General features: G+C 40.0%; 1 protein-coding gene and 1 pseudogene across 1 annotated transcript; one reads left to right on the top strand and one right to left on the bottom strand.

Moving 5' to 3' along the window:
• The first annotated feature begins 3231 nt into the window (after positions 1-3231).
• Positions 3232-8913, top strand: LOC139448973 (uncharacterized; annotated as a pseudogene).
• An 11080-nt stretch (positions 8914-19993) lies between these two features.
• Positions 19994-60377, bottom strand: LOC139447370 (nuclear GTPase SLIP-GC-like). Its single transcript, XM_071228687.1, has 21 exons — positions 60260-60377; positions 40625-40689; positions 40270-40353; positions 34073-34301; positions 30675-30884; positions 29585-29776; positions 29311-29486; positions 28828-28936; positions 28130-28174; positions 27568-27681; positions 27077-27196; positions 26598-26762; positions 25610-25792; positions 24705-24877; positions 24440-24596; positions 23891-23974; positions 23284-23442; positions 22361-22469; positions 22181-22258; positions 21244-21329; positions 19994-20279 (listed from the first exon to the last, which is right to left on the bottom strand). The coding sequence occupies exons 2-21, from the start codon at positions 40657-40659 to the stop codon at positions 20247-20249; spliced, it is 2541 nt and encodes an 846-aa protein (XP_071084788.1). The 5' UTR covers positions 40660-40689; positions 60260-60377; the 3' UTR covers positions 19994-20246.
• Between the last annotated feature and the right edge of the window lie 3165 nt (positions 60378-63542).

Below are 63542 nucleotides of genomic sequence, written 5' to 3'. Positions count from 1 at the left end.
TAGGCCCATCTCCCTAACCTCAAATCTCTGCAAAATAATGGAACTTATGACTAAAAATAGACTTCAGCACTACCTAGACCAAAACAACATCATAAACCCCGACCAAAGCAGCTTCACTCCTGGCCGATTAACTCATACCGTGAGTCTCGTAGAAAAGTCAGTGTTTTGAGTGTGTGTATTCTTTGATTAGAATGCTTCTCACCGACCTTAGCGTGTAGGGGTATGATGTCCTGGGCAGGAATTCGAAATGACAGTGTTTTGACTACTCTTCTTTCATTAATCAACGTGTTTGGCATACCTAATTAACCTTTACTAATTCATGTTAAACCAACACAGTATGTTTTCAGTAAGTGGATATTCGCGAATGTCATAGGACTGACACGACACGTGTTAATAACTGTCAAAGCGCTTCTAAATTTACAACACATACTTTACATCTATAGACTAATTATGATATCATATCTACCTATATAACACTTTAGTGTCTCATATTGCAGTAGCAAACAAGGTGCTCAAAAGTGAAGCCCTTTTCCCTCTACATTCTCAACATAGTCTCTATCAGAAGTGTTTTGCTTGTGTTGGGTCCGACTTGGCCCGTACTGTCAAAATCAACTTAAACCTCACAGATGTATCATCAAATGGATCCACATCTTTCGATTAGTATTATATCTACCTAAATACCACTTTATACTGTCTCAGATCGCTGTACTTAAAGAAAACAAAGGGCTTCAAGTGAAGCCCTTTTCCCTCTACATTCTCAACATAGTCTCTATCAGAAGTGTTTTGCTTGTGTTGGGTCCGACTTGGCCCGGGCCGTCAAAATCAACTTTAAACACACAGATGTATCTACAAATGAGTTTACATCTATAGATTAGTGTTATATCTACCTATTTACCGCTTTATAATGTCACGGTACATCGTATTTAAAGAAAACAAAGTGCTCAAAGTGAGGCATTTTTACTATATTTTATTTAGAAAATCCAAGTCAGAAGTGTTCGGTCCGACTTGGCCCGGGCTGTCAAAATCAACTTGAACCTCACAGATGTATCATCAAATGGATTCACATCTATAGATAAGTATTATATCTACCGAAATACCACTTTATAATGTCACAGTACGTCGTATTTAAAGAAAACAAGGTGCTCAAAGTGAAGCCCCTTTCCCTCTACATTCTCAACATAGTCTCTATCAAAAGTGTTTGTCTTGTGTTGGGTCCGACATGGCCCGGGATGTCACAATCAACTTTAAACAGACAGATGCATCAGCAAATGTATTAACATCTATAGATTAGTATTATATCTACATATATACCACTTTATAATGTCACAGTACATCGTACTTAAAGAAAACTGATCCGTTAAAATCAAACACTTTTACTGTATTTTCTTAAGAAAATCTCTGTCAGAAGTGTTGGGTCCGACTTGGCCCGGGCTGTCAAAATCAATTTTAAACACACAAATGTTTCATCAAATATGTTTACATCTATAGACTAGCATTATACCTACCTATATACCACTTTATAGTGTCTCAAGTCGCTGTATTTAAAGAAAACATGGTTTTTAAAGTGAAGCCATTTTCCCTCTACATTCTCGACATAGTCTCTATCAAAAGTGTTTGGCTTGTGTTGGGTCCGACTTGGCCCGGGCCGTCAAAATCAACTTTAAACTCACGGATGTATCATCAAATGTGTTTATATATATACCTTGTTTTCTTTAAATACGATGTACTGTGACGGGAACATAAAAATTATAATGATAATGATGATGATAGTTGTTTTTGATGAGGATCATCACCATATTTTAACGTCCATGGTGTGATTAACAAGGAGGCCTTTCATGATTGAATTTAATCGTGCACTATTGCACATATTTATTTACCTGAAAATCCTCTTGTGAAGAATGTCAAGACTGAAAACAAGTCATTCAATGTATTTTCCTAAACGACCCATTGATGCAGTACTGAATATCAATGTTAATGTTTATTTTGTTGATGGTGCTGGACGGTACAGAAATGAGTGTCAATCAAGCGAAATGCCATTTTATTAGACCCATGTTGTTGTTACAGACCCAGGGATTGACTAGGTTCATTACATGTCATGGTGCCGGGACATGTGGTGGCAATACATTCTCTAATTAACACCTGTCACAAAGAGACGGGCAATTTGGGTTTGTCCTCAGGGAATGTGTTATGCAATTTGTGTATTCACGAAATAACATTCAACAAATTATGTACATGGTCCTGTGATGTAGGATTGATGCATTTGTACTTCTTATAAATAAATGAATTGCATTTTTTTCTTAACCGTGTGCGAAATACTCAACTGGGATATGATGACATGCATCAACCAAGTCAGCGAGCCTGAACACCCGATCCCGTTACTCGCCTCTTACGGCACATTAAGTTGTCCACGATAAGTTGGTTGGTTTGTTTGTTGTTTAAAGCCGAACTCAGCAATATTCCAGCTATTTGACGGCGGTCTGTAAATAGTCGAGACTGGACCAGACAATCCTGTGATTAATATCATGATCATCGATCCACACAATTGGGATCGATAACATGCATCAAACCAAGTCAGCGAGCCTGACCACCCGATCCCGTTAGTCGCCTTTTACGACAAGCACAGTCACCTTGTAGGTCAAGCATGGGTTGCTGAAGGCCTATTCTACCCCGGAATCTTCACAGGTCTGTCCACATTAGGGGATCATGTGGCTTAAGTACTGCTGGTGTGACCATGAATTGTACATCACTCACAAAGTACTCGGAACAAATTTGAGTGAGTGAATGTTGTTTAGTGCCGCAGCAATATTCGGTTATTTCAAGGCGGCCTTGAATATTACGAGTATGGACCAGGCAAACCAGTTACTTAAAGCATCCCCGTGAAGATCCGGGGAAGAGTAGGTCTTCCAAAGCTTGCAGTAAAAGGCGGCAATGATTGTCGTAAGAGGCGACTAACGGGATTGGGTGGCCAGACCTACTGACTTGAATGATGCATGTCATTGTATCGCAATTGCGTGGATCGATTGGTTGACTGGTCCAGACTCGATTATATACAGACCGCCGTCATATACATGTAAGTATTTAAAATGTTATTTAAACATAAAACGTCAAGGTCAGTCTCGATTATCCACCGAAATAGATTTCAATGAGCGTAAATGACATAATTATAACAGCGGTGGCAATTAAAAGAAAGACTGTCGATAGGTATATGAGTCTATGACTTACTGTTTCCGAATGAGAACGAGATCAGGTATAGTTGCCATATGATTATGGTTTGTGTTGTACGTTGAAATAATCATTTTGTTCAACTTTAAATTCCTTCTCAAATTGAGAAAAGTTCACAATTCATGTTCAGCCGTTGCACTTAGCAAATTACAGCAGTCGTTCTGCACTCAATTAACCCCCTATGGAGGTGGCGGCTGTCATTTAGGAGATAAACATACTGTGTTTTCAATGTAGAGCTAGGTTACCTGTAGATTTAACCCCGCTAAATTGAATTTGGAACCGAACGCGCAGCGTGAGGTTTCAAATGTTAAATTTAGCGCGGTTATCGATCTGAATTACGGAATCACCGAACAAAATATGGTTCTGTATATACTCAAGCAGTTTGTTTACTCCGTAATACTTCACTCGAACATATGGCAGGCAGCATATAAGCACGGCAACTTGGTAAGCTACCATGAGGTGGCCATCCCAAGGCTTTTGCTCTACATCTCATGTCACTATTATGACGTCAAACCTCTCATTGTGACGCAAAACATATGACGTCACAGTCGTATATAGAAAAGCGCCAAAATTTCAAGCCCTCTGTTGTCTCCAAAGCGTAAATACATTCCCTTTGTTGATTTCTGTCGTGTTTTTCTGCACGAAATGTATTGCCACACATCCTTTGGATATTGTAGTAACGGCATCTGTGCATTTTGTAACCTGTAATTGTAGATATAGTTATTTAAATATGCCTACCGACACTGACTGAAAATAGTACTATTCTATGAATATTAGCCTCCGCGGTGATGCGGCCGTCAAACCAGCTGTTTCAATCAGAGGGGGGTTATTGTGATTTAATAGCCTCTGATTGACCAATCAGAATCGAGTAAATTCCAAATTCATGGTAGAATTGTCGATAACAAGGTCCTCTGCTTATTTGACACTGTTTTGCAGAATCCATCAGATGAACTATGCGGATAGAATGCTAACATTTCCCTGGCACATGCGAATAATACATTGCCGTATGAAACCTTGGAATATGCCTTTCGTAAAGAGTGCAGTTTAAGTGTTGTTGCTGATTCTGTATGCAAAAGTAATGACAGTTCAAGGGAATGGACACACGGTTATCTCAGGACAACTCGTGTCCGGTGTTTTCAAAGAGACTCGCGTCCCCAGCTTCACGTTGTGTCAGTCTCTGTGCTGGTACTCTACTCCATGCAGGGCCTACACCTGGGCTACAGGGACAGGCTTGTGTCAGCTCAGCAGAGACACCAGGAACACCTCGCCTGCCTCCTTCTCTGTCAGCCGGCATCATGTATACTCCGACACCATGGCTCCTCTTGGAATGGTATGTGGCTTTATTATTTTTTATCATATTTATTATCAAGTTTTGTCCAATTAATTTTTATCATCACTTGTTTGTGTCTCAAAACATTGTTTATTTAAGCCTTTTTAGCGTAACAGATCATCTTTTGTGCTGGAATGGTACTGATTAAGATAAAAATTAGTATCCATAGTATAAAGCGTTGAAATATCGGAATAAGATTGCATTAAGCGTCAGACATTGAGTACACAAGTACGCACGAATGAGAGAGTATTTTAAGAATTCGTCGCTTGATTTTGTGAAAACACAAAATGCCAACGAGCGAAAAAATTCAGCCCAAATCTTTTGTTAAAACGTGTGAAAGGGAACGCTTTAAGGTAATGTTGACCATAGTATGGGACTTGGAAGGCACAAGGGTGAGTCACTTTGAATCATATTTAGGCGAGTGAAAGTCGTTTGGTTGGAAATTCCTTGCCAATATTAATGAGATGCCAGAATTAATCCACTTCATCCTGCTCCTTCCACAAGCTTTGAAGCTTCGGCTCCGATGTTTGAAAGTGGATGAGAAGGTACAGCACCGAAAACAAAATTAATACATTTTTAAAAAAAATGCTTTTATAAACATGTGTTTGATATAAACTGCACAGACTATATTTAACTGTAATTGTATTTAACACATTTGACAACTCTCAACATCGCTAGGTATATTTAATGACATTGCTTTTAGAGATGATAGATCACTGACAGGAGCTTATGCAAACTCAATGACCACAGCAATCCCCTTGCTAGGCTGACGTCACAGGGCGTTGCTACATCCAGTGTATCTTGCCAAATGAATCACAAATTACTTCATAAGGTATTCAGGCTGGTGCTGAACTCTGTGGTGTTGACATGACTCCTAAAATCAGCTCTACTGGACATTCTAAAATACTGCAAATATGTTTGATCCGCCAAAAAGGTTGCATTATAATTGAAATATGAATATTGGATGCACCAGATCAATTCTACTTGGAGAACTGGTATAGGCGTATTGGCGTCTTCTGATGCTTGCCGTTCTGTGTCGAGCTTTTATTTACTGATTTATGAGAACGTATTTTAGAACTAATTGATGGAGGCTTTCCGGACAGTGAAACATGAATACTTACGCACGACAATATGATAGTTCGATTTTTATTTACTAAAATTGTACTCAAAGACAATCGATGTTGAGGGTGAGCCTCGGTTGGACAGATTTAGTTTCTTTCTTTCGTCAATGTATTCACAATGCCCTTTGATATTTAATGATAATTCATGTTTTGTTGTCAGAATTTTGACCACCCCTGTAGGGGACGACCATGTTCTTTAGATGGGACGTGTGTTCCAACGAAGGCAGTCACGGGATACCTGTGTCTGCATGGGGGTAAGCAATGGTGCATTAGCAGCCAAACCTATTTTTACACAAATCGGACGTACGTTATTGTTTGTTTGATACCTCTAATTTGAACACAATGTGTAATTGTATAATTTTGAGGTATTATGTCAACGACAATATACTTCCAACATGAGAGGTTACGTTAGCTTAACTAGACAAAAGAACAACCTCATAATATAGTACTTCCCAGGTTAGTGGGGGCGGTCGGGTAGCCTAGTGGTTGAAGCGTTCGCCCGTCACGCAGAAGACCAGGGTTCGATTCCCGACATGGGTACAATGTGTGAAGCCCATGCTATTTATTGTGTTCTCCGCAGTGATATTGCTGGAATATTACTAAAAGCGGCGTTAAGCCATACTCACTCCACTCACTCCACTCACTCCCAGGTTAGTGAATATGCAAAGGTTGCTTTGGCGTGTGTACATATATCTTAGAGACAGATTATATGATTTTAGTGTGTTTTACAGTTACTGAACGTTAGCCATGATATATTTGTTACCTTACACACATGGAAAGAGACGCTAACCCTTCTCTGCGCAATGTTTTTTGAATATTGTGAAACACACTTTCCGTTTGTTTGGAACTGGCCGTGGAACAAATGGTATAAGTTATATATGCTTAGATGACTCCCCATAAGGCATACGCCATTCGTTTGAACATAAACGTTTGCCACATTCAAGGTCAAATTGTTTAACAAGCAAAATCTATAGTACCCACACCATTGGAAAGATAACAATTTGGATTTTTTTCTTTTTGTGCACATCAAGAAGTGACAGATGTACCATCCACTGGCCAGTCTACATCACAGCTCACTGGTGCATCTACGGCTGCGTCTGCGTCTGCGTCTGCGTCCACTACACTAACTACTGTAGGATCCACATCTTTGACAACCGATCTGCTGACTACATCAATTAACACAGTGACAGGTTCCACAACTACTGAACGAGCTACTGCTGCAGGGCCTACCACTGTGACGACTACCACTGCAGCACTTACTACTGTGACAACTACCACTGCAGAACCTACTACTGTGACGACTACCACTGCAGCACCTACTACGATGACGACTGCCACTGCAACACCTACTACTGTGACGACTACCACTGCAGCACTTACTACTGTGACAACTACCACTGCAGAACCTACTACTGTGACGACTACCACTGCAGCACCTACTACAGTGACGACTGCCACTGCAACACCTACTACTGTGACGACTACCACTGCAGCACCTACTACTGTGACGACTACCACTGCAGCACCTACTACTGTGACGACTACCACTGCTGCATCTACTACTGTGACGACTACCACTGCAGCACTTACTACGGTGACGACTGCCACTGCAACACCTACTACTGTGACGACTACCACTGCAGCACCTACTACTGTGACAACTACCACTGCAGCACCTACTACTGTGACGACTACCACTGCAGCACCTACTACTGTGGCAACTACCACTGCAGCACCTACTACTGTGGCAACTACCACTGCAGCACCTACTACTGTGACCACTGCTAATAAACGAACTAACACTGCATCACCTACTACTGTGACGACTACCAGTGCAAAACCTACTACTGTAACAACTACTACTCCCTCACCTACTACTGTGACGACTACCACTGCTGCACCTACTACTGTGACAACAACTACAGCAGAACCATCTCAATTAACCAGTACAACCAGCAACTACTACTGTGGCCATTACAACTATGCAAGTCAACACAGAGCAACCTACTGGGACTTCATCACGTAAGCAATGATCATACACACGCCACACATACAAGCAGACAGACAGACAGACAGGCAAATACATACACACATGCCACACACACACACGTCACACACAAAGACACACCATACACATACACACACAGATAAGCCACATACACACACACACACACACACACACATACACATAAACCACATACACGCCACAAACACACACACACGCCACACACATACACACACAATTGCAAGCCACACACACGCCACACATACAAGGCACATACATACGCACACACACACGTCACACACAAAGACACACCATACACATACACACACAGGCCACACACACACGCCACATACACACACACACACACACATGCGACTAACACACAGACACGCGCGCGCTACACACACGCCACACACACACATATGTGGTTATCCTCTTAAGTCATGTGGACAAGGCGGCCAACCTCGGATGATTAAGTCCATACGTCTCATCAGGGGATTTAGGAAGTTTTTGGACACGACATTGATGCCCAACGTTGGGTTGAGCACGTTCATATCAAATTTGACCAAAATTAGTCTCAGTACCCAACTATGCGGACATCTATTGAAGGACCGTATGTAGCAGGGCATGGAGTCATCCCGCACATGACATCCCTACCATGTTAGAAGGCTGGTACAAATGCAAGCATAACCATACCACACAACTGCTATTGTTAGGGCAGGTCTTTCAACACCAGCGACCATTTGCAGTTTAAGGTATAAGCTAAGAATTGACTTGGTGCTTGCACGGGGTGCGGTGACCCAGTCGCTAGTTATCCTTAAACCCAGAAACCGATGGTCGAGGGTTCTAGTCAGCACCAGCGCTTGCCTACCACATCAAGTTCACATACGGTAATAAGCTGCGCTCAACCAAACGCATATTCTCACTCATTCTGTCTGATTTCAATGTAACATTCATTATACATGCTACTTAAAAATTCTTACATTGTAGAAATCTATATACTTTAGAGAGAATATATTCATAGATGATGCACTGTTCCAGATGCCTGTGTGTCGGACGACTGTGCTGGTCGCATCGGTGACTTTCCATCATGCGCAGGTTGCGATAGGTACGTTGTGTGCTCGATTAACGGGGTCTTTCCAAAGAGCTGTGCTGCAGCAACTGAATGGGATGATGACCTCAAGTTGTGTGATCTGCCACCATCGCCAACGTGCAGCTATACTCTACTGCTTTAACATACTTCCCAGCATGTTGGTTTACGATGTCCATGCCATTGTTGGTACACATCAACCTGACATAGAAAGTGCGCAGGTGTTTGATTCTCACTTGCCACAAGAAGCATCACTGAACAGTTTCATCAGTTTCCTCGAGTTTGATTTGAGGAGGTCAGTTTTGTTTGACAAAGTGATCAATTTGCTTAATACCTGATTGATGGGACTAAACACTTTAGTTATAACCTATACCTGTTGTTTAATACGTGAGCACATGTATCTTGTCAGTATGTCACCTGTTGTGCCACACGTTATGTACCAATGTTTTGTCACCTGTTGTGTTGTGCCTGAGTACCATTACCTTGTCACCTGTTGTGTTGTACCTGATCACCATTACCTTATCACCTGTTGTGTCGTACCTGATCACCATTACCCTGTCACCTGTTGTGTAGTACCTGATCACCATTACCTTGTCACCTGCTGTGTAGTACCTGATCACCATTACCTTGTCACCTGTTGTGTAGTACCTGATCACCATTACCTTGTCACCTGTTGTGTTGTGCCTGATCACCATTACCTTGTCACCTGCTGTGTAGTACCTGATCACCATTACCTTGTCACCTGCTGTGTTGTACCTGATCACCATTACCTTGTCACCTGCTGTGTTGTACCTGATCACCATTACCTTGTCACCTGCTGTGTAGTACCTGAGTACCATTACCTTGTCACCTGCTGTGTTGTGCCTGAGTACCATTACCTTGTCACCTGCTGTGTTGTGCCTGAGTACCATTACCTTGTCACCCGCCAGGTTGTACCTAAGTACCATTACCTTCCCACTTGTTGTCTTGTGCCTGAGTATCATTACCTTGTCACCCGCCAGGTTGTACCTGGTCACCATTACCTTGTCACCTGTTGTGTAGTACCTGATCACCAGTGCCTTATCACCTGTTGTGTAGTACCTGATTACCATTACCTTGTCACCTGTTGTGGTGTACCTAAGCACCATGGCCAAGTCACCTCTTGTATTGTTCCTGAGCTCCATAACCTTATCACCTGTTGTGTTGTACCTGAACGCCAGTGCCTTGTCACCTGTTGTGTTGTACCCGAACGACAGTGCCTTGTCACCTGTTGTGTTGTACCTGAACGCCATTGCCTTGTCACCTATTGTGTAATACCTGCGCACATTACCTTGTCACCTGTTGTGTTGTACCTGAGCACATTACCTTGTCACCTGCTGTGTAATACCCGAGCACCATTGCCTTGTCACCTGTAGCTTTATACCCGAACACAATTGCCTTGTCACCTGTTGTATAATACATGAGCATGATTGTCATTTGGATGTTAAGAGTTAAAACTGGAGGACATTAACTTAAACCCGTGCAAGGTATACTAAAAACCGTATATTCATCTAGCAACTACATACAATGTCAAGCTACACCTATGGCTTCGAAAAAGATAACATAATTAAACACAATGTTGACCCGCATCATCATTATTGTTTGATGCCCTGCACTGATACAGAAGATGACATACTAGTATCTTGTGGCTCATTTTGAAGTGGAAGGTCGAATATATTCATGTAGGTAGTTCACAGGTGGATTCATTCACACCTGTCAATACAATGTCAACATGTCTCTGCGTCATGGAAGGTAGATATCCGTGTCAGTTAATCCCCTGATTTTCCACAGAAGCATAATGTGAGTGAAATATGATGATGATGTGACTATGGTTTCAGAGGGTATTTGGATTCTGAAGATGGGACTGTTTTCCACAGTAAAGAACAATGAAATTGTAACCCGAGTCAACATAGCTGTATTTCAACCGTGGCTAATAAACATATGCTCATATATGTGATTGCTTTCTTACACACCGTAATGATATTGTATTTGCTCATCAATATTTCTGTATAGTGTGATACCGAACCATAATAATTTTATTCTCAAACAGCCTAAGTCATGTTAAATGCACTATCAAAATTGACACAAAGTACATAACCAGTAAAAAGAGAGACATCTTCCCGAGGCAAGAGAGTTAACTGACTATAAAAGCCCAGTTTCCACCCTTGCCGGACTTGGCTGGAATTACTGGGCTCGATCGTAGCCAGTGGCTATTACCAGTTATGTCCCCTCTAAGCCTCTCCTATGGATCAATGAGATTCCACCTCTCGTATCACTTACGTTTGTTTCATACAAAATGTTGGCGCCCAGTCAGGACGATCTGATCGATAATCAAGGTCTATATTGTTTTAAAACGGGTCTTACATCGCGAAATGCATCAAATCACTTGAGCACCTTGATTAAAAACATGAAAAGATTTGGAAAATCTGATTGACCATTGACATCCGCCCACTTCCCACTGACATCATGCCACTGACTACTGTCTACTGACCATTGACATTATGTCACTGACTACTGTCTACTGACCATTGACATTATGTCACTGACTACTGTCTACTGACCATTGACATTATGTCACTGACTACTGACTACTGTCTACTGACCATTGACATTATGTCACTGACTACTGTCTACTGACCATTGACATTATGTCACTGACTACTGTCTACTGACCATTGACATTATGTCACTGACTACTGTCTACTGACCATTGACATTATGTCACTGACTACTGTCTACTGACCATTGACATTATGTCACTGACTACTGTCTACTGACCATTGACATCATGCCACTGACTACTGTCTACTGACCATTGACATTATGTCACTGACTACTGTCTACTGACCATTGACATTATGGCACTGACTACTGTCTACTGACCATTGACATTATGTCACTGACTACTGTCTACTGACCATTGACATTATGTCACTGACTACTGTCTACTGACCATTGACATTATGTCACTGACTACTGTCTACTGACCATTGACATCATGCCACTGACTACTGTCTACTGACCATTGACATTATGTCACTGACTACTGTCTACTGACCATTGACATTATGTCACTGACTACTGTCTATTGACCATTGACATTATGCCACTGACTACTGTCTACTGACCATTGACATCCACCCACTTCCTGCTACCATAGGACTCTAGGCAAAAGTAACGATACAGCAGTTTTGAAAATAATGTTACAGTTTAAAAACATTTGACATGTAATTCAAAATTAGAGATTGGCCATGCACAGGGCATGACATGCCCAGCCGATTGATAGAATCGGGCCCATTCTACCGCTCGTCTAGGTGAAGTAAGGGTCGAAGTGGTGTGTTGGGCAAAAGGAACACTTGTTCCTGGCCCCAGTGTCCCCTCCGACACAGGTACGCAACCAACGGCGTACAGGTTGCCCAATTTAGTCGCCTCATACGACCAGCAATGGGATGCTGTGGACATATTCTATCCCGAGTCCACATGGGGGAAGAGATATTAGCGTTACCCAGGACTCTTCACGAGTGCCTGACCGGAAGTAAAGCGGCATCGGTTTTCAACAATCACACATCTCCATCTGGTTCATATACTATCAATTCACAGTGGTTTGATAGCGGAACACAACATAAACTGAAGTGTCCAACTGTTGGCTCAATTATGGCATTATTTTTTATTACAATCAAAAGATTGAACAGAATTGGCGTGTCACGTTAAATTACAAAACTAAATGCAGCATTTCATCAAACATCATTTATATAAATGACCCAGCCTCCCAAATACAATCAGTCCCTCAGCTGTCACCATATGTGTGGTTGTATTCAGTGAACCTAAGAGATGTTATTATGACAATTATGACAGGGTTTCGTACACCTCATGCGCTGACCTATGCACAAGCAGCACAGAATCATCACAAGTCTTGGCAGTTTGTGTTGATATTTCTGTATGGGACAATCGACGAATTGATCATACCTTATGTTCGTCAATGCATTGTCAACAACACAAAGTTCATCTTTGAGGGATGTCACCACTGGTTATCAAAATGTAAAAATCCAAACCACATCTTTGCCTGGGAAAATTCGTCATTCCCCTTTTCATGTTTCGTGCCTCTGTTCGTAGAAACAACAGCCGTATCATATTTGCCTCCAAATACATAATGACCACGTATCAGCAGATTGAATTTCGTGATGAGGTCCTCCGATGATTGGCACCACCGGAGGTAACCGAATTTCTTCATCACAGTGAAGTTCTCTCTCAGTCTGGTCACCCGAGCAAAGGTGAAGGAGGGGATTTCGTCCTCGAAGCCTGGAACCGTAAAATAAAAATGTGGATTCCACCAGGCCTACCAACAGAAAAGGGCTGGCTCCGCAGTTGTCGCAATCTTGACAGATCAGAAAACGTAAAAAAACTATATGTATATATCATCTGTACTAACATATGATGTAATTGTCACGGCGTTCATGAACAGTGACTATGAAATGAACTGATAGTGTATAGGACTTATTTTACAAGCAATATTTTAACTCACGTGTTCTTCCATCCAGCCAAATGACCACTGACTGACCTCTGTAATATTCCCCCGGCTTAAATATGTGAGGCGCGGACGTCGGATTAGGCTAACAATAGTCTGGTACAATGTCACTCTCAGTATAAGTTGTGTTTCTTAACACACTTTACTGCAATACCATGAATTACAAAAATTAACATATGCTTGCCGTAAAAGGTGACTATGCTTGTCGTTAAAGGCGACTAACGGGATCGGGTGGTCAGGCTAGCTGACTTGGTTGCTGCATGTCATCGATCCCAATTGCGTGGATCGATGCTCATGATATCAATCACTGGATTGTCTGGTCCAGACTCGATTATTTACAGACCGCCGTCATATAGCTGGAATATTGCTGAGCGCGGCGTTAAACAGCAAACCAACCAACCAACCCTCATCCTTGCACAATTAACAGTACATTAATTCAACAAACAACAACCAAGTGATTCATGTTATAACTTTAATGATGGATTATGGGCAGGACAGTAATTTGTTAATGGTTTAAGGTCTTTTGTTGATTTATTATGAACACCCATGCAGCCAATGTGGCACCAGAATGAACATTCGGGCTGACACTTGTCTTCACACCCCACCCATACAGTTAGTCTCTGATCGTCAGGCGTATGTTCCTTCTGACAATAGCTGCAAATTGTTACAGTTTCAACTTTAGATGATTTACAATGTTCATAAACTTTTTTAGTGGCCTTTCTCTTGGGTCTGCTGGAAGGGGCTGTCGTTTTAGCGGGTGATGTTGATGTTGTTTCTTGAATGGGCGGGTCTGATGTTTTCATGGAAATGGACGGTTCCATACAATGGAGAGGTGATGTGGCAGATGTTGATGGTTGTGGTGGTGATGGCTCCTTAGGTGTCTGGGTGATAATGTGGGTTGGTTTGGGAATTGTGATAGTTTTATGATGAACAGCTTCTGCTCCATCGGGTTCCTGCACAAGACGTTATATGATTAGTTTTCCATTAACACTCGTGTTAAAATAGTGAATGCATATCAAATTGATCAGGGAATACATTCATAATAGTGTATTTAAGTATGCAATATAACCTTCATATGCCATTTCCAGCACAAAATGCTTATTTATCTATATAATAAGAAGTAACATTTGTATACATACACCATATTTCTCCTCAAAAAAGGGCGTGGCCATATAGAAAAGTGCACCACCCCCATCGGCACAAAACTCCAGGTACACATCTGCTCCTGTGGTCGTTATGAACTCTTTTACCAGTTTGTTATAAATTGGACATAAATACATGTTATACATGAAAATATACATTAATATTAGGTTTGATGTATTGTCTGTTCATTTGAAGAGTGTATCATAATTGTCATTATTTCTTATCTCATAGATGAAATCAGCCATGTTTGACGCTACAGGCATGACAGTCAACCATGAGTTTTCAACTGTTACACACATATCTTTGGCTGCTGAAATAACAGGATGGAGGTCATGGTTGAGGCACTTGCATTACTTTCAAAACCCTGAAAGTAATCGTCCGTATGTTGGCCTTGACCAGAGCCTCCATCTTGATGCAGACCTTGCGAATTGTGTGCGACAGTGTCAGCAAAACCGACAAATATACAGGTGTGTATATTATTAATAATTTAGTACTTATTTGTTATACTGTGCTTCAGTGTGTATGGGTTTCGGACACCTTTTGCAATATTTCGTCAATATATAACGGCGGGGAACACCAGCATTGATCTTCACTCATTGTACCCATCCTTATACATTTCTTGAAACTTGTATTACGTACACTAGCAATTGGTAACGTTACACATTTAATTGTATGTGCATCATTTTCATCCTGTAACACTGTATGCGCTTTTAATTTAAACAGGTATAAGGCCATTTGCGGGGATTTTTCCTGTAAGGGAACACCCTTATCAAAGATCATGGTTACCACTGCAGACAGGATGGAATCATTCAAAATAGAGAAGCGTACAAAAGATGAACTAATGACCTTGGTGGAGGTCAACTTGCAACATGTACAGGTATGAAACGTGTACCTTTCATAACATAGTAATAATCGTTCATGTTCATAGGTTACCCTAACTTTTGTATTCTTTGGTATGTATTGTATTTAAATTGTTATGTGTATATTATAATAGTAGTTGTTTCAGGATGATGATGACATGCGTCGTCAATGGAAGGCAATACGCTCCAGTACAAATACAAAAATACTTGTCTTTTATAAAGAGCTCATGGATGTGGAGGCTGCCATGGAATGCGACGCACATATTGTATACGACCCGTGAAGATCCGGGGTAGAATAGGTCTTCAGCAACCCATGCTTGCCGTAAAAGGTGACTATGCTTGTCGTAAAAGGCGACTAACGGGATCAGGTGGTCAGGCTCGCAGACTTGGTTGATGCATGTCATCGGTCCCAATTGCGTGGATCGATGCTCATGATATCAATCACTGGATTGTGTGGTCCAGACTCGATTATTTACAGACCGCCGTCATAAAGCTGGAATATTGCTGAGTGCGGCGTTAAACAACAAACCAACCAACCAACATATTGTATACTGAATAAATTACCATTTTAATCAAAGTTAATTTCCGCTTAGAAAAGCTTTTGGCTCTGTCCTTGGGGTCCTCAATGAAAACCTGTCCTCTACGGCCCGTGTGGTGACCTTTTGATGTGGAGGACGTCTTTTGGACACTTGGCTTGTTCCATGTTGCCACCTCTTACTCTTTGTTTTCATCTGTACTTTACTTTCCTTTTACATTCAGCAACAACCTTGTATTTTGAATGTGGCAATAATGAAATTCCATGTAGTTGCAGCTGAATGATGTTATATATCTCTTCATGTAAATTACTGTTTTCCAATGCAATTTAGTGATTTTACATCCCTAAATGAAACCTATGATTGTGGGTTCGAATCCCGGTTCGCCCCGATTATGTTTCTAGGTTTGTCAGCACTATACCCGTGCTCGTGGGTTTCACAAAAGTGGTAAACGTCAGACCTGCATCACTTCAGGCTTTCCTCCTACATTAAGCTGACACGCCGCGATATAACTGGAGTACTGTTAGAAGCGGCGTTAAACCCAACTCACTCACTCACTCACTCATTAAATGATGACATGCGTGCAGGGTTAACTCCCTTGTAAATGTATTCGAATTTTGTCCCTTTCGGTTCATCACAGTTCCTGACCAAATCTCTGACGACGAGTGCTCTTTCTTAGTTGGCGAGTGACATGAGCGGCCATCGTTTCTGGCAGGTCAGTGTGTGTTGAGAGGGGATATTACTGCCGTTCTGGTGTAAATTGAGAGTTGTATCGTAGCGTAATAGCAATGTGACAGGTCAAAGTTGTTGTAAAACGAGTGAATGTCTGTTTCTAAATGTTTATCGACGCATGTACCGGGGCACGTGTTCACGTCGACATGTGTTGCACAGTGGAGAATGTAGTACCGTACTGATCAAAAGTGACGTACCATCTTATGACGTTTTGTTTAGACGACGTTTTGTTCAGACGCCGCTAGGCGGATTTTTCACCTTTTTAAAGGGGTTAGTGGGTGCGTGTATTCACTGATTTGGGGGTGTTTCACTCAGGTGGGTCCATTTCCTTTATTTCAGGGGTATCCCCAACCTGTTGTGGCAAGGACAAGACATTATTTTGTGGTGATCCTAATTTGTGAGTGTATATTCGTGAGGACATTTGGAACTACTTATTCACCGGCACAATATTGAAGTAACATCGTGAAACAATTTAACTATAGCCTGTTTGCTTTAACCCGTCTCTTCATATTGAAACTATATGCATGTGCTAAATGTGCTTGCAGCCGTGTTTACGCATGTATAATGTATATATGTGTTTATTTACGGGTATATGTGTATGCGCGTGTATGTCCATGTAGGTATATGTGGATACATTTATTATGACTATCCTGCTAATCCTTTGGAAAGTAGATGCCTTCTCCATCTTAAAAGCCAGAGCTCATGGCAACAAGGGATATTTCTTTGTTTTTATTCTCTTTATCATCTTCTATCAATATGCAAAACAACTCATTCCAGTTGGTACATGCCTATATTTCAAGAGAAAGATGGATTATTAATACATGGGAGTAAATGATAAAATACATATAGTCTCAGCTAGTTGTAGAGGCCTAGCCGCAAAGACCAAAAGAAATGAAGTCATGAATTTATCAGAAAAAAGAAATGTTCTATCATTTGTTTGCAAGATGTTCATATTTCCAAAGATTATGAAAATCTTATGAATGGGGACTTGGTAGTGTTAATGCACGAGGTGTAGCAATCCTCTTTAACAACAATTTGGAATATAAAATACAGAAGACGTGTGTTGACGATAATGGTAATTATATTATTTTAGACATGGCGGTAGATGGTATAAAGTTTACGCTCACCACAGTGTATGGCCCAAACTCCGATCACCCTTCCTTTTACAAAACATTATTTTAAAAAAATGATGATATGGATAATGAGTCCTTAGTAATTTGTCGAGATTGGAACTTTGTCCTCGATCCTTAAATAGACCTACAAAACTATACAGATATCAACAATCCTAATGCAAGGAAATTAGTCTCATAAAATTGAATCATTAAACATAATAGATGCATGGAGATAACTGTATCCAAACAACAATACATTTACTTGGTGGAAAAGAACCCTCGTCAAGCTAGACTAGACTTTTTTTCTGGTGTCTGAAGATCTTTTTAATGTCACGGTTCATTCTTCAATCTAGGGGGCACGGGTGGCCCAGTCGTCTAAGGTGCCGCGATTCGCTGTGCAGAGTTGCGTCTCTTGGGCACGCCAGAAACCTATGATTGTGGGTTCGAATCTCGGTTCGCCCCGATTATGTTTCTAGGTTTGTCAGCACCATACCCGTGCTCGTGGGTTCACAAAAGTTGTAAACGTCTGAGACCTGCATCACCTCGGGCTTTCCTCCCATATTAAGCTGACACGCCGTGATGTTGGTTGGTTTGTTGTTTAATGCCGCACACAGCAATATTCCAGCTATATGGCGGCGGTCTGTAAATAATCGAGTCTGGACCAGACAATCCAGTGATTGATATCCTGAGCATCAATCCACGCAATTGGGATCGCTGACAACGTATCAACCAAGTCAGCGAGCCTGACCACCCGATCCCGTTAGTCGCTACCCAATGCTCCAATGGAAATTCAAAGAATTGAATTTTGAAGATTCCACCTTATGATTTGAAACAGCTACATACACAATGTGAATGTGAGTATTCCTCAGCATGATGACTAATTGATAGAACATTTGATGGACCTTATTATTCGGCATGTTTGCTGGGAAGGATAAATGTACATTATTAGCAGGAATACAGTGACTTGATTTTTGACAATTCACCCGAACCCACTTTGCTTCATTTATTATTTTCATCTGTAACAAATAGTGAGTGAGTGAGTTTGGTGTATCGCTGCTTTTACAGTATTCAATTTATATCAAGGCGTGTCAGCCTAATTTTGGAGGAAAGCCCGAAGTGATGCAGGTCTCAGACGTTTCGGTAAAACCCATGAGTAAGGGTATGGTGCTGACAAACCTAGAAACATAATCGGAGAGAAACGGGTTTCGAAACCACAAACGTAGGTTTCTGGCGTGCCCAAGGGACGTAACTCTGCACAGCGTATCGCGGCGCCTTAGACGACAGGACCACCCGTGCCCCATGTAACAAATAACAATAACTATGCCCATATCTATTATGCTCCAAATCCATGCCTAAAAGCGTGCTGAAAACACTACAATATTAAACCGGTCAATGGATCAGTGTGGATAGTTCGATTCTTATTCTCAGCTCCCTAGGGAGTACACTGCCCAAGCTGCCTTTGAGACACATTACCACCTTATCTCTCCGGGGAACCCATTCCACTGCTGTGTGAACAAAGGCACATTTCGAACAATGCCACTTGCCTAAGGAGACACCACATGTGCTTCAGTGCGGGGCAGGACCGAAGCCCTGGCAACTCTCAGGAGGCAAGCTGCTGAACGCGGTCACCTATCCAACTCCACTCCGAGACCGACGTTGCTTACCTCCACCTGATTTGTGACCAGTGATGTGTGATCACATCATTGTAAGCCATGTTTTCCGCGAAAATAATTGTATATCATTTACACAAAATCATAAACACAATCCTGAAGTACATCGATTTAAATATGGCGGAATGTGGATTAAAAGGGAACAGTTGAAAGTTTGATTTTGTGACCGCACAGTGTACGGTTTGCCCACTATTGAGGTTTTTCAAGATCGTATGTGCCCTCACGCATTAGTCTATCATCGTCGCGCATGGGTAACAACCTTACCAAACAAACGCTGTCCATCTTCAGGAAATTATGAGCATGGTGACAAACATGTTGGAAAATCAATACTTTACGCTCTAATTTGTTTTGGATTGTCATAATGAACATATTCAGAAGGTAATGTACAGACCCGTGACGATTCCTGGGTAGAATAGGTCTTCAGCAACCCATGCTTGCCGTAAAAGGCGACTATGCCTGTCGTAAAAGGCGACTAACGTGATCGAGCGGTAAGGCTCGCTGACTTGGTTGATACATGCCATCGATCCTAATTGCGTGGATCGATGCTCATGATGTCAATCACTGGATTGTCTGGTCCAAATTCAGTTATTTTACAGACCGACGTATATAGCTGGAATAGAGTGCAGCGTTAAACAACAAACAAACAAACAAAATAATGAACATGTAAGAAAGGAATGCACACGTGTTGAAATAGTGTTACATAGTTGAAGAGGAATATGAATATTTCAAAAGAAACCAAGGATTAATAGCGCAGTAACTTCGATTATCTCATTGACATAGGAGCACCTGATATACATTAATCGAGGAGTTCCATACATCTGTAAATCCGTCTGTTTGCAACGTATCTGATGTAGCCATGTCCATGTAGGCTAATGGCTGTTGCAATTATTCCGGACCAGATTTATCGCGTTCTTCGCTCTGAAACATAATTATAAATTGACTTTCACTTCTGATTAGTTCATTGGAGAATGAACCTTTATACAGTGAGGGCCAAACTGAATGTATATTGGAGCTTGAAAGTTTTTTTTCACAGATAATGTTGTCTAGTTATAGTCTGCAATGGGTCCTTCATGATTAAATTGCTTCGTTAATAAATTGTGGAAAACAAATGACACTGCTGAATGAAGATATTCACCAGGTATTAAAAACTCGTTCAGGTAGTCGTGTACATTCACTCAGAAAGGGGCATCCCCGTATTGCATATATTTATTAGCACTGAGGCTAATCGGTCAAACAGACACTGAATCTGTGACATCAATGCAAAACTGGTGAATACACACACACACACACAGTCACACACACACAGTCACACATGTGTGTATGTGTGTGTGTGTGTGTGTGTGTTGAGTGTATCCCACACAGTCAACACATTGACCAGTGTGTCGGGAATAAAACACCAAATTTTGTGATATTCTCGTTTTACAAATATGACAATGGTGCACTGAGAAAGATAAAAGAAAGTTATTTTATTAATACTTTCAAACCAAAATTAAATGGCTTGAAATAATTGAATTATTTTATACAATCACATGTATTGTACATTTTACTGCCACTACAATACTTATTTCTGTATGTGTCGTACGCCTGCCCTATCGTCTTACGCCTGTCTTGTTGTGACGTCACAAAGTTAAATTGCAATATGACGTCATACTATGTTAGAGTGCACTGTGACGTCAAAACAGTGTGACGGTATAACTGTACTCTTGAAAATAACATGCGTGAAACCGGTTGAGTAATTATACAGCTCATCTTTGGACTTTTGTATTTTATCTATATATATATGTGTATACTTTGCATTGTGATGGTGGACATTGAGGTGCTAGGAGTGGAATAAAATGCATGTCCTCTTAAAAGGTGCGTCAATTTGGAAACGCATACGTACCAGTTTTACGAGTTTCGACCCTGGCACAGGGAAAGTTGGAATATCACCAGCTTGTCTCTTCAACGAACTGCTGCTCTGATGACAGTCTGATAAATATAAGCATCCTTAGAGAGTAATATAATTCCACCAGGACTATATTGTTCATCAATGTTTTCTATTGATAAAGGTTTATAACGGTACATATAGTTCAATGAATGTGACCTGTAACTGTTACTGCCAACATTAGTATTTAGAGCGTCCAGTCCAATTTAGCAAGAAATTTTTACATATTTCGGCTAACGTTCTTCAAATATTGTCGTCTACGATCTACATCTCTTTGGACTTTATACCTGGTATGATCCGGGGTAGAATAGGTCTTCAGCAACCCACATGCATTTTTGCTGCAAAAGGTGACTATGCTTGTTGTAAGAGACGACTAACGTGATCAGTTGGTCAGGCTCACTGACTTGGTTGATGCATGTCATCTTATCCTAAATGCGTGGATCGATACTCATGATGTCAATCACAGGATTGTCTTGCCCAGACTCGATTATTTACAGACCGGCGTCATATAGTAGGCATATTGCTGAGTGGGGCGTAAACAACAAATAATTAAACAAAAAACACTTTGGACTTTAACCCAAGGTTACGCTGACATGCCATGATATACTTAATGTGCTAATGTATACATTATCACAATTGTTTTGTTTTTGAACGATACCTTATTGAAGTCACAGTGTATTAACATATTGTTGGGACAACACGATAAGTAGCCTGTAATGACAGCCATACTGATAATCGCATTCCACCCTCTTGAACACAATCATTGGTTTTCCATTGGTTGCTCTGGAATGATGCTTAGAGATGCAGCCGATGATGACAGCGGACAAGAAGGCCATGAGATAAGTTCATTCGACACGGCTTTCATGTCTCGCATTATTTATCCATTGTTACAAACCTGGTTCATGCAGACCGTTTTTGTACTTTGCAAAATCTTCACTGAGAGTTTGGATCAAGCCCTCAGATGTTTCCAGAGCTGAAACAGAAAACAACAAACACATGATGCTGATCATGCATCGGCACTCCTGAAGAATTTGATTATCGCAATTATCTTCATAATGGCGTGTACAGCACTTACTTTCCAAATAGATGGGTTCATCCTGTGTCTGCCACAGAGGCATAATCTGCTTCTCAGTGTCTTCAACAATGTCCTTCAGAATTTCCTTCGCTCCACTCATAAAACCTTTCTGTAATTTGAAAACAATTAACTGCACATCTTGAGAGCATTCCTATCCACGTTCACCATTTAAAGGTTTCGCACGTAAAAGAAAACGACTTGACACTTTACCAGTCATACAAGTGACTATCCGGGTTGGAATAGCAATCCATGCTTGTCGTTAGAGGCAACTATGCTTCTCGTCAGAGGCGACTATCGGGTTCGGGGTCAGGCTCAGTTGATGAATGTCATCGTATCCCAATTGCGTTGGTCGATGCTCAAGATGTCAATCACTGGTCCAGACCCGATTATTTACCGATCGACGTCATATAGCTAGACTATTGCTGAGTGCGCTGTTAAACAAACACACAGTTTGGATGTAAGTGACACTTTAGTTTACTGTGGACTGCTGTTTGTCACAGATGTATTTAGCTACGACGTCGTATGTACTTAATGTTTGTAACGGGATCGGGTGGTCAGGCTCGCTGACTTGCGTGGATCGATGCGCATGATATCAATCACTGGATTGTCTGGTCCAGACTCGATTATTTACAGACCGTCGTCATATAGCTTTAACATTGCTGAGTGCGGCGTTTAACAACAAAACAACCATCCAACCAATCACGGGCCGTGAAGATCCGGGATAGAATAGTTCTTCAGCAACCCATGCTTGCCGTAAAAGGCGACTACGCTTGTCGTAAAAGGCGACTAACGGGATCGTCTGGTCAGACTCGATTATTTACAGACCGCCGTCATATAGCTGGAATATTGCTGAGTGGCGCGTTACACAACAAACCAAACCAAACCAAAATGTTTGTCACATGCAAAACGAGTTAATATGTCACCTTCAGTTGACCCAGAGACACTGTGATCTTTTCCTTGAGCTGCTGAAACATGTTACTCTTCAACTGGTCAATGGTGCTTGCCATGATGTCTTTGATTCTGTTGAAAGCCCCGGGACCTTCTTGCTTCATACGTGGCTCGTATGCGCTCTGCATTTGTTCCTTTGACAGAAATAGATTTAATCATAGATTATATTTATTAACATGCAATATAATATATGTAATTGATTAGATACGTTGAGACATTTAAGGACACCTCATTTATATTAAAAAACAGAGGGTCCTGACTTTAAGCTTTAGTATATTTTACACTATTTGTTTATATTTGAGTGTGTGTTTGTCGTTTAACTCAGCAATATTGATGGCGACCTGAAAATAATCAAGTATGGACCAGACAATCCAGTGATTGATATGAGGAAAAACTACCCACGTCACCGGAGTACGATGACATCACATCAGCCAAGCCACAGAGCCTGACAACACTATCGATTTGGTCGCCTGTTATAGATTGCAGGTAACCTAGTCTAATCTGATATCCCCATGCTTACTTATATTTCTCCGTTCATAAAAAAGCGTATTTGCTAAATGGTAACCTCGAAGGTTATCCTACCTGTACGAAGTCTGGAATCATGTGCGTTACTGCTCTTTGTTGCCTGTCTATTGTTTTCTCCCAGAGTGAATCCAGTCTTGTTAACTGTGAACAGATGAGTATATATTTATGAAAACATTTGACTACATATGAAATAGGCTATACATAACAACTGTCATAATTATTATTGTCAACATCAACAATAAATAAATGAAACAAGGTCATGATAAAGACTGTTAAGTTAAATCTACCTAAAGAGCCGGGAAGATCTGGGTAGAGAATAGGTCTTCAGCCACCCATTCTTGCCGTAAAAGGCGACTATGCTTGACGTAATTGGCGACTAACGGACTCGGGTAGTCAGGCTCACTGACTTGTTTGATGCATGTCATCGTATCCCAATTGCGTGCATCGATACTCATGATATCAATCACGGGATTGTCTGTTCCAGAATCGAATATTTACAGACCGCCGTCATATAGCTGGTATATTGCTGAGTGCAGCGTTATACAACAAACAAACTACAAATCATCAAACTAAAGAAATATATATTATAATACTTATATATCTTACTTTTCCATGTGTATCTGTCTCCAATTGAGTCAGATTCTTTAGAAGTGTTGCGTCACTGTCACCAAGGGATTTCATGATGGCTTCTGTGAAGCGAGTTATGGCGATGGAAGCAGGTTCTTTTATTTTGCTTTTCACAGTTTCATACCATGTCTGTTCACTGAAACAACATGTGTTTATGAAATGAGGATGATAGTTTCTTTTAGTGTAAGATTTAATAACCGAATAATCGAATCATCTGTCTACGGCACATGTTGTCCACACTTACCTGAAACGAGGTGTCCATTCCTTCGAGAGAATCTCTACAAACGGATCTGCAAGGTCTTGATTCATATTAATGACGTAGCCAATGCCAGTTGCTGTAAAGATTCCAAATCGGCGCACAGTTGCCTTGTAGGTGTTGCTATGCAACCCTCCCTGTCTCCTCTGTCTCTTGTTAACCTTATTAAGGCATGTCACAATATTAAAGTTATGTCATGAATGTTATGAAACAAATATTACATGCTTTCATTGTATTTTAACTTATTCGTAAAGCAGCCACCTTCTACTAATACCATACCTGCTTTATGTTGCCTTTAAACTTTAGGTTTTGGTCTGGTTTGTTGTTTAACGCCGCACTCAACAATATTCCAGCTACATTGTATATGACGGCGGTCTGTAAATAATCGAGTCTGGATCAGACAATCCAGTGATTAATATCACGAGCATCGATCCACGCAATTGGGATCGATGACATGCATCAACCTAGTCAGCGAGCCTGACCACCCGATCTCGTTAGTCGCCTTTTACGACAAGTATAGTCACCTTTTACGGCAAGCATGGGTTGCTGAAGACCTATTCTACCCGGAATCTTCACGGGTGTTAAACTGTTGGATGAAATACAGTAACTGCATAAAGCAAATACAATACAGTGTTCTTCTGTGCAACTACGTTCATGATATGACTTACATTCCGAAAACTCTCACATATCAACATTTATTACTTTAACCATGTAAGATGTGTCTTCTTAAGATCAAATAAATATGACCAACGTGAAAACGTTTGCTTCATACATTGATGAGTGTTCAATTTCCCTTTCATCACGACATGTATTGTGAATGGTTTATATATCTCATTCAGGTGTATTTTGTTTGATGTCGATAGCTCAGATACCAGAATGCTAAGCAGACCTACCGGTCTTGCCCACAATTCAACTGTGGGTTTTGCCCGTCTTATCGCTTCCTGTGTTGCTTCATCAAGAGCTGCATCCAGGACGGAAAACCATGACGACTGCAGGTGGGAGTCTAACTCATTTAGTATTAATTGTCCTTCATCTCGTAATGCTTTGAGATGATGTTTCAGCTCTTCCTTCAGGGCCTGAATTAAGAGATAAGAAATATGTATTTGTACTTATATTTTACCTTGTCTGCTCGACGTCCGTTTGACATCTATTGTTTCCAAAACCTATTGATAACATACTTACTTCATCTTTGGCACAAGGGAATATTGGTGGACCGGAATCTAGTTCAAGTTGGTTTGGTTTGTTGTTTTACGCCGCACACAGCAATATTCCAGCTATATAACGGTGGTCTGTAAATAATTGAGTCTGGACCAGACAATCCAGTTGTTGACATCATGAACATCGATCCACGCATTTGGGATCGATGACATGCATCAACCAAGTCAGCGAGCCTGATCACCTGATCCCGCCTTTACAATGATCTATTCTACCCCGGATCTTCACGGGTCAAATCTAGTTCAAGAGACAGCTAAATCCATCGCTCACATTTAAGCGAGTTTTGCTATATTACTATGTCACCTTCGTGTGGGAGTAAATGTTGAAACTGACGTTTCACTTCTTTAGTGAAAACCAGGAGGATGGATACGGTGCTGACAAACCAAGATATCTGGAACTCGAACTCGAGATGTGTGGGGCCTGGTACATCTGGAATGGAACTGTGTGACGAACTGCAGCGCAATAGACGGCAAGGGACATCTTTGCCCTTCACACACATGACAAAATTGTGTCTCCATTTACTTGTTGTTGAGAACAAAGTTTTGGCTATTTCTGTTGCGTGCTTCTGAATTTCGGCGACATTTTTCGCCCATAACTGCTGCCATGTAATATTTTTATTCACTTATAAGTAGTAGAATTACAGTATCACAGAATAGTCTAGCTCACCTTCCTTCCTCTTTTTGAATTGATGAGATACATCAGTATGCCATCTATGATTGCCTGGAAATCATTTTGCAGAGACATCCTGTGTTTTTTCTGCTTTTCCCAAACTAGCTCCTGCAGATAGGTTCTTAAACCAGGGATTTCGGTATCTTCTGTTGACAGAAACACCTGCAATAGTAGGGAAGTATAAAGCATTTTAACGAAACGCAAGTAATACAGAATTTAATCCCTATTGTCATGATGGTGTGAGTAAATGAGTTGGGCTTAATGTCACATTGTTTGACGCTCGAACAAAAGAATTCACCTTGTTTACCTACTGGTTAGTAAGGATAAGATACATAGATAAAGAACTTCTATATTACAATTAGGAGTGACGTTTTGGCGGAGGTCGCTCCTAATTGTAATAACGAAGTTGTTCATCCTTAAATCTTATCCTGACTACGTACTTCAACTTCTAAATGCCTCTAAAAGACGTTACTCACTGGGGGCTTGTCGTCATCGTCGTCGTCACAAGTGAGAAGGTTGCTTAGTTTGGTATAGTCACTTGAACTGACACAAAACACCTTCAGGTCAAGGGGACAGTCTTGATCATGAGGAGTAGACTGGAATTAAATAGAATGAGTGGGTAAGGTTTTATGCGACTTTGAACAGAAATACAGTTGTGAAGCTCTCTACGTTTGGACACAATGGAAAGCTCAGCTGTCTTGTCATTAGTTTTCTTATACACGTGAACTAAACGAGCATTAGTCCCCATGTAAGAGGATGGTAGAACTACATGTATGCCTGGAATCTCTGCTTATAAGAATATATGTCTTCTTCTAATAGTGTATTTCCAATCAGCTCTTTTCGAAATAAACACAGTAGATTAGTCATTTTATAATTTGACATAGGACAGGAACTCTTTCTTAAAATTATGTAATTAATGGTACTTTTGTGTCACAACTGATCTTTCTTTAATAATATTAATTCTCACCGGGCTTGATATTTTATGCAGAATATTATTCCTGACAAACTCGTTCCTTTTAACAGCACACGTTGATGTTTTCTCTCTCTTCAACTGGTCTATTGCCGCATGAAGACGTTGTTGCTATAATGATGTAATATCATCAACTTCTGTATGTATGAACTATTTCAACATAGCAATTCAATTATCGTTTCTTTCTTTGGTTTACATGATATTACTTTTAACAAGAACGCAATTATATAATGATTGTCAGGTTTATAAGATGAAAACTAATAATGAATTTGTACACGAAATGGAATGCAAAAGATTATGAAGAAACACAACCAGGGATTGGGATCCTTGCAGTTTTGAGTTGTAACGTTTGTTCCCGTGCTTTTTCAGGTGAATAATTTCCTTGCATATGCATGTAATGCCTGCACCGGTGGTACAGGATACGCTCACCTTTTCGCGAACACCTAGTGTCATCAGAAAAGCGATTCATAGTCGGCATCGTATAATGGAACGATTATGGATGCTTTGTCATTTTAATGTGAGAGTGATTGTTTATACAAATGAATGCAAAAAGACAAACCTGCTGGATAAGAGAGTTTTCTTGACTTTCACTATTGCAATCCACCTGAAATTGACTCATTGTAGTTTAAAATATACATGAGTTTTATGCGATATATCGTATTATATAGTGCATTAACACGATGTACCAATGTGGGAAATCAAACCCATTTCTTAAGCCTGACGGGCGTGCGAATAGTCTAGTGACATTGGACCACAGTTTCACCAAGTGTTATAAATAGTAACCATTAAATAGCCATGTTTGCACATTGAGTAAGCGAGAATTCAAGTGCACAACAAAATAGTTGAGTGCTTGCTTCCGTGCTCCGAAACTTACTCCCATTCAAATATTGGAAGAGATATTGAGAGAAATATTTTCAATATATCTAGGACACAAAACCGCGGAACCTTGACTGAGTATTGTAAAATTCAGTAACATCCACTGAGGTTGAGATTTGGCGCCATTTTGTCATGTACTGTGACGACTGCCTACTCCTCAAACTAAACTTCCTTGGACTTCAACTATGGACATAATGACGACAAAGAACGCTTGCGTGTTGGACGTTATATGTACTTATATATATTGTGTGGGAATACTTTAAGGTTACACATTTTGAAAGTTGTGTCAAACTGGTTGGTGGTAGTTAATGCGTTTGTGGGGAATTCTAGAAATGGCGATGATTAAGTACATGTACCTGTAAATACTTTTATAGTTTTTACCTGTTTGTCCCTCTTTAAATCTGCTAACTTTTGTCGCAAGACTTGTTCCTCCTTCATGTATCGCTGACCTTCGGCTGTCCACTCTGCTGCCTGTGGTAACTTCAGTTTTCTGCGAAAGAATATCCCCAATATGACACGAAGTCTACAAATACGTAAATCACTGAATGAGTGAGTGAGTTTGATTTAACGCTGCTTTGAACATTATGTAAGTAATATCATTGATGGGTAAGCCCAAACTGATGAGGGTATAATAATCTCCCATCGGTAATCGGATCGTGGTTTGTCCAAGTTCTAACAAGAATAACGTTGTACCTCAAAAGGGATGCAACATCCACAGTTTTAAAAATATATTTAATATATTTTAAACTACAGTCTTAATTTACAGGATGACATTAAAACATCAGTATGTTTCATCCCTAAATAATATACAAGAGACACCAAAACATAAGACTAATTTCAAAATGATGTTCTACTTATAATTACCTGGTGACCTCTGACGGTTTGACATCATCTGCTTGTGTACAGGCTACAACTGTCTTAGTGTGGTCCATCAACAGCTGACGAAATAGTTTGTGCCCTAAAGTATGCTTGACTGTTTTGCTGTCAACAGCTCTCTGAATTTTCGTAACGACCAGCAGCACATCACAGGTTTGCATGTACTGCAAGAAGGCAATGTCATAATATGTATAAAATATACAATATACAAATTTGTCTGAAGACGTGGTAGTCACATTACACACACATCTGCGTTCCCTACCTTTCTGGCAACATTTTCTCTTGCTGGGTTTGAATCTCCGACTCCAGGGAGGTCAACCAAGTTAACGCCGCTCCGACACAGGCCTGAATCTGGTACTTTCAGAACCACTTGTTTCACTAATGGCCAGAACTGACGTTCATCAACTGGATGTGTCTCACTGTATGTGCTGATCTTGGTCTGTAAGTTTCTTGCCTAAACATATCATTCAAGTACTGTAAGTATTCGAGTGTTTTGTGTGCATATTTATCACGAATTTATCCTTATGGACCCAGACAACTGCCCGAACACAACTTTAGCAAGGCTGGTAATTGTTGATCCATATTGAAGACTACATTGCGTTGGTAAACACGTCGTTCAAATTCGTCTCTTTGATGTTCAGTGGGGTTGCAATTAGGTCTTAATAAGTCATATATCTAATCATTATCACTGACACTACAAGTTATTGTTCAACTAAGTACTGCTCGTAGCGCTTTGGCCATTCGAGAAATAATCTCGATTCGTAACATAACATGATTTGCACATTCATTTAATTTCGGTGGGATCAATTCTTTGTATACTCTTAATAATCATCTCAATTAATCCTATAACATTTTGTCTGACAGCCTGAATGGTCTCTCGCCTGTTAATGTCTTCCTGGAACATACATTGGCATCTGCTGTTCGCCTATTCAAAATTAGACCCCTGAAGATCCGAGGTAGAATTGGTTTTCAGCAACCCAGGCTTGCCGTAAAAGGCGACTATGCTTGTCGTAGGAGGCGACCAACGGGAAAGGGTGGTCAGACTCGCTGTTTTGGGTTGATGTATGTCATGGATCCAAATGGCTTGAATAGATGCTCATGATGTCATTCACTGGATTGTCTGGTCCATACTCGATTGTCTTTACACACCGCCGTCATATAGCTGGATTATTGCTGAGTGCGGTGTTAAACAACAACCAACAAACAAACCAACTATTAAGGATTAGAAATCTGAATCTGAATCTGAAATCTGAAAACGATATCTTTTAAAACGATATGAACTATTCCTTGTGTTCTCCCATTGTTGTCATAATTTGCCCTTTTTCAGTACTCAGTACAAAAATGATACTCACACTGGAGTCAGGCAGTTTCCTTACAGTTCCAAGCAGTTCAGCTATTTCAGTATGATCATCTAGCAGGGTATCAAGGTTTGTAGGCTCAAAGTCACCATACACTGCAGCAACCTTTGCATGAGCTTCGTCGTACACATCAGCATCCTCATCGTTGTCACCATCATTCTGTTCCAGGTCACACTTTAAAACATTGAGTTCTTTCTTCCATTCCTAAATCAACAAAGGATTAAATCAATCTTTGATTGAAATACTGATGAAACTTGGTTCTTTGTATACTATGTTGTAGTTTAATGATACATGCTAACATTATTTGAATGCCTTCCTAATCCAGTTGTTTTAGAAACTACATTTAATTTGACACAATGTTCACGAATCGCCATAAAGAAAAGATAAGTATCAAATCCGATAATTAATCCCGCACCTGCGGACAACCCACAATTAACGACAGGCCAAGTACACTACGTAATTACACTAAATATCCACATCTATTCACTACATCTAAAACAAACGCTTTACACAAATAAAGTCAAAAGAATCATTATACTCCCATGTGTATCATACTGTTTTCAGAAACGAGTGTAGGTTTCTTGCATTTCCAGAGCGAGAGCGAGGGTAGTACACGAGTTACCTATTATTTCTTAATTCTTATGAGCTCCCATTTTGAAAGAATGCACTGATCACGACCACCGATTTAGAAAACCACAATGATTGATTGTCGAATGACGTCAACAGTCTTCAGCTATGTTGCCGTTTCTTACGTGGTGTCATTCCATACTATAGTCTCGTTCAAAATTATTGAGAATTTTAATGTCATATTCAAGGAAGCATACATAAAATATCAATATTGACAAGTGTTTAAACATGAGGTATGGTCAAAGGGAAGTAACTCTTCTTCAATTTTAGAAGTTGCAAATTAGAGTTATGTCCCTTGATTATGAAGCAGACGACTTTTCCTGATATATGTCAGAAATGAGTGCAGAGGAGAATAGAAGGCTGATTCTACAGCTCCATGATGTAGGCATCACTGATGCTGCTACATTAGCAAAGAGCACAGATACTCCTCATTCTACAGTGCATAGAGTTAAGAAGAATATTGAGAACGGTTCAGGAATTGAGCACAGAAAAGGAGCGGGGAGACCTCGAAAACTGGTGTTTGGTGATCGTGTGAGACTGGGTATTTTGGCTTCTAAAAACAGAAGGGCGAGTATTTCAAATATCCAACATGAAATGGTAAATAGAGGGACAGTAAATGTATTCAATTCTACGGTAAGAAGAAATTTGATTGAATTTGGATGGGAAAAAAAGAAAGGAATTGCCTCTCCGCTCTTGAAACAAGAACACAAGGATAGACGTGTAGAGTGGTGTTTGGCGCATGAAAACTTTGACTGGAACAGTGTTATTTTCACAGATGAGAGCTCTGTATGGGTGTATCCTAACTTTTAAAATGTGGACAAAATGTCTTTCCATTCCATTGTACCAGAGACCAAAGTACAGTCCGAGTTTCATCTTTGGGGAGGGATATCTTCACTTGGAACAACGCCCATGTGTGTCTTTTAGGGTCATATAACCAGTGAAAGGTATACAAACATTTTGGAAGCTCACCTGATCCCAAATGCAGATGGGTTTTTTTTTATGGAAATACTTGGATTTTGCAACAGGATAATGACCCCGAACACACCGCAAGACATGCACGGCAGTGGTTTGTGGACAACAATGTGACCGTTTTGGACTGGCCTAGCTACAGCCCGGAATTGAATCCTGTAGAAAATGTGTGGAGACTCATGAAGGAGTCGGTGAACCAAAAGGGATTGACAAAAGTTGATGACATGGAGCGCGAGGTGGTCCGATATTGGGACTCCCCCACGAGACTCTAACCTCTCTCATAGGAAGCATGCCCAATCGTATAAAACTGTTTTTGGAAGCAAATGGTGGTCTGATAAGATATTGATGTTACTAAGATGTGATTAAAGAAGGTTTGTGCTCACTTAACATATGTTTTATTTGGGGGGGGGGGGGGGGGGAATTTTCATATTTACCATTTTAAAGATTTTTCAATTCTCAATAATTATAATTATAGAAATATACTCATACTATATATGTATAAGGGTAACGCTATTTTTCAGAGCATTATCATTTGCAGAAGCCCGAGGTCCTCCATTAACTGCCCGACGAAGGAGGGCATTTGAAAAGATCGAGGGCTTCTGCAAATGATCATGCCCTGAAAAATAGCGTTACCGTTATTATAGCTAAAATGGATGGAATTTGTTATCAAATAAAAAGAAACAACAATATCGATTTTGAAACATTTACTGCAATCAACAGGAATGTCACTGACCCACTTTTACAAATATGGAAACGTCATAGAACAAACCAGATGACGTCACTATTGAACGTTACGTCACCTATCCCTATCCTATGACGTCACCTAACAACGGGCGTGATAATGGCCCGTCCTCAAGTAATCATCTTCCCGAGGCAAGAGTGTTAACTGACTTTAAAAGTCCAGTTTCCACCCTTGCCTAGGCTGGAATTACTGGGCTCGATCATAGCGCCACCAGTGGCTATTACCAGTTATGCCACTTCTAAGCCTCTCCTATGGACCAATCAGATTCCACCTCTCGTATCACTTGCGTTCGCTTCACACAAAATAGTGGGACCCAGTCAGGGAGATCTGATCGATAACCAAGATCAATATTGTGATAAAACGGATCTTATATCACGACATGCATCAAATCACGTGAGCACCTAAACTATAAACATGAAAAGATTTGGAAAATATCTGCTGACAACGAGTTGGCGCTGCACATATTTTGCAAATCCTGCAATCGACCAAAATCTGCAAGACAGTTTACGAACCGGATTTCGATTTCGGTGCGCGATTTGGATTTGACTATGCATAGACTCGTTAGTCCATAATCCCAGCCTAGTTCGGCAAGAATGGAAACTGGACTTTTATAGTCAGTTAACTCTCTTGTCTCGGGAAGATGTCAAGTAATATGAGGGCATTAGCCAGTTACAGTGGCCTGCTCATTTCTGATAACATGCGGGCGTTTTTTATGATAATTCTATCCATATTAGCTATAATTCAAAATAACATTCGAATGACGACAACAATGTCGTACGGATGATGTAAACAATATACTGGTGCGCTTGATATTTGCCCTAGGGAACATTCATGTATGATATTTATTAACTCTGTTATTTCTAACCTTAGAAGTGATGTTATTCCACATGCCACATACGTACTGCATATCAAATTCAAAATGACACATGCACGAATTGCCGGATAATAGATAAAAAGGATAACTTTCATAGCCATTCTTTGTCCATTATTGTCGACAGACGGACAGATGAGGTGCATTTTTGTAAGGTGAGCTACACGGTTAAGTGTCTGATACCTCTGTAGTGAGAAACTCAATGTCCGCTTCAAAATCAGAGCTTGTTTTGTTTTCTTCTATTTTTATGACCACCGATGTACATGCTGTTCCCATTCCAGCCGTAGGCAACAGGGACGGCTGATCCAACAGGGCGTTCAACAGGGAGGACTTGCCTGCCCCAGTGTCTCCATATACAGCTACTGTAATTTCTGGAGGATCACCATGTTGCCTTATCTTCTCAAGATCCTTTCTGAACAAATGTTTACAGAGAAAAATAAAACAGTGAGGAGAAAAATGTAATATTACAATGCATGTAAGGTAATAAGCCATTTTCCAATTTCGCGAAATAAGTCCGTTTAGAGTGGCATCACTTTGCAAAACAACGTGACGGCGGGCAATCCGTCAATACAAACCGCTGTCAAACTTCTGACGTGCATGACAGTTTATCGACCGCTATTCGAATGTTTACGGAAAGAGGAGGCGAAGATGCCTCGACACCACGGTTGCTATGGCTTGTGTAAGTCAAATAACAGGTAGACCGCCTCCGTGGTCTAGTGGCAGAGCGTCAGCCCGGAGAACGGGAGGTTCGGGGTTCCATCCGCGGCCGCGACATACCAAAAGACGTTAAACAATGGTACTTGTTGTTACCCTGACTGGCGCTCGGCATTAAGGTGCTAATACAAGGACTGGTTGGCTTGGTGTCAGTGTGGGGTATTCATGTTAAACTGCGACAAGGTATCTCAGTGGGCTAGCACTATAAATAGGCATCAGTCCGGACGAGTACAAGCAGCAACACCACACACACGCGCATGCACGTCGCTATATAAGTGCAATAATCTTGGATGCGACGTAAAACCCCATTTCACCTCACCAGATAACAGGTACAAAGATCGCCAGGAGATGTAAAATGTCAACGTGAGAAGTAGTTGGGATGGGCGAGGGCCTGTGGTTTTGATTTGAACATATCTTATTGCGAAAACTCAAATGGATTAGGCACTTGTGACACACTTACGAGTCCTTCTCCTACATAAATCTCGTTACATTGTAATATGTGAATAATGATAGAGCAGAATAAATGTTCAGTGCACAGAAATTATACACAAGTTATGGGAATAACACACACACACATACATATATACGGTATTATACCCAAACACATATACCTACATACACATACACACACACATATATATATACGGTGTTATACACAAACACATATTATACCTACATACACATAGACACACGCATACATATTTACGGTATTATACACAAACACATATACCTACATACACATACACACACGCATACATATATACGGTATTATACACAAACACATATACCTACATACACATACACACGCGCATACATGTATACGGTATTATACACAAACACATATACCTACATACACATACACATACACACACGCATATATATATACGGAATTATACCCAAACACATATACCTACATACACATACACACACGCATACATACATACGGTATTATACACAAACACATATACCTACATACACATACACACACGCATACATATATACGGTATTATACACAAACACATATACCTACATACACATACACACACGCATACATGTATACGGTATTATACACAAACACATATACCTACATACACATACACACACGCATACATACATACGGTATTATACACAAACACATATACCTACATACACATACACACATGCATACATATATACGGTATTATACACAAACACATATACCTACATACACATACACACACGCATACATGTATACGGTATTATACACAAACACATATACCTACTTACACATACCCACACGCATACATATATACGGCATTATACTCAAACACATATACCTACATACACATACACACACGCATACATATATACGGTATTATACACAAACACATATACCTACATACACATACACACACACATACATATATACGGTATTATACACAAACACATATACCTACATACACACACGCATACATATATACGGTATTACACACAAACACATATACCTACATACACATACACACACGCATACATATATACGGTATTATACACAAACATATATACCTACATACACATACACACACGCATACATATATACGGTATTACACACAAACACATATACCTACAAACACATACACACACACATACATATATACGGTAATATACACAAACATATATACCTACATACACATACACACACGCATACATATATACGGTATTATACACAAACAAATATACCTACATACACATACACACACGCATACATATATACACGCGTGAACATATATACATGAGATACATATATATTTTTGGTAATACAATGTCACATAAATATTTGATATATTTATATAGAACGAGATAGTTGAAAATGATAGACATTTTAAATTTAAGTAATTTATAGAATTTATGCTTATTTCTCTACGTATTTCACTGTCATACCATGGTTTATTTTTGGCCTTATTGTCACATCACGGCTTGGTATGCATAAGCCTATAAAGTATTTTAATGTGGACAGAAAAATAAAACATATTACATCAATAGGCTCGCATTAAACAAGCGCATCCAATCATTTGATTCAATCAATTCATGTAATTTAACACAATCACCATTTTTTTATAAATCTTGTTTTTAGATCAATGCAGTTTGCGAAACAACAACCCCATGTTGTCACTGAAACCGTGCTGAAGTCGACAACACTCGACTCAAAATAATTACAATCGTCACTGATAACAAACAATAGGTTCAAGCAGAGTTTGTGAATGCTGCGTGACGCGTGTCGGCTCTCCGATTGCATAACGTAAACTGTTCCTCACTAAAATATCGTGCAAATGATGAAGGTTGCTGTTCAGTAAACCCTCGTTAAAACCACCGTTACAAAATAGTTACAAATGAGTGCTCTAGTCGATCCCAATACAACACAGGGGTGTTGGGTGGTCTGTACCACGCACATACTAATACTCTCTTCCGACGCAAAAAAGCCTCGAAACACATATTTTCGAAATTGTATGATTCTAAAAGTCTGACAGTGCAGAGAAATATATAATTATACCACCACTAAACAATTCCTGTCCCTCATGGGGGGAATGCTAAAGGTCTATTTTCAGATCATTTGTGTTTACAGAATCATCCAGATGTGTCCCTGTAAAACATACCAAGTCATATTGAGAGATTTGATCAGAAATACGAAGTAATGTATATCGTAGACGTCTTACATTTAAGTGTCTCCTTATTGTGCGAACTTACTAAAACAGGACCAGGGTGTTGCTCAACATCTCTAACAAAAATGAGAAGTAATATGAGGATTGGTATACAGTCGTGCCTCGTTTATACAGACACTTGCGTCATTTCACAATTCGTCCGTATTAACGAATTTCCGTATTACTGAAACCAGCTTCTTACTGAAAGAGTTACTTCCCTTCAATTATGCAACTCATGACAGATGACAGAGCAATCAGATACATCCACTCAATCTTTATTCAAGACATACACCTTTCATATTTATGTAATAACTTCTTTGATAGGCATTTAGAAGTTAGAGTACTAAGTAAGGATACGATTTATGGATGAACAACTTATTTATTACAATTAAGAGCACACACGCATGTATAAATATAAGTAATAAAGAAGTTGTTCATCCATAAATCATATCCTTACTCAGATTGGTGTAATGTTGGAGTAAGTGAAAGAGTGTGCCGAATAGAGATATATTTGAACAAGACTACAGTTGATAAATGTGTTCACAACATTGATGAATAACCAACTAAAGTAGGCAGTAGATTATTGATTGATGATGTGAAATTTTCCCTTTTGTCAGTTCAGTTGATTAACATTTGTTGTTATGCAAACATATCGATGCTCTGTTCGCACTCAAATCGGTCATTTGCAAAAATAGGAACTAGCATTATCCAGGCAACGGCATCGACAGGTTTGCTATAGATTGCTTTATGTAAATTTAAGTTATTTTGTCTTTTCAATGTATGAATCATATACCAGATACAGTATCTCAAAGTTTTAATAATTAAAACTTGTACAAGTAGAACGCCATTGTACCACTGAATACATGAGTAAATAAAAGGTACATGCAATGAATTACTTGTGTGTGTCTATGTAGTACATGAGTGAGTGTGATGAAATATATAGTAGCAGACAATCTAAATGAAATGAAGTGTTGTGGTACACATATGCTTGTAGTCTGCATTATATTATGACTAAATGTGTCAGTAAACGCAATGATTTACGAGAGTCCAATGTATGGACACTGGGTGTTTGTGTTGTAGTCAACACATATAACTGTAATGGAATAATGACACTAGTAATACAAACGAATGAAACAGGTTTTTTTATCGATCTCAATCTCATTAAAATATGGGTCATTCAATATGTACGTCTTCATTTATTAGAACATTATCTTGAACATATACATGCATACAAATAACAAATGAGAAAAAGAACTGTGCAATCTCATTAAAATCAGACCTCAGTTCTCGCTACCGCTAAACAAAGATCTGAAGACATCCCATTAGGGGTCAAGTCAGAACGACCTTTCATCCGACCAATCAGAGCGTCGCTTACCAGATTATAAAAGTGACGGTAGGAATGTGATTTCTAATCATGCAACCTCAAAAACTTTAACACGGTGTATTCCGAACGATGGTTACGGGTCCAACGACTGAATCCATACAATCTATACAATCTATTTGCCATTCCAGAAGGTTCTTTTGTTCAGGTTTCATATTTGTAATTGAGAATTTGTCAAAATATGTTTCGAAGCGTAGTCGCCAGTTTGCCATTAGTGCCGTAAAGCACGAGAAAGCTGCCTAATGATTGGTCATTCCATTGATCGGTCGAAGTTCGCGCAAGGTCGTTCTGACATGACCTGTAATGGGATGTCCTCAGATCTTTGTTTAACATTAGCGAGAACTAACATCTGATTTTAATGAGATTGTTTCGAGCTCGATCTCTTGATATCCAGTTATACATATCATTGCAACTTTTGGATCTCACAAGTAACATTAATTGTATATGGGTGTGAGATCTTTGTTTTGTTCTTGATTTGAGTTTTAACTATTTAACATTTGGTCAATATCGGTTGAGATTTTTATCATCAATCGCTTTCCAGCTTTTCCGTTGCAAGCAAAGATTCTACCATCAGGGGTACAAAATGAATACAAAGAAGTGTCCTTGTTTAGGTTTAGACGTTGTTTCACCAAGGCATGGCGATATTTTCTGAGGTCCTCGTTACAAATCAAATATTCTTGAGTGACCCTTCAGTTTCTTTTTTGCCGTGTAGACCTTGTTTTTGGTATTGTGAGCAACAAACTTAACAAAGACCTGTTGGGCCATTTATGATCTTGCAGATAACATGCGAGCAATCAATATCTACATCAGCGAACGTGCAACAGTCTCGAGAGAGATCTAGACATGTAGACGCGAAGCTTCCTTCTGTGATGATCAAGGCTTAACTGTGTGACACATTATTCCAGTATCCTTGTAAAAGGTAAGGGTCACAGTTAATGTTAATGTCTGAGAGTGTTTGACACGTGTACCTTACATTAGAAACATCCGATAAATCAGGGTTGACAGGCAAATCCATGCTGGCAACACACTCGCACTAGTGACAAATTCGTGACGAGTGTCCCCTGTAAAAGTCACGCAACGATCCTCTAAAGACACCTTCAACTGTGGTACGGTCTTAGATGAGAACATAGTTGAAATTTCCTTGAAATCACAAACGTAGAACATGAATAAACGATATCGTCTGTCGACAAACGATGTCAGCTCTTTTCATGTGTTGTCAAGCCCGCGATCACGTGTCATAAGGGGCAGATAACTCTGCAAGCCTGCAAACTGGAAAATGGCTTAATCAGAACACTCCAGTGATGTGTGGATTTACCATTTGACTTATCTTTATCAGCAACTCTAAAAGATCACGTAATTTAACAATCATTACTAACAACCACTCATCACTTATTCAATGAAAACAATGAGATAAAGCCATACCGTAACGTTAATACCGTCGGCCATTTTGACGTCGTATATGTTTATACAATCACATCACTTGTACCTAATGCTATAGCTTTATACTCTCCCATACTAAAAACACAAATGAGTATAATTCAATGAAGGTTTCTTGTTGTGACACACTGACTCTGTCAAAAAACAAGGTATTATTGAGGACTGAGCAATACCTTGCCTTCTGTACAATTGTACAGTCTCCTTCTCTGTTTTCCTCAGATGTTGCGTTTCCAAGTAAATGCAAGATCTCCTCACATCTAAACAGAAACTGTATTTACACAGTACATTGACACCAATGTGCTCCTGGAAATGAAGATCAATGATGTTCACATTTGGCTCAAGCGAGTATCCATGTGACATATTATGCAATTAGGTGTGGACATGATATGTGAGATACACACAGATTATATGTAGCTTATACTTTGTTACTATTCAACATTTGGTAACATTTATGAGAACTAAATGTAAGACGATACATTCAATGTATACGATTTACAGACGCAATATTTGTTTGGACACGAGACTTACCGGGAGATGTGAGCACTCGACACAGGGGTGTTCATAATGCCACGTCAGTCTAAGAGTTGACAAATCTGAAAGAAGCACTAACACATCAAGAATACCTGTACATACCAGGTCATGAGTGAAGTTTTCTTGTGTTACTCCTGACGATGAAAGTTTGCTTACTTTGAGAAAGATATACCTGATAAAACTATTTATACCCTCATGTGTTTCCGTATCGTAAATATTGTATATGCAGTGTATATTCAGTATGATCACAATTGGCCACCATGTGTGTTTTGTTTATATTCATGATATAATTACGATGCAAAACCACATTCAACTAATATTCTGTAGGGATAGGTTAGCTTTAGCATTTATACATCTTGCATGAACGTTATTGCATACATAGACACTACTACGCTCATTCTTGTTGTATAGCATACAAAGTCACGAGCTTCGTAAAAGTGGTATTTAACGAGAACGAGTGTTGTACAATGTTTATTAACCTCGTTAAATATGTTCTCAAGTGTATACATATAGTGTAATATATAGTAATAATTAAATAAGTGGAGTAAGATTGAACACAGTTTTAATTGGCTAGCGCTTTCAACTCGTACCACGTATGACATGTCCGATTTTCAGTTATGGCCTGATGAGCGTGATACATACAGCCAGTCACACGCACCGCCGGTATACTCATATAACGGGATTCGGTTCTTTGATCTAACAGCTTAATTTGCAACCCCTTCGGTACCATTTCGGAAAAGGGAAAGCAGAGTGGGTACCGAAGAAGCTCATGTTTACTGAGAACGAAGAAGTGAAAATCAGTAGCACCTTGAAATAAAGGGCAAGGTCACCAGAATAAGAAAAGGCTAGACATGTACATCCTATGGAATGTTATTGTTCATATTCGGTATGCTTTTGGGCCACAAGAATCAGGGGTCCTGCAGTTTTCATATCATTGTTTTGGGTATGTTCAGTTTGATACATCTGATCGTGCTGTCGTGTAAATATGCTTTTTAATCCTGCACAAATGCTTTCACAAACAGCGCCGCAAAGTACGCTTCGAAGTGAGTGAGTGGCTGAGTGAGTGAGTGGTTGGGTGAGTGAGTGAGTTTAACACCGCTTTTAACATTATTCCAGTTATATCACGGCGTGTCAGCTTAATGTCAAATATATAAATCGTAAGTTTGGTCAGACCGTACGACTGCACGTCATAACAGTCAGATACCCCTTCCTGTTCTTCATCACAGTCAGACTCTCCTTTCTGTCCTTAATCCCTTCATCACGATCATAATCTCCTTCCTCTCCTCCATCACAGGCAGACTCTCCTTCCTGTCCTTCCTCACAGTCAGACACTCCTTCCTGTCCTTCATCACAGTCAGACTCTCCTTCCTGTCCTTCATCACAGTCAGACTCACCTTCCTGTCCTTCATCCAGTCAGACTCTCCTCACTGTCCTTCATCACAGTCAGACACTCCTTCCTGTCCTTCATCACAGTCAGACACTCCTTCCTGTCCTTCATCACAGTCAGACTCTCCTTCCTGTCCTTCATCACAGTCAGACTCTCCTTCCTGTCCTTCATCACACTCAGACTCTCCTTCCTGTCCTTCATCACAGTCAGACTCACCTTCCTGTCCTTCATCCAGTCAGACTCTCCTCACTGTCCTTCATCTCAGGCAGACTCTCCTTCCTGTCCTTCATCACAGTCAGACTTTCCTTCCTGTCCTTCATCACGATCAGACTCTCCTTCCTGTCATTCATCACAGTCAGACTCTCCTTCCTGTCCTTCATCACAGTCAGACTCTCCTTTCTGTCATTCATCACAGTCAGACTCTCCTTCTTGCCCTTCATCACAGTCAGATTCTCCTTCCTGTCCTTCATCACAGGCAGACTCTCCTACCTGTCCTTCATGATGGTCAGACTCTCCTTCCTGTCCTTCATCACAGTAAGACTCTCCTTCCTGTCCTTCATCACAGGCAGACTCTCCTACCTGTCCTTCATGATGGTCAGACTCTCCTTCCTGTCCTTCATCACAGTAAGACTCTCCTTCCTGTCCTTCATCACAGTCAGACACGCCCTCCTGTCATTCATCATGGTCAGTCTCTCCTATCTATCATTCATCACAGTCAGACTCTCCGTCCTGTCCTTCATCACAGTCAGACACTCCTTCCTGTCCTTCATCACGGTGAGATTCTCCTTCCTGTCCCTCACCACGGTCAGACTCTCCTTCCTGTCCTTCATCACAGGCAGACTCTCTTCCCTGTCCTTCATGATGGCCAGATGAAGATGAAAAACAATTCAAGCCCGTGCACACCTGGAACAGTAGTTCTGCGTTTGTCTCACTGTCACTGACATAGTACTCCCCACTGTCTTCTAGAAAATAGCCTAGTGTTTCCAGGAACATCTGTTCATTGAACCCGCCATCGCCATCGGGTGAGATTAGGACGGCATACACTGGGAGCTTTCTCAAAGTGCTACTTACACCCCAGGTCACAATGCGCACTCAACAATCATTCTTAGCTCACTAGGAAGTATGCAACCGAGGCTGGCTGTTAACCACCTCATTGCCATCTCATCCTTCCGGGTACTCATTCACTGCTGGGTGAACAGAAGCAGATTTCAGTCAAAGTCACTTGCTAAAGGAAACGCCACATGTTACATCTGCTTCAATTTCGGACAGGGCCAAACGCTCAGGGGCCAAGCTGCCGAAGATGGTCTCCCATCCAAGGACTCACCTTGACCTACATGTACATGTACGTCACTTAACCTCACCTGATTTGTGACCTGTGCACTGTGCAGAAAACCACGAGCCACCACGTGCCATGGGTCAAGTCCATTTAACAAAATCCTACCGTTTCACTTGAAAAAAACAACTGTGGCACCTTCGACGGTAAAACCATCAAAACCAAATGTAAACACTTCAGAATCTTACCCGATCCGGAACAAAAGCACCAGAACCAGTACCTGAACCAGATTCAGGATCAGAAATTTTGCAATTAGGAAAGAAAGAATGAAATTGTCGAGACAAACGCAGCAATGAGGGGGATTGCCTAAAAGTCGGGCCGGGCCAGCGGGTAATACTAAAAATGGATTGCAGAATAATAAAACGAAACGTGCAGATCTAGGCAGATCTCAAATGTCCAGAAACGGATAGTTTTGCTCATTTAATTGAGTTTGAATCAAAATGTATCTTCAGCAATGTAATAAACTGATAATTATAGCTACATACCGAGAGTTCACACCGAAAAGTCAGTGTCTTGACTGTGTCTTTTCTTTGATGAGAAGGTTTCTCACCGACCTTAGCGAGCAGTGGTGTAATGGCCTGGGCAGGAATTCGAAATGACAGTGTTTTGACTACTCTTCTTTCATTAATCAACGTGTTTGGCATACCTAATTAACCTTTACTAATTCATGTTAAACCAACACAGTATGTTTTCTGCAAGTGGATATTCGCGAATGTCATAGGACTGACACGACACGTGTTAATAACTGTCAAAGCGCTTCTAAAATTACAACACATACTTTACATCTATAGACTAATTATGATATCATATCTACCTATATAACACTTTAGTGTCTCATATTGCAGTAGCAAACAAGGTGCTCAAAAGTGAAGCCCTTTTCCCTCTACATTCTCAACATAGTCTCTATCAGAAGTGTTTTGCCTGTGTTGGGTACGACTAGGGCCGGGCTGTCAAAATCAATTTTAAACACACAGATGTATCTTCAAATGTGTTTACATCTATAGATTAGTGTTATATCTACCTATTTACTACTTTATAATGTCACGGTACATCGTATTTAAAGAAAAGAAGGGGCTCAAAGTGAAGCCCTTTTCCCTCTACATTCTCAACATAGTCTCTATCAGAATTGTTTTGCTTGTGTTGGGTCCGACTTGGCCCGGGCTGTCAAAATCAACTTTAAACACACAGACGTATCTTCAAATGTGTTTACATCTATAGATTAGTGTTCTATCTACCTACATACCGCTTTATAATGTCACGGTACATCGTATTTAAAGAAAACAAGGGACTCAAAGTGAAGTATTTTTAGTCTATTTTCTTAAGAAAATCTATGTCAGAAGTGTTTGGTCCGACTTGGCCCGGGCTGTCTAAATCAACTTCAAACACACAGATGTATCATCAAATGGATTCACATCTTTAGATTAGTATTATATCAACCTAAATACCACTTTATAGTGTCTCAGATCGCTGTAATTAACGAAAACAAGTTGCTCAAAGTGAAGCCCTTTTCCCTCTACATTCTCAACATAGTCTCTATCAGAAGTGTTTGTCTTGTGCTGGGTCCGACTTGGGCGGGGCTGTCAAAATCAACTTTAAACACACAGATCTATCTTCAAATGTGTTTACACTTTTGGATTAGTGTTATATCTACCTATATACTACTTTATAATGTCACAGTTTATGGCATTTAAAGAAAACAAGGGGCTCAAAGTGAAGCCCTTTTCCCTCTACATTCTCAATATAGTCTCTATCAGAAGTGTTTGGCTTGTGCTGGGTCCGACTTGGCCCGGGCCGTCAAAATCAACTTTAAACACACAGACATATCTTCAAATGTGTTTACATCTACAGATTAGTGTTATATCTACCTAAATACCACTTTATAATGTCACGGTACATCGTATTTAAAGAAAACAAGGAACTCAAAGTGAAGTATTTTTACTGTATTTTCTTAAGAAAATCTCTGTCAGAAGTGTTGGGTCCGACTTTGCCCAGGCTGTCAAAATCAACTTTAAACACACAGATCTATCTTCAAATGTGTTTACATCTACAGATTAGTGTTATATCTACCTATGTACCACTTTATAATGTCACAGTTTATCGCAGTTAAAAAAAACCATGAGTTCAAAGTGAAGCCCTTTTTCCTCTACATTCTCAACATGACTAGTATTATATCTACCTTTATAACACTTAATAATGTCGCACGATAACTCAAAGAAAACTGGTCTGTTAAAGTCGAGCACTTTCACTGTATCTTCTCAAGAAAATTTCACCAAATGTGTTGGAGTGAAGTATACTCTTTAAAGTGAAGCCCTTTTTTCATGGTATGTGTATGGTCGGAAAATCCCTTGCTTTTACCTAATCCGTCGTGGTTTTTTTCAAGGATCATACTCACAGGCTAACACTTGGAGAAGGTAAGGTGAGACACTTTGCATTTCAGGATAAATCTCTCCCTCAACCCTGCTTAATGCTTCTATTATCTATGAGTGTGTTTAGGAAAACAGGATTATTTGAGACAGTTGTAATCTGCCATACCGCGAGAATACGTGCTGCATCTCCGAGAAGCTCCTTCTGTGAAAACACACTTCTCCTGAACCTGACTTGGACCACTCAGTATTATTGTCGTGATGGTTAAAAGACGCCATAAATTAAAGTTCTCTATATATCTAGCAACTTTTTTTTATATAAGCACAGAGTTGCAGTTTGTACCCCAAGCGAGCAACACCTCCCAAGCCAGCACAGAGCATTGCCTGATAGCCAGCCAAGGAGAACTCCATCATCGGTAATTATCACGTCATCCTTTCAGCCTTATTCACATACTCTTACAATCACTCTCACCGTTTGTTTGTTTGTTGTTTAACGCCGAACCTAGCAGTGTTCCAGCTACAGGACAGCGGTTTGAAAATAAACGAGTCTTGGCCAGACAATCAGTTGCAGTTTGTACTCCCAGCGAGCAACACTTCCCAAGCCAGCACAGAGCATTGCCTGATAGCCAGCCAAGGAAACTCCATCATCGGTAATTATCACGTTATCCTTATTCACATACTCTTAAAATCACTCTCACCGAATTAATCATAAAACCCCTAAATCCTTAAAAAACAACAACACTAAATAACCAACACCTTATCCTACCCAATCTCCCTAACACAGCTCGCACTCATTTCTACTCACACCAACGCCCACCACTCAAACACACCCTTTGACCCAACTCCTAAAAACAAAAAACACCTAATCCCCCCTTCTCCTAAACACAACGCTCGCTCTTTCCTACTCACCACCCACGCCCACCACTCACATACCTCCACTCCTTCGACTAAATATCTCTTAATCCCCGCTTTCCACTTGTCTCACCTTATCCCAGCCTTCCAGAATCAAACTTAATCTTCAATAAATAATCCATTTCCCAAACCCTCCTACTAAAACCAACAACAAATAACCACCGCAACCTCCTCCGCCTCCTAAACACAACTCACCAAGTAAAAACAACAAACCAACTCACCTCCCAAAAACACTCCACCACCGCTCACCACAACACACGCTCTCCAACACAACACCCAAACAATATGACTGACACCCGCAACGCCACACTCGCAGACATTCCAGCTCCTTACTCACCCACGCCTGCGGAAGCGCACAACACTTCTGGGAGGTCACTCGAAAACATCGTCCCGACCGAGTATGGCGAAAACACGACATACACCACCCCAACCAAACCAGCTAACTCGCCACCACAAAACACCAAAAAACGCAAACTCGACACATCCACTCCACCTCCATCGCCAACACCCTCCCCGGCCGCCTTCCTCACCACCTTCGCCCTCTACTTCTTCTCAGCAGGCTCAGGCACCACTCTCTCACTAGAACTTTCGGCAGACAAAATAGGACTTTGGTTCAAAAGACAAAAAATAAATTACAACAATATTAAAAAAGCCAACAAAGGATACCAGATAATCTTCCCTAACCGAGAATCTTACAACGCAGCAAATAAAATAACTCTAATACTCCACGTCACGGTAATCAAACAAACACCTAATTGGCAACAATATACACGAGGCGTAATTAGGGTTAACCCCAGGGAAACAACTGAGGACTTACAATTATACTCTCTAGAAGCTAACATAAACCAAGACCAAAACCCTCAACCCCTCATCACCAGCACGCGCAGAATAACCTCAACTAGAAACGGAAAAACGGTCCCAACCTCCATTGTCATAATCAACTTTAAAAACACCGCTAAATTCCCTGAAGCCCCCAAACACATATCCTTCGGAGCCCACACCAACTTAGAAGTCAAACCCTATATAAAGCAGGTTAAGCAATGTTCAAAGTGCCTCAAATACAACCACACTGCTTCCCAATGCACCTACCCTAAAACTAAATGTAAAAAATGCGCACAAACAGACTGCCCAGGCACATGCACACCCTGGTGCATCCACTGCAAATCCACCCAACACACCTCACTTTCAAACCAATGCCCACACAGACACACACTCACCCAGCAGGCCAACAAACACATAAACATAGAAACGGCTAAAATCCAAACACGAAAATTTGCTACACCTGCATCTAAACCACTCCTCCCTACACCACACCCAAACACCATCCCACAAACAAACACCACACCCATAACCGACAGCTCTGTCTGGGACCCCTACCGAGAAACCGCACCCACCTCACACACACAAGCAGCCACTCAACCAACCACGAACCCTCCCAAAACATCAACCCCCGCATGCAAAACAAACCTCAAAATGACCACCACAACACGACCCTCATCCAAGCACCCTACAGCCCATATGGCAACAACGCTCTCCCACAAGCAAGCACAACAACAAAACACAAACACTAAGAAAACATCAGCTACACCCATCCCGCCAACACCTTCACAACCCTCCACATCACATGCCTCCCCCATGGAAACTCAACCATCTAAACCTAATCCAACCCATGACGAAGATTTCTCCACTACTGAGGAAACAATAGACACTACTCCAACTAAAACAAACCAAACTTCCCAACCAGCCAACACCCCAAACCTAAATAACCTCACCTTACTCCTAGCATATATGCATAGTCAAAACTCACCAAAAGCTAGTATGGAATCCTTCCACAAAGTAGCTTTCAATCTAAAATTAACCGATCTTCCCTTCTTCCTCTTTAACCTCCATCTAAAAGAACTCACCGAATAAAATAAAAACTAAAAACTAAATCACCAATCACCCGAAACCAATAATGGAAGGACTAAATATTTTTCAGTGGAACGCCAACGGACTCACCTCCCACGGCCATGAACTAAAAACTAATTTTAAACTAAATAAAGGCCCTCACATTGCTTGTATACAGGAAACCAAATTCTCAAAAAAATCGAAATTCACACTACCTAACTACAACTCAGTTAGAACTGACAGAGCTAAACCGAAAACAAGAAGAGCCGCAGGAGGACTAATCATATTTATCAGGGAAGATATAAATTACGAAGAAATAAAAATAGACACGCCAAACCTAGAAGCCAACGGCATTAAAATCACATTAAATAACCGAAACATAAACATCATAAATATTTACCACTGGGCGGAACAAAAAGTCCAACCTGAGGATCTAAACAAACTACTCAAAATACTCCTATATTCCTAGGAGACTTTAACGCTCACCATCCTACATGGAGCATAGATGATAAAATAGATAATCATGGCAAATTAATCTCCGAATGGATAGAAACAAACGACCTAGTACTCCTTAATAGCAACCAACCCACGAGGTACGATAAGATAAACCAAAAAATGTCGGCTATCGACCTAACCATATGCACCGCAGATCTAGCCCAAAGCACTCAATGGGAAGTGCACGACGTCCCGCTAGGTAGCGACCACTTCCCCATAAACATAACCATAGGAAATACAAACGTACCAATCCAAACAGAAAACCAAGAACCAAAATTCCATTACAATAAAGCTAACTGGGACCAATTCCAAGATATCTGCAACGAAGCTAACTTAAACGAAATAGAAAATAATGATCCAGAAACCTATTGTAAAAACCTAACAGACTATATAATAAACGCAGCCAAAACCTCCATCCCCTTCAAAACATCTAAGACAGGCAAACCGACGGTACCATGGTGGAATGAGGAAATAGAACAGACCAGACGAAAACGTAAATCAGCCTTCAATAAAGCAAAACGCGACTACAAATATTTAAACATAGCCCACGAACTAAACCACCAGGTTCAAAAACTAGTCCAAATAGCCAAAAGTAGAGACTGGAAAAAATTCTGCGAAGGTATAAATAATCGTACAGATGCCAGAACGGTCTGGCGCAAAATCCACGCCATTAGAGGCTTAAAACGACATAAAAAAAACCCTAACATTAACAACTCAACCAACCCCGCCCAAAAAGCAAATAATCTCGCCAACCACTTTTCGGCCGTTAGCAGTAACAGCAACTTCAGCCAAAAATTCCAAGATAAACTTAAAACAGAAAACAAACCCACAAAAGAACCAAACAATAACAATCTAGAAATAAATCAACCCTACACAATGGAGGAGCTCCTCTACGTAATCCAAAACAGGAAAAAGGGCACAGCCCCAGGATTAGACCTAACCTCTTACCAAATAATTAAAAAACTCCCCCTAAAACTACTCCAGGCACTACTCAAACTATACAATCTCATCTACCTAAACGGACAGGTTCCTACTCCCTGGAAACAGGCCCTAGTCATACCAATCCCTAAACCTAATAAACCAGCTAATCAAGCTAACTCATATAGACCAATATCCCTAACTTCAAACTTATGTAAAGTAATGGAATCAATGGCTAAAAATAGATTACAACATTACCTAACCCAAAATAAAATCATAAACCCAGATCAAAGCGGTTTCACTCCTGGCCGCTCAACCCTAGATAACCTCGCCCGACTAGAACAAGATATTAAGACAGGACAACTAAATAAACAATATACCACAGGCATCTTCTTAGACTTTTCTAAAGCTTTCGACATGGTATGGCACGATGGGCTAATACAAAAACTTAAAAAAATAGGACTCAAAGGTCAGATAATAAACTACATCCAGGACTTCTTAAACAATCGTAAAATAACCGTGGGTATAGACCAAACTCTATCGGACCAATGTCCCCTAGAAAATGGCACTCCACAGGGCAGTATCCTCAGCCCCACCCTCTTCAATATAATGATAAACGATCTATTCCAGGGTCTATCCCCTAAAGTAAACACATCAAAATTCGCGGATGATGGAGCCATCTGGATCCGCACTAAAAGCATGAAAATGGCCAAAAATCTACTCCAAAAATCTCTTAATAAAATACAACAATGGGCTGACAAATGGGGCTTCTCCCTTAACACAGAAAAAACAACAGGAATAGTATTCAAACATAAAAACATGAAACCCGCCTCCCCAATCCTCCAGCTAAACAATCAAACAATCAAATTTCAAAAACAAACCAAATTCTTAGGACTTATTTTCGATGAACATCTCACCTGGGATGCTCACATCCAAAACCTAACAACTAAATGCAGTAAAGACCTAAACACCCTAAGATGCCTAACTGGCTCTAACTGGGGAGCCTCCAAAGATACTCTCCTCTCTCTCTACATATCCCTAATTAGATCAAAACTAGACTACGGCTGCGCCATATACAACACCCTAAACAACTCTCTATCTAAAAAACTTGACTCAATACAATATCAGGCTCTCAAACTCATTACACGCACCCAACATGGCACCTCCTACACCTCACTTCAGGCCTTACCTACAGGAGAAATGCCACTAAGTCTACGCAGGGAACAGCTAAGCATAAATTTCTGGGCCGCGTCCCAATCAAACCCTCTCATCCAAAACTTAATAAACCAAAACATCAGCCCCAAAAACCAAGCTCTAGCTCGTAAACACCCCTTACTTACCCCAATATCCCAAAGAATAACAAACTACCTAAATGAACACCAAATTAAAAATCTTAAACAAAACTGCAAACAATCAAATATCTTCACCCCTAAACTTAAAATACCCAAAATAGCCACAACACTAGCTAGCCAAATAAATAAACAAACCGACCCAAACATAGCTAAAACTACCACACTAGCATACATACACAAAAATTGGCCAAATTGGTGTCACATTTACACGGACGGATCCTCAGATCCGACCTCCAAACACACGGGTTTCGGAGTCCATACCACACAACCAACTAAAACCACACAATCCTTCCGACTCCCAAATAACCAATCAATATTCACGGCCGAACTAATGGGCATGGCCTCAGCCCTCCACAATCAAGAATCCAAAAACAACCAAAAAATCCTAATACTTACTGACTCCCTAAGTGGACTACAAGCCCTCCAAAACAAAAATACCAAAAACCGACCTAAATTAATAAATCAAATACTTAAAAGCTCCAACGACCTAACAAAAGCAGGCAAACAAATAACCTTCTTGTGGATACCCGCCCACGTAGGAATATACGGTAATGAAAACGCCGATAAAGCAGCTAAACTATCACTCAAAATCCCAGAAATAAGCTTAAACTTACCCATCTCAAAATCAGAAATTAAAAGTGTAAACAAACAAAAAATCACAAAAAAATGGCATAACCTATATCTAAACTCAAATAGCCAAATCAAAAGAGTGCTCAGCAAACCACTAACCAAACCAAAAATTCTCCATCCATCAAAAAAAATCGACAGAGTAATCACTAAACTCCAAACAGGACACACCAACCTAAATAACCACCTAAAGAAACTTAAAAAACACACTACAGGTAACTGCCCACACTGCAAACAACCAGAAACCCCAGAACACGCACTCATCCACTGCACACACTACCTAACACATCGAACCGCATTACAAACCACCCTCAATCTAAACAAGGCTCTCACTCTAGAAGCAATACTAAACCCACAAAATAAACTAGAAAACGTCAAGGCCTTAGGCGTATTCTTAATAAAAACGGAACTAATAAAACGCATCTAAAACCATAATAACCTACCAAATCAAAATCACATAAACAAACAAACATCCACCATACCCATCTCCCTTAGTTCTCCTCCCCAACCCCATCGGCATCTATTCCAAATCTCAAAATTCCCAAATTATATATAAGCAACCCCTAAAGCCCCCTCTTGGGTTGCACAGACCACCCTCGCCCCTCTCGGAAACACATTAAATGGCCTGGCCGGGCCCGTGTGCGAAATACGCATCAGTCGGAAAGCGCACGTTAAATCTCCAAAGTAAGTAAGTAAGTAAGTTATATAAGCAACCCCTAAAGCCCCCTCTTGGGTTGCACACACCACTTTCGCACCTTTCGGAAAAACATTAAATGGCCTGGCCGGGCCCGTGTGCGAAATACGCATCAGTCGGAAAGCGCACGTTAAATCTCCAAAGTAAGTAAGTAAGCAACTTTGTTTTACAGTCGTGATGTTTAAGATTATTAACCACCCGGGACAAGTCGATCCGACAGGTTGAATGATACGCAGGATGCAAAAGGAGGTAAGCGCAAGTACAGTACAGAAACTGAAGTAAGTTGGGCTCTCTTAGTATTCTGTATGCTTACACATCATCACGTCATACTGGATTTAATTTAGTTTCTTATTCTAAAACTGCTAATCTTTGTAAGTGCCAGTGAAAGGATCACAAGGGAAAATTCCAATATATACAAAATATACAATTTGCATACATGGTATATCCAAAAATATACAATTTTGTATGTATGGTATATCCAAAAATATACAATTTTGTATATATGGATAGATTTTACCACTGCTTTACTCAGTTTCTTTTTACTGGATTCTCAAAATATGTGGTTGATATTGAAAATATTACTAATAATACAGGACAGTATTATTGCATGTGACAAATATACTTTAAAACTATGTTCATTATGACAACTATACTTCGAGTGATTTACATAATAAAGAAATAGAAGATTTCAGCAGACTTTTGTAACTGTTAGATATATAATACGTCCGCCTACTGTTTACAAATAAGATGATCTATCCATACAAGTAAGTGAGTGAGTTAATATTTAGAGTCACATCGGCAATATTTCAGCCATATCGTGACTTGAACAAGTTGTAGCATATATAAAAAACTGTCGTCGAAGGACAGTACAACAACTAGCAATATTTCACAGATTATAACTTTAAAACCAGTTTTAGAACAATAAAAATGATTGGATTAGGACAGTCGACACATCATAAAAACAGGCTATTGATCACCAACAACCAAAGCTAGGCCACCACACCAGGGACCATGGGGACTTACAGTACCTTTGCTACCAGCATGGACCCCAGCAGGATTTACACCATCCCTTCAGTTATTGGTGATTATGGAGAAATTTAGCCAAAATTAAAACAAACAAACATTCTACGATTAAAAACCTGGTATATATAAATTACTTTGAATGAAATGGGCTTACGTATCCTCTCCGGGGGGACAACACTTAGATGATCTATACATACAAGTAGTTCAGAGTAGTTTTAAACGGTGACGGCAAAATAAATTTATCGTATATAACGGCAAATATGAATACATACAATCTAATATATATGTTTCTGTTATGGCATGGTATGTTGATTCTGAATCTAAAATATTGCTTGATATTGTTTGCCAAACAGTTGTATGCACTGTCCATCGTGATACTTCTACTTAAGTATATAAAAAAGGATGTTTGTTTAGACATGCGTTCATTGTAAACAACGGCGCCGTGTTTTCGTTTGCTGGTTAGCTTTTACAGGTCAAAAGCAAAGTTAATCGCATTACTTTCGTGACGCATTTTAGGCCTGTCATACAGTTCCTGAAACAAATATATCCAATACAGCCCATGCAAGTCCATCATATTTGGCTAGACTAGATTACTGCAGTTATATATTTTATCAATATAATCAAACAATTGTTTTTATTTTTGTAAAATATGTTCATTTCAGAAACTGGATGTTAGTCTAGCCAGCGTTCTTAACTCGCATTAATTTGGTTACACGTTTCATGATTTACAGTATTCGTGAAGAATATGTAACAATTAGCCAAAATTAGAGCCTTTGGTAGGAGAAGAGGGAATGATAAGCATAGACTTGCTAAGTATTTTATGATATTAATGATAGCTCAAAAGAAACTTTGATTTATGTTTGTAGTACACCCCAAAAAGGGGGATAACACAAGTGATATATTAAGATGACATACAACTTACATACTTACGTGTAAAAACTTCTATCGAACAGTGAGGATAACAGGTGTTTGCATACAGGTGAGCGTATCCTGCACCACCGGTGGAACAAACACACGCAAAGGCAAGTTAGTTGTTAAACCCGAAAAACACGGAAACGATAAGCACAAGTCAAAACAGATAATTTCATCGGACATAACTCCATTTGCTACTCGTGTGGTAGTCACCAATCAACCCATTTATACTTCCAAAATAGCTTTAACCCTTTTAAAGCTTTTGAGAAATTCAACAGTATGGGTTCGGTCTGACAAAGCAAGAAGCACAAACGGGGCATGTTTCGGCCAATGATTAGAGTATTCTTGCAAGTCTAATGGTCCAACAGGAGTTATTTCTGCGATATGCTATTTCAAAACCCAAAATTCAGAGGGATATATATGAAAAGAAAAATTAAAATAATACAAATATAAATATCTTCCAGGTGAAGGCTATCACTTGAAATCAAATTAACAAAGCAGATTTTAGTCAATGACACATCTCTTGGGGTAGAAGTTCATCTCTGTCACCATGCTATGGTATTTCTTGAAAGGAAAGTTACATAGTTGTAATATACATGTAAGGTATAATGTTGCTGATTAAGCGCAAAGATATAAACTCTAACTGACTGCTCAGTAACATTCATGTAATATTAGTAATATTTAAATAAGTGTACTTGTTCTAGGTGTGTGACGTGGATACATATAATATAAGCGTATAGAAGAAACGTCAACAAACTTGTAACTATGTATAAAATAATAAATAAGCCATGTCCTTCATATGTAACTGATCTTATACCACCAGCTGTGTCACAGAAGGTCAGTTATAATCTCGGAAACCGCCGTGATTTTGTAGTTCCATTTGCACGGACATCTACATTTAAAAGGTCTTATATTATAGATACATTAGGCCAATGGAATAATCTATCATCGGGAATCAGGGATAGTCCGTCAATATCGTATTTTCAAGCTGTCGCATCTGAGCAGCCTACATCACAATCTATGCACTATAATTGCGGTGAGAGATCTACAAACAAATGTGCGAAATACGCATCAGTCGGAAAGCGCACGTTAAATCTCCAAAGTAAGTAAGTAAGTAAGTACAAACATATTGCACACTAGATTGAGACACAATTGTAGCACACTAAATTCCAACCTGTTTCCTGTTAATTATCTCATACTATTTCCTGTATATGCGGAGCTCCTTGTGAAAATGTATTCCATTTCTTCTTCCAATGTACCTTATATCATGATATTAGGGAGACTTTACTGACAGCTATCGATAATCTTGGAGGACAAAAAACTCTACATCGTATTCTTTTTTTTGTGATCCAAACTTAGATGTTTTCCTGAATACAAAAAGATTCTTGTCTGTACACAAATGTATAGAAACGACTAACAGATTCAGTTGCTAGCATATTATTGTTTCCAAACTGTTAATCATTAATATTGTTCAATCTATATACAACACTAACATGTATAATATTAGCATATGTATGCAGACTGTCTTCACTTTCCAGCACATTGTACATATCCTTCATATGAGCACTGTATATAAATTTATATTGCGCCCTGTGTTTCCACAATGTGATGCTTCAACTGTTAATTGTGAATTTTCATTATGCAATATTATGTATAACTGTATATAGGGAGAAGGTGGTTATAAGTGCTGCACTGGCGCCCAATCCCTTTGTCTTTTTGGACAGTACAATATGTTTAATAATAATAATAATAATAATAATAATAATAATAATAATAAGCAACCAATGTATTATGATCAGGGTCCACCGGTATCCCTTCAGCAAGTGCGAATCAGGTCCTAACACATCTGTTTTGTCATGTATCATGCGCTATACAGTCGAACCTCGCGTATCCGGACAATTGCTTTTTCTAAATTGTTGTCCGGATAAACGAGTTTCTGCATATCTGAATACCTTGTTAACTGACCAGAAGTCCTTCCCCTACCTCAATTCTACCGAGGCATATGTGAAATGAATGGCAAAAATATGATTTATGAAGGATCGACCAATTACTAATAAAATACATTGTGCTGTACAGACCTACGCAGCATGCTGTGACAGCGCACTGCATTATTGAAACGGCTGAAGAAATGCATATGTAGCCTAGTTTAGACTATGCTCTTGTTTTGTGTACAGATACGACGGCGAGGTTGAGGCAACCTGACACACATGAGTATTAATAGCCATGTATACCTGTACTAGTTGAGAGCCAAGGTTAAAGTCATTCATGTGTGAAAAATGTTGTCGAGGCATCTGTAAACGGCTAAAGAAACGCAAATGTAGCCTAGTTTAGACTATGCACTTGCTTTGTGTAAAGATGTGACGGCGAGGTAAGGGCAACCTGACACACATGAGCATTAATAGCCATGTTTACCTGTACTTGTAGTTGACTGCCAAAAATGCTGTCGAGGCATCTGTACATCTTCTTTGTCGAATTGCATTATTAAAGTACATCAAGATGAGACATCATATACATTCATATATATTAGTTGAGCACGAAACCTTGAAATGTAGCCAGGACATTTCAAAGAAACTATCGGCGGCCATGTAGCTTCAATATCTATATATAAATTATACCACTGAACATAGGTCAAGGTGTATTCAGTAAACAAAGATCTGAAGGGCTGTATTTACTTCATCGAACACACTATGAGTTTATCGTAGTTTGTGACGGATTACGGATACGAACGAACTAGCACTTGTTTGGCAGGTAGGTTTTGTTAAGATTTGTTATCTTGTTCTCTCTCTACCCTCTACTTCCTTAATCACAATTTAAATAGACTTTCGGGCCTAACACTGTGGCAATTGTAGACCGTCTGTTTCTGTATTTACTTGAGCTCATTTCCGCTAAGGTTTACACACCTCATAAGACTAAGTCATCAATGATGTCAAAGCTGTCTGACATGTTTCAAATGAACAGTTTAAGAAGCTTAACAATGTCCAAGTCACTTAAGCACAAAAATACGCGAACACTTCTGACATATAATTTCTTAAGACAATACAGTAAAAATGCTTGACTTTGAGCACCTTGCTTTCTTTAAATACGATGTACCGTGACATTATAAAGTGGTATATAGGTATATATAACACTAATCTATAGACGTAAACAAATTTGAAGATACATCTGTGTGTTTAAAGTTGATTTTGACTGCCCGGGCCAAGTCGGACCCAACACAAGACAAACACTTCTGATAGAGACTATGTTGAGAATGTAGAGGGAAAAGGGCTTCACTTTGAGCACCTTGTTTTCTTTAAGTACGGCGACCTGAGACACTATAAAGTGGACGTCGCTATATAAGTGCAATAATCTTCGACGCGACGTTAAACCCCATTTCACCTCACCTCACATCACTATAAAGTGGCATTTAGGTAGATATAATACTAATCTAAAGATGAGATGTGAATGCATTTGATGATACATCTGTAAGGTTTAAGTTGATTGTGACAGCCCGGGCCAAGTCGGACCGAACACCTGTGTGACTGTTGAGAGTATAGGGAGAGAAGGTCTACTTTAAGCAACGTGTCTGCTTTAAATACGATGATCAGTGACATTATAAAGTGGTATTTACTTATATATAGAACGTTCCTATAAATATAAACACTATGCTCACAGATGGAAATTTGTATCACGATAGCTAGAAGTATTTGATACGTTTCAAATCTTATTTCGTTTAACGATTGCTCTTTTACATGTTACCAAGATCAGCGACGCTTACACACAGCTCTACTTTTTGGTTTTCAAGTGATTTACTCCGAATTACTTATTTATGGTGCACGTTTTTGGTTGGTGACTGCTCATTAATGTCATGTGTGTATGTTGCATCAAATATATGTAGTTATGATCGCCGATAATTAAGTAATCAGCCAGTAACACTTTGGCCCGTCTTGGCCCGGCCCGGCCCGACTTTTAGGCAATGCCAGATGGTCCTGACTGGGCGCCACCATTTTGTGTGAAGCAAACGCAAGTGATACCAGAGGTGGAATCTGATTGGTCCATAGGATAGGCTCAGAAGGAACATAACTGGTAATAGCCACGGGTGGCGCTACGATCGAGCCCTGTAATTCCAGCCTAGTTCGGCGAGGGTGGAAACTACACTTTTAAAGTCAGTTAACTCTCTTGCCTCGGGGAGATAAGCCATGTGTGTTTTGAACGGCAGACTGGTGACACGCGAGCAGCTCACCATTGACACAGTACACACAGGACCACAAACTGAGTTTACTATAGCCGTTATTTGTTTATAAGTATGTTGATTATATCCATCCATTCTATATTATAAAATACACAGCAATTTGTCGGAACCACATGAAGAGTTCGTTATAAGCATGTTTGTTATAAGCATGTTTGTTATAAGCATGATTGCTATAAGCATGTTCGTTATAAACATGTTTGTTATAAACATGTTTGTTATAAACATGTTTGTTATGAGCACGTTTGATATAACCATGTTCATTATAAACATGTTCGTTATAAGCATGTTTGTTATAAGCATGTTCATTATAAATATGTTGGTTATAAGCATGTTGGTTATAAGCATGATTGCTATAAGCATGTTCGTTATAAACATGTTTGTTATAAACATGTTTGTTATAAGCATGTTTGTTATGAGCATGTTTGTTATGAGCACGTTTGTTATAACCATGTTCATTATAAACATGTTCGTTATAAGCATGTTTGTTATAACCATGTTCGTTATAAATATGTTTGTTATACGCATGTTTGTTATAAGCATGTTTGTTATAAGCACGTTTGTTATAACCATGTTCGTTATAAACATGTTCGTTATAAGCATGTTTGTTATAACCATGTTCGTTATAAGCATGTTCGTTATAAGCATGTTCATTATAAGCATGTTTGTTAAAACCATGTTTGTTATAAGCTAGTTTACCGTAAAATTTATGGTTATAAGCATATTTGTTATAAGCATGTTTGTTACCTTAGTATTTTTAGCCTGATCAAGTAACTTGTTGTCAGACCAGCTAACCAGGAGACGAATAGTCTTTTTTACTTTCAAAGCAGTATTTGTAGTTCCTATACAAAGGCCCACATAATGAAACAGGATGTCCTGGTGTAAAGCAAATATTCATGAGATGAAACAAGCACTTTGTCCATACTGGATCATCCAGTGTATCCAGGCCCCAAAGTTTAATTTTTTACCAAGTAGCCAAGTACAATATGTTTTTCCAGGTAATCAGTGGTAAAATTAAGAAGTCAAGCCAATAGTGTAGGTAGCCAAAAGCATTTGAAATGATATCTTATCAAATAACTATTATATGTACAAGTCACAGCATTAGTCTTGGAATTGTATATTAGTGAAAACCGTACTTGAGTTTTGTTATTTGTGTCTCGAACAATGATGCAATTTATGTTACTAGATTATATAGACCTTATATCCTTTCTTATCCAATAAACTATAAACTAAAATAAAATACTATTTACACTAACATTTATGTATTTTGGTTTATTGTTGACTTGAGGACAAGCACGGAGGACATGACAAGCACCGCGATACCCCGAGGTTGCAGGCTACTCGTATTTCGTCGTCTAATAGAGGAAAGCGCTGGAGTGTTCAGCTTGGATTAACGGATTAACTTCCCGTAAGATAACACGATCGGATTAGTATATAAGCACTGACAACCGTTCTTATTGCCATACGACAATGTGGACAAAACGAATATAAGATCAATTCTCACCTGTCTCGTAGCCTACTTCCTTGTTCTGTCTTCGACTGACTGTCAGATCCTTAAACGTTCAGTACATCCGAGATCTGTGCCGTGTGAAGTGAGTGATGGGCGTGGCTACCAGCACGTGAGCAACAAACACGTGACGTTGTATTGTTACTATGCATGGTCGGATGGGCGGATACAGACACTGTGACATTAATGTTTATCATTTAATATGATATAACAATCACATCATTATAATGTTTTCATTTTCACTGGGCCCGTGAAGATCCGGGATAGAATAGGTCTTCAGCAACGACTATGCTTGTCGTAAGAGGCAGTTTAGGGGATCGGGTGGTCAGGCTCGCTGACTTGGTTGATTCATGTCGTCGTATCCCAATTGCGTGGATCGATGCTCATGATGTCAATCACTGGATTGTCTGGTCCAGACTCGATTATTTACAGACCGCCGTCATATAGCTGGAATATTGTCGAGCGAGGCGTTAAACAACAAACAAAGCAATATACAATGCAAAATAGACGCGTGAGAAGACTTGGTCACCCGAGAACCCAAATATCTCTTGAAAAAATAAACGTTCTAATAAAAATATAACAAACGAAACTATTTGCGGAACCGCTCTTTAAGGCTGCAACGTCGTCATCTGTACCTTATTCCAACATAACCATATTCCAACAAATTCTGCACTGGCTGATCCTGATTGGGATGCAGGGGATCATAGCCCCCTTTTTCAGACACCTTTCAGACACTAGGCAAAGTCAAGGGGAATTTTTCACCCTCTTTTGTTTTCAAAATCCTGAATCCGACTCTGTTCTGCATTATTGAGTTGATTTTGGTCAAAACATGAATTATACCCCCACAATAGGCGCTGGAACTGGTAGCATTGATCCCATCTTTCCGAGGCAAAGGGTTGGTTGGTTGGTTATTTTACGCCGCACTTTATTCAAGCTGAAGGCGGTCTGTAAATAATCGAGTCTGGACCAGACAATCCAGTGATTGATATCATGAGCATCGATCCACGCAATTGGGATCGATGACATGCATCAACCAAGTCAGTGAATCTGACCACCCGATCCCGTTAGTCGCCTTTTACGACAAGCATAGTCGCCTTTTACGGCTAGCATGGGTTGCTGAAGATGTATTCTACCCCGAATCTTCACGGGTCGCCTCGAGTGGATGAATGTTCCCGAGGCAAAGGTAGTTAACTGACTATATGACTTGTTTGTTTGTTTGTTGTTTAACGCTGCACTCAGCAATATTGCAGCTATATGATGGCTGTAAATAATCGAGTCTGGACCAGATTTACGCAATTGGGATCGATGACATGCATCAACCTAGTCAGTGAATCTGACCACCCGATCCCGTTAGTCGCCTTTTACGACAAGCATAGTCGCCTTTTACGGCAAGCATGGGTTGCTGAAGATGTATTCTACCCCGAATCTTCACGGGTCGCCTCGAGTGGATGAATGTTCCCGAGGCAAAGGTAGTTAACTGACTATATGACTTGTTTGTTTGTTTGTTGTTTAACGCTGCACGCAGCAATATTGCAGCTATATGATGGCTGTAAATAATCGAGTCTGGACCAGATTCACGCAATTGGGATCGATGACATGCATCAACCAAGTCAGTGAACCTGACCACCTGATCCCGTTAGTCGCCTTTTACGACAAGCATAGTCGCCTTTTATGGCAGGCATGGGTGGCTGAAGACCTATTCTACCCCATATCTTCGCGGGTCCCGAGGCAAGGGAGTTAACTGTCCGGTTTCCACCCTTGCCGAACTAGACTGGAATTAGGGAGTTATACTTTTGCTGGACAAACGAGTCTATGCTTAGTCCAATCAAAACTCGTAACAAAATCAACATTCGGTTTGTTAAATGCCATGCAGATTTCGATCGACTGCATGACTTGCAAAGCATGTGTACCGTCAACTTAGCTTCAACACATATTTTCCAAATCTTTCCATGTTTTTAATCAAGGTGCTCACATGATTTGATGCACTTAGCAAAGTAAGGCCCGCAAAAGTAAGTATTGTAAGTTAAATTACAATATCAATCTTGATTATCGATCGGATCGCCCTTACTGGGCGCTGCCACTTCGTTTGAAACAAATGCAAGTGATATGAGAGTTCGGTGTGTGTTAATGGGGGGACATATGAGGGACATGACCCGTATTAGCCACTGGTGGCACTAAACTCGGGCCCAGAAATTCTGGCAAGGGTGGAAACTGGACTTTTAGAGTCAGTAAACTCCCTTGCCTAGGGAAAATGCAATGCTCCCTATAGCCCACAATATGGTCTGGTAGCTTTGATCCCTACCATGTGGGTAGCATACCCACAATAGGGGCTGGAATTGGTAGCATTGATTCCTACCACCTGGATAGAATAGCCTACTACAGGGTCTGGTACTTTGATCCCTACCATCTGGGTAGCATTCACACAATAGGGGCTGGAACTGGTAGCTTTGGTCCTTACCATCTAGGTAGCATAGCCCACAATAGGGGCTGAAACTGGTAGCTTTGATCCCTACCATCTGGGTAGCAAACACACAATAGGGGCTGGAACTGGTAGCTTTGATCCCTACAATCTGGATAGAATAGCCTACAATAAGGTCTGGTACTTTAATCCCTACCATCTGGATAGAATAGCCTACAATAGGGTCTGGTACTTTGATCCCTACCATCTGGTAAGAATAGCCTACAATAGGGTCTTGTACTTTGATCCCTAGCATCTGGATAGAATAGCCTACACTAGGGTCTGGTACTTTGATCCCTACCATCTGGATAGAATAGCCTACAATAGGGTCTGTTACTTTGATCCCTACCATCTGGATAGAATAGCCTACAATAGGGTCTGGTACTTTGATCCCTACCATCTGGAAAGAATAGCCTACAATAGGGTCTGGTACTTTGATCCCTACCATCTTGATAGAATAGCCTACAATAGGGTCTCGTACTTTGATCCCTACAATCTGGATAGAATAGCCTACAATAGGGTCTGTTACTTTGATCCCTACCATCTGGATAGAATAGCCTACAATAAGGTCTGGTACTTTGATCCCTACCATCTGGATAGAATAACCTACAATAGGGTCTGGTACTTTGATCCATACCATCTGGATAGAATAGCCTACAATAGGGTCTGGTACTTTGATCCATACCATCTGAATAGAATAGCCTACAATAGGTCTGGTACTTTGATACATACCATCTGGATAGAATAGCATACAATAGGGTCTTGTACTTTGATCCCTACCATCTGGATAGAATAGCCTACAATAGGGTCTGGTACTTTGAT

The sequence above is a fragment of the Haliotis cracherodii genome, unplaced genomic scaffold, assembly GCF_022045235.1.
Source record: "Haliotis cracherodii isolate W230 unplaced genomic scaffold, xgHalCrac1.p SCAF_7, whole genome shotgun sequence".
Classification (NCBI taxonomy): domain Eukaryota; kingdom Metazoa; phylum Mollusca; class Gastropoda; order Lepetellida; family Haliotidae; genus Haliotis; species Haliotis cracherodii.
The sequence above is the reverse complement of the archived record's forward strand: the minus strand, read 5'-3'. Positions and strand labels throughout refer to the sequence as shown.

Coding starts and splice junctions, on each gene's coding strand:
- LOC139447370 (XM_071228687.1), bottom strand. CDS start 40,659: ATGAACACCCCTGTGTCGAGTGCTCACATCTCCCG. Junction 26,763..27,076: donor ACGATGACGACAAGCCCCCA/GTGAGTAACGTC, acceptor CTACTATTGCAG/GTGTTTCTGTCAACAGAAGA. Junction 23,443..23,890: donor TGATTCCAGACTTCGTACAG/GTAGGATAACCT, acceptor TTTCTGTCAAAG/GAACAAATGCAGAGCGCATA.